The 72,089-nt window shown below is 34.9% G+C and overlaps 3 protein-coding genes across 4 annotated transcripts in view; 2 read left to right on the top strand and 1 right to left on the bottom strand.

The window, feature by feature from the left end:
* Nucleotides 1-7,792, bottom strand: part of robl (dynein light chain roadblock) — a gene marked incomplete at its 3' end in the record, with an annotated part of 8,712 nt that extends 920 nt beyond the window's left edge. Inside the window, 2 exon segments of the mRNA XM_081750226.1 lie at nucleotides 4,544-4,622; nucleotides 7,640-7,792. Of these exon segments, the coding sequence (XP_081606352.1) occupies nucleotides 4,544-4,622; nucleotides 7,640-7,642 (82 nt within the window).
* A 25,193-nt stretch (nucleotides 7,793-32,985) lies between these two features.
* Nucleotides 32,986-53,141, top strand: LOC145669846 (aurora kinase B-A-like). 2 transcript variants are annotated; one of them, XM_081738197.1, is made up of 6 exons: nucleotides 32,986-33,140; nucleotides 35,143-35,328; nucleotides 40,370-40,498; nucleotides 41,914-42,072; nucleotides 47,861-48,092; nucleotides 52,441-53,140. In XM_081738197.1, exons 1-6 carry the CDS (start codon nucleotides 33,127-33,129, stop codon nucleotides 52,573-52,575), a joined length of 855 nt encoding a protein of 284 aa, XP_081594323.1. In that variant the 5' UTR covers nucleotides 32,986-33,126; the 3' UTR covers nucleotides 52,576-53,140. The 2 variants fall into 2 exon arrangements, with proteins under 2 accessions (XP_081594323.1, XP_081594320.1); XM_081738194.1 differs by lacking the exon at nucleotides 32,986-33,140 and adding an exon at nucleotides 33,318-33,747 and having other exon boundaries at nucleotides 52,441-53,141.
* A 4,330-nt stretch (nucleotides 53,142-57,471) lies between these two features.
* LOC145678934 (uncharacterized) lies at nucleotides 57,472-71,649 on the top strand. Its single transcript, XM_081749541.1, has 2 exons — nucleotides 57,472-58,517; nucleotides 71,352-71,649. The coding sequence occupies exons 1-2, from the start codon at nucleotides 57,472-57,474 to the stop codon at nucleotides 71,647-71,649; spliced, it is 1,344 nt and encodes a 447-aa protein (XP_081605667.1).
* The last annotated feature ends 440 nt before the right edge of the window (nucleotides 71,650-72,089 follow it).

The following is a 72,089-nucleotide window of genomic DNA, read 5'->3' as shown; positions in this document are numbered from 1 at the left end:
AGTAACGGGACTGGCATTTTCGGGAAATGGGTAAAGTAAAACAACAGGAACTACCACGTACAACCGTCCCGAACGGGTGACCAAGAAATGGAACAAACGGTAATCGATGCAAATAGTAAAAACAATTTATCTAATTCAAATGACTATAAATAATTATAATATGAATAGTAAAAACTTCATATGCTTATGAAAATACCCAAAGTAAGATTCCTGTTTGTTAAATGTAAAGAATGCATTAGTTTTCCAACCAAATACATTTAGTGTCACGAATAACCTTACTAGCATGGAGGGAAACAGCTACTTAAGTTCTCAATATGACAAAAATTAAACGGCGTGACAAACATCTTGGCATTTGAAGGCGGCGCTCCAAGTTCCCTTTAAATGCTGCTAGCAAATGAAAGGCCAGCGGTATTGCCACGTTTATTTTATACGCATCCACGTCTATCCCCTGTCACTTGATCGCGCTGCAGTTTGTCTGCTTAGCCATAGCCAGACCACTTTACTACTTGGCAACGTCGCGCCAGAGCTTGCGTTTTATTCGTTTAGCTGAAATGCCAAGAAGTTTGTCACAGGCTTTAGTCAGAAACGGTGTGTTTCCGCACTATTTTTTTTTTTCCAGGAATATATATACATTAGCTTAGATATGGGGTTCAGTAAGAGAGAACCACCTACTACCGGAGTATAGGTGTGCATTTTTAAGAATGTTTCAAAAGCTCAGGTTTCTATATTTGTCTTACTTTTATTTATACCCTCCATCTTACTCATTGTGTGTTGGGTTTCCTTTATGGGTAACGTAACTGGAAGTAGATGATGTGGTGGATAATTATCCTATATCGCACGTAATTCAATATCATAATTTGTTTTCAATATATTGACCGTATTTGTTAACAGACATGCATCAATTGTGCTTCCTTCTTACAATTGCTGTATGGGAATCGTGGAGCACAAAGAAGACGGAAGGACATTTAGTGTCACACTAAATGAGGACAGCTAAGCCAGAAAACATCTGGCATCCTAGCAGTACCTCAGAGTGTGTGCTTCAATAAAAATGTTAGGTGGAATGAAAAAAGTCACATCCATAATCTCTTACACAGTTGTTTTAAGCTACCATGGTAGTAAATCATTAAAAACTCAGTGGAGGAAAAAGTCGTAAGAGCTTCATTCTACAGAGGATCACCCAAAGGAAGGAAGAAAAAAGAAAAAGCAAAAACCTAAAAATTGCAATAAACGTCTAACATTCATTTAAAGGATCTGAATAAAAGCCAACTATCAGACTTTTCTTATTAATATGCATCTTATTGTTTCATTATATAAAAATCGCAACTTACAAGTGGGACTTACACTAAAAGCGGTAGAGCTATGCTATTAGATACCGACGAATGTTCAGTCGGAATTTAATCCTTCAAAGAGAAGGGCTAAAATTTTCAATGTTCGACCAAATATGGATGCCACGATAGTAGAACTCGTGATGAAAAATCGTCGGTATCTCATTCAGAGTTCAGAACTGTCATCCCGAATGCATGTTCAACAAAAGGAAAACTCTGTAATCAGTGCAATATCCGGGGAAAATCAGGGATACATTAGTATCCTAACAAATTATGAAAATTGTGTATGGATAAATTTAACACGTGGATTTGCGTTGTCCTGAAGTTGAACATATTGGCGATTCTCAAATTGCTTCATGGTTTTCGATTTTTCATGCACACATTCCAAATGCTGACAGTACTTTTGCATTGATCGTCTAGTTAGGTGGCAGCAATCCACGATGCACGAACCCCGAACACATCAAACAACTTTCTGTTGATGAAATGGTGGGTTTGGTTGGTGGTGAGTTCTAAAGTCATATATTGATACGTCACAATACAAATAATTACACAACACAAACAACACAAATAGATCATTTCTGTCAAAACATTAATAAAACATCCAACTAAAGATATTAAAATATATTTTAAATAAATAAGTCAAAAGGGACAGTTAAATAAAAGGTCACAATACACAAATCCAACAGCATGCCAAGCTGATGAAAGTGGCGTTTGTTATGGGTAGACGACATCTGGAAAACACAGTGCTAGCCTGCGCGTGCAAACCAGTCGTATGTTGAATGTTTTTTTTAGTAAGGTACGTTTAGTCGTATAACATCAGACACGGAGGCGACAAAAAAACAGGAAGTGTGATGTGCTTTTTGAATGCACAGGAAGTTGGACAACGAACATTCGTCGTCGTATAGCTGCTGTGCGCTGCAGACACAACACGGTATATTCATGTGTGCTGGGATGGCAAAAAGTTACGAGATCCACGTCACACAGGACAGACCAATATGTCGTTACTCCTCGTGTTAATGCTCGCTCTTATTCGGGAAAACTGACGGATCCTGTGAAAGAGTTTTGTCTATGGCTGCACACTCACCATTGTGAGAAACCATTTCCAGTACCGAGAAGTATGCGCTCAGCGGGTTCCACATCATCTGACGAAGGAGCAAAAGACTTCAAGAATGGTGGGAATGATGCCACGAAGAAGACTATGTTTTTCTGTCTTGTGCTTTCACCGAGAACAAACGTGGAGCCATTATTTTAAGCCTGAGACTCCCTGGTCCCTGTAAAATCTAAAGCCATACACACAAGTTCCGAGATGGTCATTATGACGTTCTTCACCGGAGCATTAGGTCACAATAGATATACAGCGTTCCAAAAATTACGACAAAATGCTCTGGAATTCTCTCGAGCGGAATTATCCTTCTTCCCGATCATGCTCACCCGCACACTTCTAACTTGCTAAGAAGTATGCTTTAACAACTTAGCTGGGAAATCCTTCAACACCCTAAGCCCGGATCTCTTCCTATGCGATTTCCACATTTTTGGAGATCTGAAGAGAGGCATTTGTGGATATCAGTTTGCATCGGACTACGACAAGTGTGACTGGATCAAGATGTGGTTCCGTCGGCAACCGAAAGTTTCTTCAAGGATGGCTCCGACTGTCCCATCTCCCAAGCCTTTGGCTTATATTACAATTTTATCTACATCAAGTAACAAAATGTATATCCCACGTTAATGTTTATGATGTTTACTATGAGTAGAATACTGTCAGATTTACATAAAATACTTCCAATTGAATGCTCGCTTGTGGTCGAAGAAAATTCTTCTTGTCAACACGATATACATAACTATTAAAATAAAGCAATTTTTCACTACCTCCTACTAAACTGTAAATTCCGGAATGGTAAGTGTTTGTATATCTATATTATTTGTTTATGGATACAAGTAAAGCTCGGCTTTATATTATGACACGTAACTGATAAGGAAATTTCTGAAAATTTGTTGTAAACTACCTTTTCCAGAGCTCATAGAGAAAACAGTAACTGCCTCTATTAATAGACAATACATTGTCTGTACTTACTAGTACGTTGACTTCCTACGTATAAAAATTCACGTATTCTTATCCTAGCTAGAGTTTCTGCTAGCAAGAATCAAAACCTGAAGGGAGGGGAAAAATGGTACAACGTAAATTTATGTATAGTTCCATCAGATTTTATTTCTCAGTTACTTTCTGTTTTCAAGTTACTCTACTGTCACTTTACGACGACCATTGCAAAATCATAAATTGATGTCCCTTCACAGAATTTTCAGTGGAATCTAACGATTTGACACAGATTGCCCCTAATATTAAATATCAAGACAATGATTCTTCTTTGAATATAAGAGAAGTAATATATCGAGTGATTGAATGTAAAGAACACATCTCAATTAATAACACATTGCTAACCTGAATATGTCCTTGTGACGATCAATGATTTCTTCAAATACTCATAGATATTTCAGTCAATCTTTCTTCTGGGTGGGTTTTAAGCTAAAATCGTGTTAGATATTTGGCTAATCATATGCTAGGCTATTAGTTCAGTGCTAATTAATCACTTATAAGAACTATGTGGTCCAATAATTAAACAAATAACGGAAACTCTCTATAGAAAGTATATTGTCACAATATTTCTAGTTTTAATCAACATTTAAATGATTAAGTTAATGCTCTCCGCTTACGGATTAACTTGACCCAATAGAGGAACATTATTGAATAATCGTTGAAAAATTGCTTATTCTTCGTCCCTACACCCCTGGCAAAAAACAGTATACAGCTAAATACGATATAAAGTTGGAAAAATCACTTTTGTATCCTGTTTAGTGAAATTAAATTATAATAATTTGCCTTTTGTCCAAAATTTAATAATGTACTCTCGTATAATACAATAATTTCATCTTCCTTAAACGTTTAAGGCAATCAATAATTTTGCCCGAAGTACCGCTGAGCTTTCGAAGAAAAAATCTTCATTACAGGAACACATCCATTTTAATATTGTGTTATAAATAATATTGTTTATTTCACAGAAGAGGTAAAACGAAGTAAGTTTTGTAACATTATCTGTTACAATTTATTAAAAGTTATCAAAAGAACATATGTAAGGACTGGTATGTCTTTTCCACCAATATATATATAACTCTTCGACTAGGGACTATGATAAGAAAAGTACACAAATCATGAACAGTTTTACCTTCGGAATTAACAACAATAACGCCAGCAACGCCTTTGTGAGACTGGATACGTTTCAAAGTTTCTTCTATCTCAGTTGCCTACGGAGAAGAAAAATAAAGAAACTCATAAATATCTTATTTCACATGTTCAGTACAAAATATAGTAAATGTAAATGTTATCATTGCACTGTTTTATCTGAAGTGATTGAATATTTTAAAACGCATTACTTGACAATGAACTATAGGAAAATATCAAGCTTTAATTTACTTTCCAGCTAAACAACGAAATACTTAATTATGATTAGATATATTCCTTCATTTCTTCATTTTTAGTAATTGTTTACAAATGCATTGGATTATGCTCTCCAAGTATATCGAATTATGATTTGTCTTCTTATAACCAGTGATCATATGGTTTCCTCTGCCTCACGGCGAGTGTGGTTACCGAAACGACTCAGTTTGAGTTTCGCAATTGCCTTGAAATTAACGACATCACATGTGGATAAGACAAACTTGAAGTTACATAGCTTAGAAATTATATTTCTAATTTCCAGGTACTTTCAAGCCTACTCTGTTTTATGATTCAAAATATATTATATTTCTGCATGTATCAATCCCATGAACAATGAACAACGGGACTAGGATTATTTGTTAAGGAAGGTGAGTTTTTGAATACAGTTTGAAATTTTGCGTATCCCTGAGAATGACTGTGCGAACAATGGGATGCCATATGCATTCATGGATGCAATCTTTGCCTTCGTACTGTGAGGTTAACATGTTTAAGAAACCCTAGAGGCAAGCTGACTGTGAAATAAGGCCAGTCATCTGGTTCCCAACAGCGAATATTTATAGCCAGAAATGGGAATTGAATGGTGTCAATGGATTAAGTAATTGTTAAGTACAAAAATGGGTGTCTAATTGTTCATGCAAAGTCTAGTCAAATCTTTTGGTGGGGAGGAATTCGATCACGCACCATACAGTCCTGGTAGGAGCGAAAACCACAATGAAACTGGCTCAACAGAGAGTTTGATTCTAAATACCGAACAATAGGATTGTTAATCATCGCTCACCCAGTTTACAGACGCAACTCTTAAGAGCGATGGGTCTGGAGCTCATCGCTATTGTTGCGGCATTCTCTGGTTTCAAGATAGGAAGAATAAGAGCCTCACGCCATCGTGGTGGAAACGGCTCTTCCAACTACATGTGATTAAACGTTGCAATAATGCAAGCTGTGATTCGTGCGAGACGTTGCACAACACGCCGTAAGATATACCATCTATCCTTGGAGCAGTGTTTGACGATTTACGTAAAGCAGAGTCGAATTCAAGAGCCACAGAGAAAAAAAGTTACAAGGCATGTAACTTTTCTTTTATTCACTGTAACTCAAAGATAATTTATTTGTAGATTAATGACAGTTTGTCTTGTTGCAGGCTTGAGGACTTCGGGTTCAGATCACGTATTTCCGAGAAACGGACATTTAAAATGATGACTCGTCTGCAAAATTAAACAGGAGCGAAGTGATGTCAGTGGTGCGGTTCGTGTATGCCAAAACACTACACCTGCTGACATTCAGAAGCAGATTTTGGATGTGTATGGGGAGGTCTCAATTTCACAGCAACATATATCGAAGTGGTGTCATGCTTTCAAAGGATGGATCAGTTAATGACAACCCTGGACACAGCGGGAGACCCAGTATCTTAACTACTGGCGTGAACTATGTTCGTGTGGACGAATATTTCTATGGACAGAAGAACATCACGTTCAATATTATCTGAGCTAAGACTACCAGATGGCATTATGCAAAATATTGTGAATATTGTCTTTAAGTATAATTAAGTATGTAAGAAATAGGCACTACGGGCACTATCCAAGAACCACAAGGCAACCAGAAAGGTGACGTCACTGAATATTCTGCAGCGTTACGCAGTGGACAAGAAAAACTTTCTTCATCGGGTAGTGACTGATGATGAAACAATACTGCATACGTTCACTCCATCAAAGCAGTGTTTTTTTTTTAACCATTGTTTATACGTATACCCATCGTCGCTTTCCCATCTTTTCGCTACGGACGCATCCCCGTGCGGTCCCCATGCTCCGCTCCTGGCCTGACTCGGTTAAAGGGTATTTGTGCTTTAAGCTGGCCAACTAACACAAGTTAGTTTATGTTCTTAAGTTGGTTTGTATGTACTGTACTTTTTATGCCATACACTGATTTATATTCTAGTAGCAGTGTCAAAGATTTGTCTCTCACTCAGTGATAAAGTAAGGAGACTAATTTATAATTCTATTGAAACATTGGGCTAAAGTTTAGCAGAAGGGGTCCAGCAATTGTTTCTAAAAAATGTTTCAATTTCGGTAATTTCTGTTTATATTAGGTTAGTTTGTGTCAGATTATGTTAGTGTAGGAGTCCAGTATAACGTTAAAAAAAAAAGATAGGACTTCGCTTATATTAGATTATTTCGGTTAGGTTTGGTTGCGTTATGTTAAGTCTAAGTACTTGGACCATCTATTTCTCCTCTAAATTTTGTGTTTTTTACGTGCTTCTGGACCCTTTCTGCTAAACATAACCCAACATTGTTTTCGTTATATCTGAATATGACATGAGTCTGCGTAATAGCTAATTTGGCTGCATATGGAGTTAATGAAAAATAAAGGAAGCAGGAAATTAACAAATATTTGCGGAATTCAAATGGGAAATGAAGCAGAAATAATTGTGAGTAACGTAAATTAACATAATTAAGAAAATAACGTTTAAAATCGCTTTTTACTCCTACGATCACAGCAAGGCCATCAGCGTAACCTTAGCCTGAACTTGAGCACCTGTTAACTAACATGGATGTCAGACAATAGGCAAGTTTATAAGGCATTAAGAAACTTCCCTGAAATCATATGAGCTATAATTGCATTATCTTTTTATGTCTGTAACAGCCCCTCCATCCTAATTATAAAACAGAATCTGCAGATATGTAGAATGTATCACTGTAGTGAAAAGGTCCCTGCCCCGATTATGAGTCATATTGAAATACATTAGAAATACTTTGCGTGAGATATACATACACTTGTACATTAAATAACTACCGCTACCAATATATGCATGATACTTTTTCTAACTTACCATATTTTACTTATTTATTTCAACCAGTTGACTACTATATCCAGAAAATGACAACTTCAGATATAGAACTTCACTTCCACCTTCGTAAATCGTTTCTATGGTTACCAGGTTTGTTAGTAATATTTCAATCATGATTCTAGATAAAATAGATTCTGACTCTCGAATCATGACTCTTGATAGGCGATACTAAATACAAATATTGAGTAAAAAGAAATTATTTAGGTGTAGCGAAATTAGTTTTAATTCAAAAGTGGGACATATCAAGTAAGCCAAGTAAAATAACTAGAAATATACTTGTTTTTGCGTAGACTGAGAATTGACCACATTTTGTAACAGTTTGTGTGAACGCTACGCAAATTTTACAATTGTCATAGCAGTTTCCTGTACGCAGAATTTTGCGAGGGGTTACATAGGATGACTCTTATAACAACTTTCTGCATGTTTGACGTTGCATTGCTGTACATAGATATTTGCGAAGACTAACGACTGATAAATAATCCTGCCCTGTAATCCATTGTTCGACTTAGTCGCACGGCTAATCGTTTTTCTGCAGTTGCGACTAAATCGGAGTGACTAGGCCGAATCAGATCGATGATTTGTGTTCAATTATTTCAAATGAAATTGAATGTCACTTGTCGACTCGCTACAACATTGCAAATCCGTTTTCGAAAGTTGAAGGTGTTGCAGGTCGCAAATGGATGCGGTTGTTCTTCAAGCGACATCCCCAGTTATCGTTAAGGAAACGACAGCCCCCTTCTCTTGCTACAATTGCAGGATTTTCCCCTCAAAATGTTCAACTTCTTTTCTCAATTTTAAGACAGGAACTAGACAAAATAAATCATAGCCCCATGTGATTGTACAATGTCGATGAGACAGGAATATCGGTTGTACAGCATAAGCCACTGAAAATCGTTGCCCTAAAAGGTAAAAAAGTGGTGCAGAGAATGTTCTCTGCAGAGAGAGGAGCTTTGGTTACTCTCGTCATGTGCATGTCTGCTTGTGGCCACTATGTGCCACCCATGATGATATTTCTAAGGAAATTAATGAAGGCTGAACTACTCGGCGGTGCCCCCTGGAACCATAAGTGCTGTTCACGAGTCAGGTTGGATAACTGCTGTTTTGTTCGAAAAATGGTTTCAGCACTTCATATCTATTGTAAAAAATATTAAACAAGATCCCGTGGTGCTTATCTTAGATGGGCACTATTCCCATACGCGCAATCTCAATGTAATTGACACAGCAAGAGACAATGGAGTGTCCATCGTATGTCTGCCGCCCCATTCTACTTCAAAATTGCAACCACTAGATGTAGCCTTCATGTTCCGCTTCAAGACATTCTACGCACAGGTAATAGAAAAGTGGCTAAGCAGTCATTATGGACGGGTAGTTACAAATCTGCAGCTGGCAAGATTATTTAACGAAGCTTACATACGTGCAGCTACTGTGTAAACTGCAATGAATGGTTTTCGCAGAACAGGCATCATGCCACTTAACCCCGAAATTTTTACAGAGACAGACTTCGTTGCACACAGACTGAATCAGAGTAACAACGAAGCCCGGTTAACCCTCAGCACCACAGGATGAGTTCGCACCTATCACGTCAGAAATTACTGTCAGTCTACATCAAATCAGAGAAGTTCCCACAGTGAAGGCATTAGCGTCAGCTCGCAGAGGCTCTGCTGTTTTGGTGACCAGCTCTCCACATAAAGGAAAAGTTCAAGACTCCATTGTCAGAAAGGATAGTAAACTTAAGTCTTCACAAAAGAAAATCGCCAAAGACCCCCCCCAATCCACAAAACAAAGCAGAAAGACAAATATGTTGACGCGTCAAGTGAAAGTGATGACAGTATGATTATGTCGACTTGTCCACAGACAACGAAGAAACTGATTATGGTGATGCAGTGTGACCTATTTGTGGTAAGTTGTACTCGGAAGACAAACGTGGTGAGAAATGGATTCGCTGTTGAATGTGTTTCCACTGATTCCATGAACTTTGCTGCACCTCATTTACTCCCAAAAAATTCATTTGTGTCTTTTGCCATGATGGGTGAAGTTTTGCTTTCATTGCTAAAGCTGTTTCTTTCTATTTTCTAGTTTTTCTTCAAGTTGAAAATGAAATCTTTGAGTTTTACGTCCCCCGGTATGCCGGGTAGGCTAAAGCAGACGGTGATGATGAGTAAAGAATGAAATGGTGGAATGAAGAAAGTGGGAGGAAACGTGAGAACCACGAGGAAACCCACGCACACGGTGTTTGTCCACCACAAGGTTCACATTGGGTGAAGTTGAGCTGTCATTGCTAAATCTGAGTTTTTTTCTATTTTCTATTTTTGTTGTTGCTAAATTCAGTTGAAGGTGGATGAAATTGAGCTTTCAATGCTAAATCTGAGTTTTTTCTATTTTTTTTTATCTGTGTTCATCATCATTACATTGTATGTATTGTACACCAATCATTTCATGTCAATACAGTAACATAAGTTTGTGTAACTACAGTGTGTTTTTCTCTTTTCATTTACTAACACCCAGGGGACGAAATTAGGAACCATTTTAGATGGAACTGCTATTCTGTTTGTTGTTAGAATTTATTTTTTCTCTCTCTAGCCTTTTGCTCTACATAGATATAATTATTATCAATATGTACTAGAATGACGACAGAGTGTGTGTAATTTTTTTGCCATCCATGCTACTTCACAAACTCCTCCAGAAGGCAAAATGCAACTGGAGGACGAAATTTGGGCCTATTACCTTACTTTGATGAAAGAATTTTCAGTAAAGGATTTTTGTGTAGGTGTAAGCACTTGTCAAGGTTACCGCGGTGATTCTAGCAGACGTTTGCCCGCAGACAATACACAACATCACAGGGTTGCCAGTACAAACAGATATAAATTATCAGAATAACTAGGGCAAACGTCTGCTAAAATCGCCGCGATGTCAAGGTTTCACAGTAATAACTAAACTTGTAAACATAAAATACACTTTCCCTACATTATAGAGAAAGTAGGATTGTGCCACATTGTCTAGAGGTGCCAGTATGTCTGGAGAAGTTTTTTAATCCTTGGGACAGGTATATACGGGCTTACGATACTTTTTATATGGTTAGACGGACCTTTTTACCTGTTTGTGGCCCGATATTGACATAATTTACCCATAATTCACCTGATTTTTCATTAAATAAACACAATTCATTTTTTATTTTCCCTATTTATTTTTTATTAGACATTAGAAACCCCTATTTATTTTTATTAGCCCACAGAAAGCCCTATTTATTTTTACCAGTCCATAAAAACTCCTATTCGTTTTTTATCAGTCCACAGGAACACCTATTCATTTTTTATTAGCCCACAGAAAGCCCTGTTCATTTTTTATTAGTCCTGTTTATTTTTTATCAGTCCTTAGAAGGCCCTGTTTATTTTTTACCAGCCTTGTTTATTTTTATCAGTCAACAGAAAGTCCTGTTTATTTTTAACACTGGTTTATGTTTATACACATTTGAAAGCTTTATTTATTTTTTATTAACCAATAGGAAGTTTTATTTATTTTTTAACAGTGCTCAGAAGCACTAATTGTTTTTTATTTAATTTATCACGTATGTGTGACCTTTGCGCTGGCGCCATTACCGTCGCGAGTTTCCCACCCGCCCGCTTTGTATATTTGCCACCCGGCAGCCACGGACGCTATTGTATTTTCCTTTATAGATAACGACACACTATGTATGTTTATTTAACACTTTAACTTAAGTAAGAAGACAAAGTTCACTTACCTTTGATAACACCTCCGCTGCTGCCTATTTCCTAGTTGCGGTTGGTGGTTCATTGATGTTGACAATTTTCTTTATGACGTAGAAGAACTTGTTGCGCGAACCGAAAGCAAACAAATATTGCGATACCGCCGTTGTATTTTCGGTTTTAGGTATATTTATAACCTCGGTTGACTATTTGATTCAGGCTATTTTTGAATTTAATAAAATAATAATTCATTGAGTGAATATATAAATTTGATATTGTAATTTTATGAAAAACATAATTATTGTGCACTTATGTATTGAAGAATATTTTTAAAAAAGTACGAGAAACTATATATTATAGGAATGTGGATATTGTTATGGCGCTTACACGTACACTATCCGAAACTAACTATGTTTACAAGCTAACGTTGTATGTTGGTACTTTTATGTTGTCTTTTTCCGGAAACATGGCTTATTTGACACTGATTGCAGGTACAGCATTTGATTGTAGGATATTTATTGCACCTTGCAAGTCAGAACCATGTTTTTTATAGACAACTTTTTTGTTATTGTTAATACAGCTTGAATTGGAGTTTATTATTATTATTATTATTATTATTATTATTAGAATTATGAAAATAATTATTATTGTAAGTAAATAGAATTGCAACTTGGGCTCTTTGAATTACTACTTTGCTATGTCAGGATATATTTGCCTGGAAGAGAGTTAGTTTTGTATGTTGCAGGAAATTATTATAACCACATGATTGCGTTTTAGTATATGAAATTGGATATAAAAATAACAGTACATAACATGTAGATACGATTGTTTCTATTGCACGCTCCTATTATTTAATTGTGAAATTGCACGTTACAATTATTTGATATGCAATTATTATTTTGTTACTAATTGCGGAGACCATATGATTTTAGTTTACTTTTGGATTGTGATATTTAGATTTTAATGTTTACTGTGTGTATTCTACTAGTTATGTAATCGGTAGCAACGAACAATTAATTTGAAAATGCGTAGAAGTCTTGTTTGCCAACATAATTTTGCGGTGTTTAGATTTCATATTATATATGCATAAGAATAGTTATTCCATATATAGGTTGAAACTGAAATTGTATTTAGATATTTGGAGGGTGGATTTTAAGGATACCCATTTTTTTGTTTTCTTAGATACTTATTTTTTATTTAGGGTGCTGCATTTTTTATTTACAATATTAATGCATAGACATTTAAGATATAAGACCCGAATTTAATAATTTTATTACTAATTTAATACAGCTTGTATTCAAAATAATGGTGAGATTATGGATTGTCAAGTCAAGCGTGAATTTTACTAATTAAACTATATTTATTACGTATGGCACTAATTTTACTAGAACCTACAACGGTTTTAAGCTGTTTTGCTTGCATGAAATTAGCTTTAACGGTTTGATTTACATTGAATTTATTTGAATTATGCTTTGAAATTAGAATTTTTTTCTTTATAACGGGAAACTTTATAGTTGAGTTTACTTAGAAAGCTTGTTACAGCGTTTGAATGGTATATACGTTTATTGCATGATGGTTATTGTTTTTGTAGGTGAAATGAATATTTGTTTACTGAATGAAGACATGATTACAGAAATATTTGATTTTTGATAGTCTTATGAGCAATTGAACTAAAAATTTTACGCTGTTACAATTGTACACTAAATAATTTTAAGTTTATTGTCCTACTATTATGCATGTTATGGTAACTTGTATTAGAACACTTTGTGGTGACTTTTCCTTTTAAGATGAATGAAATGGTGGAATGAGAATGTAGGAGGAAACGGGAGAACCCCGAGAAAATTTCATATGTACGATGTTTGTCCATTACAAACATACATGGTCCAGAATTGAACCAAGAGTATTGACGATACTAACTACGAAGTGTGTTCACTATAAGTAAGAATAGAGGGTATTCCATTGTTGGAAGCGATTTTAATGGGAAATTGTTGATAATTGTATGGGTAAAAGTTATTCAATTTATGTGATAGATAGTGTTGCAGAACTATTTATATATTATGTGGACTTAAGACTTACAATGGATACAGTACCGAGACTATTGATTTAGGCGAAGATTATAGTTGATGCCTTTTATAGGGAGTTTTTAGTTTAAGCTTGCCGAGGAGTGTATTATTATACTTTGAAGTAAATATACTACGAATATTTAATTTTGTACTTACAACTGGGCTTGATTTACAAGCCTTTTGGTTAACACTTGGATGTGGTAGCTGATTATTTATTTTTATGTTGTACAACAATATTTTAATGTATGTGCTTTATTTGACTTAATTTATATATATTTAAATTACTGTTGGAATGAATTTGCAATTGCACACACATTACAAGACTTGCATTTTGAATACTGTTTCCAGTTTTTATTTCGATTCTACATTTTTTTCAAAGTTCAACATTTAATTTTGAAGTTTGAAGAGTAATCAAAGAGTATAATATTGATTACTCTTGATTTAATATTGTAATGTACGTAACTTTTGTGAAACTAGACATTTCAGTCTAACAATCATGCAGACAAAAAAAATTTCGAATATTATAATATTTGTCAATTTTTATGATGGCTCATATTTAATGTTGATACATAACGGTTCTGTAGTAATCAAATCCACAAGAACTTTGTTGTGGACAATCATCGTGTGTGTGGGTTTTCTCGGGGTTCTCCCGTTTCCTCCCACATTCTTCATTCCACCTTTTTCATTCATTACTCATCATCACCGTCTCCTTTATCCTAACCGGCATAACCATGGGACGTAAAACTCAAAGATTTCATTTCTTTTTTTCATTAATCCACAAAAATTCATAAACCATACCTTATTTTAGAAGTTAAATTAGCAACTATCATGTGTGCTTGTCATATTTCAAATAATATAATTATTGATAGTAAATACGATATGCTGTATCTATTGCATATGAATAACAATAATATACTAATCAAATATTGTTCTGTGACATTATAAATCAAATAGTTCTTATCAGAACCTAAAACACATTAACGTGTCAATTAAACTCTCCATATTTCATTTATTTTTTAATTATAATATGGTGCATCTATCGCTAATAAAAATTGTCTACCATATCTTTCTTGATGCCAACTCCCAAGTATAAACTGTCAAAATGTCTCAAACTATCAATCGTAACCTTACTAGGTAGCAATAATTAGCGTAAACTTCCTGGCTGCTCCACTAAAGTGGAAAAAAAATGCAAGTGTAGTCACAAACCATATCTGGTCGTACCAGAAGCTCTGTTATGTCTGTGGCTTCCCGCTCTTCAATCATGCAAACTTATTCTAACCGCTTGCAATTCTCACCAACTGCAAAGAAAGCACACGCTACACCAGATATAGTAAACAACAGTATGAACATGGAAACAAATTCTACTGCGACTCCAACTTTACGTCAAACATTATCTCAATCAATGTACTCGTTTCTGTTGACCCGTTTCGATTCACGTTTCTCAACTGAGAAAGAAATTGCTCTACAACTGTACAAGTACCTTCGTCGTGCGTCACTCAAAGAAATAGTCAAACTAGGAACGGCTTTATTTTCAAAACAGAAAAAAGGCAAACATGATCAGCGCTATAAAACAAAGTACATATAGATACCTTCGACAAAAAAATGTTAAATTTGCTAACCACAATGCATCTCAAGGCAAGCAAATACCACCACCTCGCCGTCCTCCTCTTCTTTCCATGATGAATCGTGGTGATGATCCTTATACCAATAAAGAAATTCAGGGGGAACTTACCTACGAAGGACACATACTCCTGAAGGTTATACGAATTAGAAATGTTACATGTCACACGTACATTGTTCAAGTACTAACACCTCAAACCACTAATGATTCTCTTCTAACTAGTGAGGCATACATTTATAACAAAAACAAAGTTAAATTTTCACGGTCAGCAACACCCCTAACACTTCAATGCGAAAAATGCTATACATATAATCAACACTCTACCACAATATTGCCAAATACTTCTGTCTGCAGCTATTGATCTAGTGATCACTCCAGTCATTCATATCCCAATCTACAACCCCAAAATTGTTACACTTGCCATGAACAATACCCGACATATAGTTACAAGTGTTAAGGCAAATCCATCCATACCAAAGTTCACCCTGAATAAGTGGTGCCACTACGTATATACAACTATTCTGCAAACGTTCTACAATCACTGGACTCTTTAATAACAGTACGCAATATTGTTGCCTTTCTAACGCTTACTCTTCAAAATATTCAATCAATTCATCGTTCACATGTCTTAAAACAAATCACCCACGCAGCAAAAGAAATATTCCATGTTACATTTCATACTACTTATTCTGGTCAAAATATATATTTTCATACAGTACCTTTGGAAACTACTGTCTAACCTAGTGATCATAGATATAGTCTTTATATTTCTCAATATTGGATCCATTCATCAAAATAAAGCTTTATTCGAAGCGCTGTTAGTGAAAGAAAAAAGCTGTAATATTTATCCTTGCCGAAACCTTTCTCACTCCCTCCATCATTTGTCATTTTTCTGGATATACATTAATTCTACAGGCTAACACCTTCCTAGGAGACGCACAAATAGATAAACAGATGTGGAATTTTCTCCACGTATTCCATCATGTCTGCACTTTTGTAGGCTGCCAGATCTTCCTGAATATCTCATCATTACTTTATACTTCCGTAATATAACTATAATCGTTGCTACAGTTTATATCAGACCTGTAAAACCACTACCTACTGTAATCGTGCAACACATTTCCGATAATTATAAAAAATTCATAATTATGGATAAATTCAACATGCACAACAAATCAAAAATAGACAAATCTACCTTTCAAATCTTTGTCATAACTTACATACCTGGTATCATTCATGATCTTCCAAACCCACTAGGCCTGCATCACAAAGCATACCAGCTATTATCATTACTTCTGCTAATCACGTTTCACAAATCCAAATTGATGTTCTCAATCCATTAGGAAGTGAGCCTCTTTCAATCAAATTACAACTTAGTACTCATCATACAACTCAATCTACAGAATTTCGAAGAACTAGCATCCATTTTGACAAATTCAACTGTGAACAATACAAAACATATCTATCGACAGCAGTAGAGCCATTGCAACCTCGTACATCAAAGGACAAACTGTATCATGACATTCATACCATCACACCTTCAATCCAAGAAGCTAATTCACTTTACATACCAATAAGTACATCAACGCCTTATTGATCAACATTGCCACCAAAATATCTCACATTTATCACTCACTCTCGACAGTTTTATCGTGACTATCAATGTACAAAAAATCCAGAATCACTCTTCATCACCGACAACTTCAGAAGATGGTCAAAAATTACATCTGTGGTTACAAGCTACCATGTCGGGTTAAAATCTGTAATACTCTCTGACGTCACTCATCCTAACAAATAGTGGAAACATTTCAATGCTCTTTGCGGAAACATACTAAAACACCATATCTACTATTAAATGATGTCTTCCCCGCCAGGTGAACTTTGTGGTGCACAAACACCGTGTGTGTGGGTTTTCTCGGGTTTCCCCCCGTTTCCTCCCACTTTCTTCATTCCACCATTTCATTCATTACTCATCATCACTGTCCCCTTTAGCCTAACCGGCATAATCGTGTGACGTAAAACTCAAAATTTTCATTTTAAATAATGTCTTACCTATATAGACAAACTCCTCCAAAGCTGATACTTTTGCTAATTTCCTTCTAAACATCTTCACACCACAAGTCCCACCTATTCATATAGACATCCAGCCGACACAATCAATCCATCTTCTCCTTCATTACAGCCTCATATCCTTCATACTCTTCCGCAAAATGAACATCTAATAATAAAACAAATTGGTTGGTATCATTTTCATTCAAATATCATAATACAACTGAAACATTTGTCACTATACTAAAGAAATAGGATCAACAAACGTAACATAAAACATATCTTGCAGAAAATAAAGAAATCATTATAATGAAAACAATAATATGCAATTGTTAAAGTCAATATAGTCTCAAAACTGTCACCTAAGATAAACAAGCGCTTATAGTTACTGATAACTAAATTATTCTTTGTATGTGCTGAAATTATGAACAAATCCTACAATATGTTGATTCCCTGATTAATACGTTTATTAAAACATTTATAAATGGACATAACATTCATCTATTCACAAACATTGTTTTGGGAGGATTTCAAACCTTCAAAACACTTAATACTGAAAATGTCATAATCTATAATACAATTAAATTATCATGTAATTCATCAGTAATAAAATAGTGTATAGTTTGTGTCTGTAAACAATCTAAAATAAAAAAATACTTGATGTCACTATTAAACAAAAATACATAGTCTTCATAAGTAAAAATTGCTAATTTCTTATCCATCATATTCTCCTGATATGTCTCCACATCATAAAGTCAGGTCTCATCGTTTTAGTTTTTTACCAATTACTTGTAAATATTCCTTATGATTCTTTAAACTTCATGTATTTGAAAAATTTCTGTTCAATAAGAATACAGTGTTCTTCAGTACAAGAATTAGTCTATATTCATAGAAAGTTATCCTTAATGTTATGCTTACTGATATACAAATATAAAACTCACAGTATGTTTGTTCAACTTTCATCATCAACTCGTAAATCAAACCAGTATTTATTCAATATGTAGGCTATTAATATATAATTTCAATTTACCTGTGTTTATACAATTATATGTATCTTATCAAATTTCTTCAACAAAAAATGTCTACAATAACAAGTTAATATAAGCAGCAAAATAAATAAAATATAAAGTTATGTAAAAAATATAATGCCTATCCATTAGTATTTATTGATTGAATAAATAAATATTCAAAATAATTAGTCTTTTAGTATAACAGCAAAACGTCCTAGTCTGTCATTCAAAATCTAATAATTTAAATACGATGTAGTACATGGTAATGACGTATACTAAGTCGTATTTAACGTCAATATACCCTGTTACTGTACAGGCATTTTAAAATATTTATGGTTTAATAAATGAATATTTAAAGTAAAACAATTCAATCTGACATTCATGCAATTAATAATTCTGAGAAGTCAACAAATGTCGCTAGTTGTGCTACCTCCTATCTAACATAAGTAATCTTGGTATTATACTAATCAATCCTTAAATGTAAACCTATTATATCTTATAATGAAAAGGAAACAAATCAAACTGGCATTCACACATTCTAATAATTCAAATAAGTTAATAGATGTCGCTAGTTGTATTGCCTTCTATCTAACATATATAGATTTCAGTATTGTAATAATCAAAATATCCAACTTTAATGTAAAACAAATACATCTTATGACAAAAGAGCAAATCACGCTAACATTCATGTATTTAATACTTCAAATAAAATAATAGCTGTCGCTAGTTGCGCTGCCTCATATCTAAAATAAGTGACTAATGCCGAAAACAAAAGTGTCTCCATAAATGTAAACCAAATACATCTTATTATAAAAGCAAAACATACCCATCTGTCAATTATATTTAAATGGTTTTAAACAAAACAATAGTTGTCACTATTTGTGGTGGCCTGGCTATCTATTAATTAAATGTCAATAGTACACTCTTCAGTTAGCATTACATGTAATTGCAATGCATTTATGTTATAAAGTACTATATGGCAATCTGTCAATTATGTGTTTAGTACTTCAAGAGGATAATACTTGTCACTAGCTGTGGTGCTTTGTATATAAATAAATAACAATATTCCAGGAATCATCTCTCAATCCTAATATTCTAAATCAATTAATTCTTATTATTAAAGCAATACATATTAATATATCTCTCAAGATCATAATAATTCATAATCAAAGTATTTCTTAGTAAAAAAAACTATAATTCCAAGGATATAATAAGTCTCTACCGTACATTTTCACTAATATCAACTCAAAAACATTCTCCAATAAATCTTAATATTGGACATAGTTAAAACTGTTACTTTAGTTAATTCCATTTAAGTAAATCTAAATAACATTAATAAACATACCATTTATAGATAATTAAAAGAGTCGGTATCATCAATATTTATAAATAATGTACTTCTATCTGCTAATTGCAATACTAATAAATAAAAGTTATATAAATAGAGTATCTCCAATCCAGTATAATAGCTGTCACTATTGTACAAATCAATTGTCCTTGCTCTTAAAACATAGTAATCATCTACTTCTTAAAAGACTAGTAATTTCAAATCTACAAAGTATAGTCTAAACTTATGTCCCTAGTAAACCGTAGTTAGTATTAGTTATCAATAGTTCATACTTAATATTGTCATATTTCAATATAAAATAAATTCTAATCCTACTGTAATATCTACAAATAGTCGTAGAAAACTAATTTATCCTAAAATGTATGCAATATATAAACAATAAAGTAGTAAATCAGTGGACACATAATTAAAGTTCTAATCAGTATAATAAGTAAATATTATTCATCGCTAAATTCAAGCATAGTTATTTTTGTCTTCAATCTTATTTCAAATATAGTTACCAATTCTGATAAATAGTTTTTAATATGGCCTAATGTAATATAACAAACTAATTTGTAGTTGTTTCTGGTAATGTTACATAAATATAATACATTAAACAGGTTTCAAGTTTGAATAGTGTAATTATAATTCAACAAATTTAAATCAACATCCATAAATAAACCAGATAACATCAAACAAAGTTCTATCTTGCAATCTGAATTCCAAAATCTTAATGCACACAAGTTTCCGTAAATTCTTTTCTAGAAACCATTAAGTCTTATATCTAATATCCAAACAATAAAGTATCAATCATTTTCACCATCATACAGTAATAGCGTGTAGTTCATCTGAATCTCTATACAAAACTAATCTCCTAAAGGACCTAGTTCAGCAAAATACAAAGTGTAATCAGCCAAATCTTCATATGCTGGTTTTGTAGGGTACCACAATGCAATTCATGTCAAATTCTAATGTTATCGTGCATTGTAAATTTAAATATATCTACACTATACTAAATATCAATGTGCCATATATGCATCACATGTCAATTTGTGAATCTCTGATTCCCAACTTCAATTAAACCTATGTCAAATACTCTACCAATAACAATATATTCTAGTCTTAGATATAATCAAATTCACATATACTCCATAAAAATATTTTTACGGTAAACAACCAAGACACTTAACATAAAATTTCAAGACAAAAACAATTTTTACCTATAATAATTCCAACAGTAATTTAAATATATATAAATTAAGTCAAATAAAGCACATACATTAAAATATTGTTGTACAACATAAAAATAAATAATCAGCTACCACATCCAAGTGTTAACCAAAAGGCTTGTAAATCAAGCCCAGTTGTAAGTACAAAATTAAATATTCGTAGTATATTTACTTCAAAGTATAATAATACACTCCTCGGCAAGCTTAAACTAAAAACTCCCTATAAAAGGCATCAACTATAATCTTCGCCTAAATCAATAGTCTCGGTACTGTATCCATTGTAAGTCTTAAGTCCACATAATATATAAATAGTTCTGCAACACTATCTATCACATAAATTGAATAACTTTTACCCATACAATTATCAACAATTTCCCATTAAAATCGCTTCCAACAATGGAATACCCTCTATTCTTACTTATAGTGAACACACTTCGTAGTTAGTATCGTCAATACTCTTGGTTCAATTCTGGACCATGTATGTTTGTAATGGACAAACATCGTACATATGAAATTTTCTCGGGGTTCTCCCGTTTCCTCCTACATTCTCATTCCACCATTTCATTCATCTTAAAAGGAAAAGTCACCACAAAGTGTTCTAATACAAGTTACCATAACATGCATAATAGTAGGACAATAAACTTAAAATTATTTAGTGTACAATTGTAACAGCGTAAAATTTTTAGTTCAATTGCTCATAAGACTATCAAAAATCAAATATTTCTGTAATCATGTCTTCATTCAGTAAACAAATATTCATTTCACCTACAAAAACAATAACCATCATGCAATAAACGTATATACCATTCAAACGCTGTAACAAGCTTTCTAAGTAAACTCAACTATAAAGTTTCCCGTTATAAAGAAAAAAATTCTAATTTCAAAGCATAATTCAAATAAATTCAATGTAAATCAAACCGTTAAAGCTAATTTCATGCAAGCAAAACAGCTTAAAACCGTTGTAGGTTCTAGTAAAATTAGTGCCATACGTAATAAATATAGTTTAATTAGTAAAATTCACGCTTGACTTGACAATCCATAATCTCACCATTATTTTGAATACAAGCTGTATTAAATTAGTAATAAAATTATTAAATTCGGGTCTTATATCTTAAATGTCTATGCATTAATATTGTAAATAAAAAATGCAGCACCCTAAATAAAAAATAAGTATCTAAGAAAACAAAAAAATGGGTATCCTTAAAATCCACCCTCCAAATATCTAAATACAATTTCAGTTTCAACCTATATATGGAATAACTATTCTTATGCATATATAATATGAAATCTAAACACCGCAAAATTATGTTGGCAAACAAGACTTCTACGCATTTTCAAATTAATTGTTCGTTGCTACCGATTACATAACTAGTAGAATACACACAGTAAACATTAAAATCTAAATATCACAATCCAAAAGTAAACTAAAATCATATGGTCTCCGCAATTAGTAACAAAATAATAATTGCATATCAAATAATTGTAACGTGCAATTTCACAATTAAATAATAGGAGCGTGCAATAGAAACAATCGTATCTACATGTTATGTACTGTTATTTTTATATCCAATTTCATATACTAAAACGCAATCATGTGGTTATAATAATTTCCTGCAACATACAAAACTAACTCTCTTCCAGGCAAATATATCCTGACATAGCAAAGTAGTAATTCAAAGAGCCCAAGTTGCAATTCTATTTACTTACAATAATAATTATTTTCATAATTCTAATAATAATAATAATAATAATAATAATAATAAACTCCAATTCAAGCTGTATTAACAATAACAAAAAAGTTGTCTATAAAAAACATGGTTCTGACTTGCAAGGTGCAATAAATATCCTACAATCAAATGCTGTACCTGCAATCAGTGTCAAATAAGCCATGTTTCCGGAAAAAGACAACATAAAAGTACCAACATACAACGTTAGCTTGTAAACATAGTTAGTTTCGGATAGTGTACGTGTAAGCGCCATAACAATATCCACATTCCTATAATATATAGTTTCTCGTACTTTTTTAAAAATATTCTTCAATACATAAGTGCACAATAATTATGTTTTTCATAAAATTACAATATCAAATTTATATATTCACTCAATGAATTATTATTTTATTAAATTCAAAAATAGCCTGAATCAAATAGTCAACCGAGGTTATAAATATACCTAAAACCGAAAATACAACGGCGGTATCGCAATATTTGTTTGCTTTCGGTTCGCGCAACAAGTTCTTCTACGTCATAAAGAAAATTGTCAACATCAATGAACCACCAACCGCAACTAGGAAATAGGCAGCAGCGGAGGTGTTATCAAAGGTAAGTGAACTTTGTCTTCTTACTTAAGTTAAAGTGTTAAATAAACATACATAGTGTGTCGTTATCTATAAAGGAAAATACAATAGCGTCCGTGGCTGCCGGGTGGCAAATATACAAAGCGGGCGGGTGGGAAACTCGCGACGGTAATGGCGCCAGCGCAAAGGTCACACATACGTGATAAATTAAATAAAAAACAATTAGTGCTTCTGAGCACTGTTAAAAAATAAATAAAACTTCCTATTGGTTAATAAAAAATAAATAAAGCTTTCAAATGTGTATAAACATAAACCAGTGTTAAAAATAAACAGGACTTTCTGTTGACTGATAAAAATAAACAAGGCTGGTAAAAAATAAACAGGGCCTTCTAAGGACTGATAAAAAATAAACAGGACTAATAAAAAATGAACAGGGCTTTCTGTGGGCTAATAAAAATGAATAGGTGTTCCTGTGGACTGATAAAAAACGAATAGGAGTTTTTTATGGACTGGTAAAAATAAATAGGGCTTTCTGTGGGCTAATAAAAATAAATAGGGGTTTCTAATGTCTAATAAAAAATAAATAGGGAAAATAAAAAATGAATTGTGTTTATTTAATGAAAAATCAGGTGAATTATGGGTAAATTATGTCATTATCGGGCCACAAACAGGTAAAAAGGTCCGTCTAACCATATAAAAAGTATCGTAAGCCCGTATATACCTGTCCCAAGGATTAAAAAACTTCTCCAGACATACTGGCACCTCTAGACAATGTGGCACAATCCTACTAGAGAAACACTCCGCTGGTTTAAATTAATATGTTACACAGTCGTCTTTCAATAGACTCACTCATCGTAACCGTAGTATACCACTTGTAAATATAAAATACTTCTTACCTACATTTTGCAAAAATGCTCTACCACTGGAAATCAATATCCTATTAGTCTTCTTTCATTTATACTTAACTCGTTTTAACCATAAAATTACCATTTTTTTTGTCTATTGTAAACTTGCACTATATAGTGGATTAAGAAATCATTAAATAATTAAAATGATTTTTTTTTAATTGACATCATCTCGTAAAATTGCAAAGTTCTTTACTAGGATGATCATTACTAAGCAAAAACTAGTGATGAGCATATGCAAGACCAAGACCAAGATCCGGGTGGTCTTGGTCTTGGTCTTGCACATTCAGTCTTGATCTTGCACACCCAGTCTTGGTCTTGGTTTGATCTTGCTTCGAAAAAATCTTATGCTTTTCATAGTTAAATTTTACTCTGTTTATAACGGATAGTAAATTCTACAACGTACCAGTACGAGCGGAAATACAATGTGTGTTTCTAAATGTAATATAGTTTACCTTCGTGTAAGTATGATGATAGTGTATAGCATAGGCGATGACTTTTACTTTTTTCAATGGGTGCCCACGCTTCATTACTTATAAGATAAATCACAACGTTTGGTAATCTTTTCATATCTTTTTAACAGATCAAATATTCCACTGGTTCCCAAACTGGGGAGGCTACCCTTGAGACGCATAAAAGAAAATCAAGACAGCACAGATTACTGAAATACCATGAATTGCAAAATTATTTTTCTTTTTTTTTCAACCATGATTAGGTAATCTTTATATTGAACAAACTTCGAATTAAATATTGAGATCTTGTTTTACTGACTCCAATATTTAGTCTATGGGGCAGAAACATGGATATTACGCAAAAGCGACGAAAAAATAAATTGGAGGATTTCGAAACGTGAGCATGGAGAAAAAAAGGAGAGAATTAGCTGGGTTGGACGGAAAACGAATGAGAAAGTGTTAGAAATGGTAGCAGTAGAAAAGAAAAGAAGAATTTTAGATATAATTAAGAGGAGGAAGAGGAACTGGTTTGCACATTGGCTGAGGGGGAACTGTATTATGAGGGACGTGCTAGAGGGTATGGTGGAAGGAAAGAAAGGGATGGCGCGAAGGAGACTATAATGGAAGGAAGATATTAAAACAGAAAATTGTTACGACAAGACGAAGAGAATAGCTGAGGACCATAGTACATCGAAGATTCTAAGTTGCAGCTAGTGACCTGCCAATAATTGCGGAATAGCTATTATTATTATGATGACATGTTTAGCAATATTTGCCAAGAAAGAGAGAACAATAATATAATCAAACCTCTTAATATTTTAGCATAATTTGAGTGAAAACTGAAGTTAAGGAGCCTTGGATTCAAGGCAATGTAGTGGGAACCTTTGATGTACGGAATTACCACGTTCAATACTACATTTCTCTTTACTTTTGGAAGAAGAACACCACTAATATGGTTCGAAATTAAATGAAATATCTAGTTTAATGTCCCACGTTATTGCACGAGAAATGGCGGAATGAAGAAAGTAGGAGGAAACGGGAAAACCCACGCATAGGATGTATATCCACAAAAAAGCTCACATGGCGAAAACTGCGATCGAACCAAGACCCCATGCACGAGAGATCAACACTCTACCACTTTTTTAAAGTTAACTGACTCACCGAACGTGTTTCAGTAACTTACTTGAACTACTTATTACTAATTATACTTGCTTTACTCGTTTAACTTGCTTTTCCAATCACTTAGAACGACAGGGACACAAACATAGAAACATGGAGGACAATTAAAAATCACAAAGGCTCTCTCTCCAGGAATCGTTCACGGGACCCCGTACACCAGAGGCGCACATGCTAGCCACTAGACCAGCGGGGAGGGCTACCACTGAGCCACCGCGGTCATAACACGTTCTAGTTTACTTTTCGCTTTTCCGCTTCTTATGAACACAACTATTTTTCGTACGATTTTTCAAAATGGGCCGTCGTAAATGAATCAAATGATGATCAAAGTAAATCAGACACTGAAGTTCTTATACCTTGCAACAATTCATAAAATTATGCTTTCGATTGTCTGGCGAACAATAGATTCAGAAAACGACATACTGTAGCTATGCTATAGAGGCAATCAATTCACACGGATTGCATAAACTACTGGACACACATTCACTCCAGCGGCATTTTTACTGAAGCCAAGAAATTCAGGTGCAAGATGTAATGCTTTTTCCCCTTTCATTTTACATTCTATATAAAAAATCAAGTAGTACCGTACTTGTGCAAGAGTCTTGGTCTTGCATGCAAGACTCTTGCAAAACCTACAAGACCAAGACTCTTGCGCTCATCACTAGCAGAAACTTTGCAGACGTACTTAGAATCATAATAGTGTCAAATTGGTATACAGTAAAATTTTACAATCTATACCTGCAAAGTATCCTTCGCCAAGAATTTACCATCCCTAAAGATATACAATCCAAAACTATTGATAACCTGTTTATGGGAACATTACCAAATCGTATTATTGTAGGATTTACATAGAATGAAGCATCCAATGGAACCATTACCAGCAATCCATTTATATTTTAACATCTGAAAATTATTTTTTTAAATTTTGTACATGGATTGAAAAGCTGTAGCTTCAAAACCATTGCAACCTAGCTTTGAAGAGAATCTTTACATTTCATCGCGGTACACTTTGTTCTTAGGACCAGAAATAAATTTCACCAATAATGGAAATGCAATCTCAAGGATGGACTACAAGAATAGATATACATTGTTTGTATTCGTTCTTACTCTGGATTCTTCTGCTGAAGATTGTCCCTTTTGGAATTCAGAACGAAATGGAGTCATTTTATTAGAAGAGATTTTCAGAAGAAATTAGCACCATCTGCAAACTGCATGTGTGTATAGTGAGTTTTCATTACTCCTAAAAATCGACCACCAGCGCAACATTATTCTGGAATTTTAAATATCAAAGTACGCATACATTATTTATCATTTCAATTCATGATGTTATATATACTGCAACTAGCTAATGCCTTAAACAGAAGTCCTTTATACAGAAATCATTTTACAGAGGTGTTTGCTGGCAATGAATTGCCTCTACGATTTTGACACATCGTGACGATCATTGTGAATACAGATCGATCAGCAAAACTAGGGGGCCATTGGATTACAATTTATATTGATAATCAAGGTTACGGAGAATATTTGGATAGCTATGGCCTTCCTCCTTACGTATCGCAACGCGTTGCATTCTTAATATTTCCTTACGAATTATGATAAATATCATAATATTCAAAAGCAAAGTCTGGGATTAACAGTATGTATCTATTATGCTCATTACTATTTATGCTGTAAAGGTTAAGGAAAATTCCTCTGTAAATTTCAATACATGTTCTCAACGTTACCCCTTGTCAATGATTGTAGATTTCTCCAACTTCCTTTCCAGATAAATTTAAAATATTTATCTATAAGAGAGAATTCTTGTGTGTTTTGTTTTTATTATCAACAATCATTTCCTATTTCTATAACAAAATCTTTTCTCTTTCTCTTTAGAAAACTCAGGATGCAAAGCTTTTTCAGAGTTCAGGTTCAGGTTCAGAGTTCATGTCCTGTTCAAGCGAAAATTAGCAACAATAAAAAAATAATTGATATGACATGGTAACCTCAGTGGTTCGGAAATTCAGGATTAACTGTATTTTACTTTTGTACATACGTATGCGTATATACGACTGGCAAGCTGATGATACCATAAGTATTCTTACACTCACAAATAAAAAGGAAACAATTACTTTTAAACGAATTCCTATTTATTGAATGTATGCGTATGTATATGTAGTAAAAGAAAGGATACTGACAAGACACAAATCTCTACTTGATACAGCATGAATGCTTGAGCAAACAACACTGCGCACACACTTCAGAAATATGAAACACTTAGTACGACAGAAAACATAAGATATATGTTTAACAAATGAAAGAAATTAGAATATAGCCCTAATGGTTTTTCGTTTTATCACATTCACTAAAACACTGTCTACATCGAAGTTCGACTTTCACTGCGAAACAGATGCAATGAGTATGGGGATTGAGTAGAGCACCAGCTTCCAGTGAGGTTTTGTAGTTCCAAGAATGATGTACTTTATAAAATTATATAAGAAATATTATGTTTACTTTTTCTGTCGAGGCTGCGGTTGAAATCACACAAAAATGTAATAGTTAGTTGTAGTCATCTGCATACTAGAACATAGACAAGTTCGTCCAACGTAGGCTGTGCGTGACTTTATTAACACCAAGCATGAACTCCTCGCTTCTGCCAACACTCGTTGAAATCCCGTCTCAATGTGTCTGATTATTTTATATACCTTGGTTGGCAGTGTTTTCAAGATTTGCAGTGGAAAGTTCACAAGTTTTTATATATTCATACGTAATGCAAATATAGTTATGATATCTTGAGTAATTCTGGCAACACGTCTTTTAGTTCCGTGAGAACGAAGATCTCGAAATTGCAATTAAATAAGTGTTGCAGACCAACTTCAAGAATTCAGTCTATAACTGATAGATTCTTCACATAATAGTTCAATTCAAAGCAGTTTAATAAAAAAGAATACAGATTGGCAATTGTGGAGATTGACTATTCTGTCTGCAATTCAGACAGATTAGAAGCACAGTTTTCACTGCAATCAAGATAATAAAGCGTCGATGTTTCTGACTCGCACCTGTCTGCAATATAACAATTTTGTATTTAAAAAGATGTCCAAGTGTTGATAATCATTCATATGAAAAGTAAATACAAAATAGTGTTATTAGCCAAAGTCATGAGTTGGTAACTTCACTGAAGAAAATAAAAAATCGTTTGCTGTTTCGAAGCACTCTGCTAATGAGAAAAACAGTCAGTTCAATGAAGAATGGTTGCTTTGTATTATCGATGGCGCCAGTCTGTCTAGAGAACACCTGTGTGCAAAGAAAGGAAGTAGTTTCTTACCGGTTTTAAGGCGTCCATAGCAAAGCAAGAAAATAGCTTTTTCGTTCACACGAATAAAATAATAATTTTGCATGATGATTAAAAATCGGCGAAAATATACAGTTTGTCCAAGAAGTGAATTGTTATGGCCGACTTGACGGTCATACAATACAAACTTTAAAGATCAAATATGTGTATGTATTATAGACTGAAATAGTAATGTCGTAATTTCCTTTCCGTAACTATGTGATTGCCATGTTTTTTCTATATAAACGCGTGAAGCGAATGGTGAATTTTAGAGCCTACTAGTAACACGGACAACGGCTATAATTGTAATTTATTTACGATTATAAAATGTTTAACGACTAATAAAGTTGTTCGGAAGAGGTACACATTTAGAATATGCAAATGGGTTTTAGAAAGCTACGAATAAAATCAAGAAATTTTAAAAATTGAATCTAATATCTAAGGAACTTATTTCTAAAAGCGCCATATCTCTAAGTGATAACGTAGAAATCAAATAATTGATGTAAACATCATTATCATGTAATCCACCTTAAAAAGCGATTATACACTCTAACATGCAAATTGACAAACCGTCGGCGCAAAGAAAACGGAAAATATACTATTTTTTAAAAGAAAAATCTTTTAGAACAATGATAATTATATTGGAACATTCACTTTTCTTATGTTCACTCTCGATAATGGAAATGCACAATATTACAAAAAAGAGGAGAGAAAAAATAATTTGTCACCTCCTTTTAATATTACTTTCTTCTCCCAGTTATCCTTGGCAATTTCTGCCAACACCGGACTCAACTTTAGCCTATTGCTCAGTCTCCCTTTGATTTTAACCAACCTATCACCTATGGCGCAATAACAATTGTTTCACATGAGATTTAGCGTCTCCTTGAGACTCTCCCCACTCCAACAATTAATCTTCCTATGTTTCATCTGTTTTGTAATCACCGTCATTATGTTCTTTCTCTTTAAACTTATAAACATGTCCTTAACAAAAACACTAAACACAATTCACAAATTTTAGGAGTGCTTCTATGTACACCTCCCAAAGTCTTAGGACAGTGTATTAATGTACCCATATCTTATGCAAGGAAGTGGACCCCTACAATCATCCACATAATCATATAATGTAATAAAGCTTCATGAAATCGGATAAAATAGATCGAAACCTAAATTTTCATTTTTGGTAATTTTTTATTCATAAAATGAAACAGATGGATCACTCAAAGGTACAGAAATATAGAGCTTGGTCCTTGCTACAGTACAAAATTCTTAAATTTGGTAATTTCTAAAATTTAAGGGATTATCGTATGTATCCCTCCCAAAATTTATTGGAAAGGCAAGGTATTCCTTCCAAAATCAAGTGAACATATACTCCATGACATCATATCACGAATTCAGGTGACATTATGTCTTTAGCCAATCAGAGATAAGTGCTAATAAGTCACCCGAATACTACTGTAGACTACTGTTTGCATAAAAACGCAAAACACAGAAGCTCAAACCTATCTACTGATTCTGAATTGATAAAATGGCTTGCACTTTCGTTTATTGTATTGTATTAAATTTATTTTCCCCTTTTTTATACATTTAGCTCTGTATTACGATGTATATGAAGTAGACATGTCAGTGGGTCAAATCTGAATTCAACATACGGGGGAAGGACGGGTAAAACGTTCGCATATTATTTTAAGCGATGTTGAAAGTATAGTTCGTAAAACAGGAACTGCATCACTTAGCTTTATGGCTATAAATTTTCTTATTTGGGTCATATAAATTGTATGATACATTATAACATATTTAAAATTTAACCAGCACCTTACTATATGTTTATTGTAACTGCTAAATTGGTTCAAACACATTTTGTCTACAATTATTCACAAAATTAATGTAAAATGAATTGCCCATAGAACATGCATCAGTATATTACAAAAATATTTTGCAAGAAACTAATTGAGAAAGTTATCTAATAAGGTAACATTTAGCAAGATTTTTTTCTTAATTTCCAAGAAACTGAATAACACAATATCATCATTTTTAAAACTGTCCTTCATTTAGTATTTTGTATGGCCTAATTTAGTCTTCCAGACAGCCTCAATTCTTCTGGGCATGCTGTGAACAAGATTCCGAGATGTTAACATGTCTAAATCATGGTACGAAGTGTGCATAATTGCTGCCATTAGCTGGTTTCTGTTTTCAAAACACCTTTCCCGCAGTTTCTTGTTCATAATATGCCACAGGTTTTCGATGGGATTTAAATCTGGTGAATTATGAGGACACGAGATTCTCTCTATATCCATCTCCGTAAACCAATTATTGACTGAACGCGATCGATGGCAGGAGGTATTGTCATCCTGAAAGTAGAATTTGTTCAGATTTGTCCCTGTAAAATCATTCCTAGCTGTTGGAGTTAATTTATGATCAAGAATTTGTAGTACTTTTCGCTGTTAAGTGAACCATTACAAATTTGAATTTTACCAGTTCCTCTCGATGTGAAGCAACCCTACAACATAACGCTTTCCGAGAACTTCTGTGTCTCAGATTTACAATTATCATTTAATTCCTCTCCTCTACGTATCCAAAGTCACCTCTGCGCCGTTTCCAACAACAGTAAACTTCTTTTCGTCCGAAAAAAATAACACGATACCAGTCTTCCCTGTCCATTCCCCGTACCTTTGCACAAAAATGTTCTTTGCATCCTTATGTTTCTTTGTCAGTCGCGGCTTTTTCTTGCCAAATACAAAAGACTTCAGTTTAGACACTATTGTTGAATGGCTTACTTTAATACCTAATTCCATTTCCATTTGTGCAGCCAGTTGACGTTAACTCATGCTTCTTCTTCTTCTTCTTTTTTGCAACGTCAATGACTTCAATATTCGATCAACCCTCGCAGATGTCTTATTCCTCTCACACGTGTTTCTAAAGGAATACTGTCCAAACTCCTGCTGTTTCTTAATGGTTCTTGACACTGTAGATTGGTAAACGTTAACTTTTCTACTAATTTCTCTTTGACTTACTCCTTCCTTGTGTAGGGCCAATATTTGTCCTTCCTTGCGAGGTGAAGTATCTTTGAAGCTCATGATTTGTCGAATCATTAAGAATCTATTCACATTAAGCACACTGTTGATAAATATATAAGCAGCAGCACTGTTTATATATTTATAAACTTCAGAAAACTAAAAACAAGCACTGCAACACCAATCAGGCGATAAGAACAACGTACCAATCTCCATCCGAGCTCCATATGCAGTTTTTCAAAGACATTAGCCAACAATAGAGGCACCTGGTGACAAAAAGGGGAAACAAATAGCAACAAAACAAAAGAGTGTGTAACAAAACCACATCAGATTTGTTTTTATGAAAATTTATGAATGTATATCACTGCTAAAAGAAACAACTGTAATTCTTTAGATGTCCTGCCATACTTTTCGTAAGTGATGCAGTTATTTTTTACAAACTGGATTTATGAAGTTCAAAAATAAATGTGGAAGATCAGTGAGTAGAATTGTCTACAAAATTCAGAAGCGGAAAGATTTAAGGCTTATCCTAGGGAACATCAATTTTATCTCACTTACTTTTGTGCCAATCAGACACAAATCATCACATTCCCCCCCAAAAAAAAAACATATTTCAAATAGGATTGTTGGGGTGGACATTCCCCCAGTTCCAAGATTGGAGGAGACATGTTCCCTCATTCCCCCGGGATTTGCGCCAGTGAGATACGTCATTTAGATATCAACACAAAAATAAAAGGAACAATAATAAGGAAAATCACACACACTAAGTTCATAATTATGCCTTACATCTTGCATGATATCATTATTATACCTTCCATTTCGCATATCATTATTAAAAATATGGTAGAGTAAGCAATTATGCTTGTAGTATTTGCAAATCCTGGCACAAATATATAATGCAAATATCTAGACTTGAATAAATTGTTCTTGTATTAATTATGTTTATTTTAAAAGATTTTTAAAGTTTCACATACATTACAATTATGATGCTTTTAAAAAGATCCCATACAAATTCAATGACGCATCTTGGTTTTGCGTCAACTGAATCTACTAACTCAATTTATCTTTCGTTTGCACCGAAGACAAATCTAGCCTATAAAAGATTCCTAAAAGATTCGGTCTCTATAAAAGATTCGATTCTCTTTTAATCCGTTGAAAGATTCGTTCTCTTGGAATTTTCCATTTCCTCCATGTTTCTATTAAGAGGAAGAAGAAGGATATCTATATTTTACTTTTGTCTGTGATTACTGTGCGTCTGTATTTTGCCAAGTAGCGGGAGTTACAAAAATCATAAAGTTTTAATTTATTTTTATTAGAAAATGACAGAGTATAGGTAAAATTAAAATATATGTGGTTGTATATCGGAGTGCATTGGATTGGGAAGTAGTAATGGGATTTCGATAAAGATCAAATATGCTGGGTAACTTGTGTTCTCAGATTACTGATTTAATAACATGTTTGATTTTAAATTTCGAGAAGAGCTCCTTCGTGGCTAAGCGGTTAGTGTAAGCGCCTGTGGCATGAAAGAATCGGGTTCGATTCCCGTGGAGCTCATGTAATACGGATTCCACGTTACTCAGTATAGCCTCGCTGCTGAAAGGGACGTTAAAATCAAATCAAATTAAATTTTAAAAATGAGTTATCTTTGTGAAAGAAGGATAGAACTGTAGGGTGTTATTTAACTTCTTCACCAAGTCACTTAATAGTGACTTTAGCTTACTTAGTAGTGATTACAGTTTGTTATTTATGATTGTGCTGAGTGTAAATACAGTGTGTGGGTATGGCATAAAAACCACAGTGCAATAAAACACGGACCAACTTTTACTAGCATGATGGTCATTAAAAAGCATGAACGCAGAGTCAGAGCAGGAACGCAACAGAGGGCCCAAGCCGCAGCGAGGGGGCACGTCCGTAGGGAGCAGGCGAATCAGCGACGTTAGGTATACGCATAATCGAGGTCGTTTACAACGGCTCACTGTAAGGGCATTACTTGTGTATCGCCGGACCAATTTGAAAATCGAAAAAAAAAGTACCAAAATGTACTGCATTTGGTTATATTTGGGTGGATTACATTACGTTACGTTAGATTACGTTATTAGGCGTGTAGTTTTACTATACGGATCCATAATATAAGTAGTAGTAGTAGGAGGAGGAGTAATAAAAGTAGGAACGGGTTAGAAGCCCCGCAGGGGTTCGTTGGGTTTTCTTCTCGACATGAAATGGGGGAAATTAAAGACTTGCCCAAATTTTTCTGTGCATTTTACAGTCTATGGATCCGTATAATAAAACAAGTGTATCTCTCCGCGAAATAGTCTATCCGCCTCCACATACAGTGCTACTTACATCAAAAACAATCAGCAAATACAACCACTTTCTTAACTTTTACTATTCCCCTTACCTGACTTTCACTCATTCTTCCTCACAAACTTAAATAAATTCTCCAATTGACCCGGTTAATTTCCTAAAACTGGTCCGGCGATACAGCAGTTAACCCCACTGTAAGTCACAGTACCTTCTCCGGAGCCGTCGATAGGTTTGTGGGAGATACTAATTGGCATTCGAACTATATTGCGGGCAAGTCAAATTTACATACACACTTGAAGTAATTGTTCAAGAATTATGATTCATTAACTTCCTTGTTATTGTTCTCCCAAAACATTTGCAGTGGGCGATATGACTATACCCGATGTAGCATAAGTGAAGTTCAAGAGGAACATTGGAAGCAAATTTTTAAAAAATTGCAATTCTTTCACGATTTGCGTGTAAATACACAATCCAGTCATTGCCATAAAAGCTACGGTGCAGGTGTCGTTTTAGCGCACATTTTGGAAGATTTACAGGTAAAATTCAATGCTTTGTATTAAGACATGTATATAAGGGACCAATTTTTGCAGGCGTCAGAATTGAATACAAAGCAATACAGCTGTAGTTTAGGTTTACAAGTGTAAGGTTACTAGTGTAAAATCATTACAAGTGGTGAAGACCAATCAAAAAACGACTATTAGGAAGACCTAGGCGCATTGGGAGGTCAATATTAAGACGGATCTCGCAGAGATAGGAATACAAAGTAGAAACTGGATCCAGTTGGCTGCAAACCTCCGGGTTCTATAAGCCATAGAGTTAGGTAGTCAACCTGATTATCTGGTAATGTGTGAATACCACGTATCACAATAAAAATTCCGAAGGTGCAAGTGCCACGTAAATCAGGCAACTATTCATAGTTTTTCTCTTTCGTATATGACTTATTATAGTTTAACTCCGGTAGTCGTGCTAGTAAAAGTTTTTGAAGAGTTTCCTGTACATTGTGATATCTGATTTGTTGACTGTATTCACAGGTGGTGTCTCGATGATTTTGAGATCGGCAAGCCATTAGGCCGAGGAAAGTTTGGTCGAGTGTATGTTGCGCGAGAGAAGAAATCCAAGTATATTGTGGCGCTGAAACTTCTGTTTAAATCACAGCTGAAGAGAAACAAAATAGAGAAACAGCTGTTACGAGAGATTGAAATACAAACCAAGTTAGAGTGAGTATTAAGTGGTAATTAACTTTCTTATTTTTATTTTAGTTAATTGGCTATTTAGAACTCGGTTTTTATTGCTTTAGTATCACAACTTTTAAGGAGTTTGGTTTACTCTGTCCATCTGTCCGGGGCACAAGAAAATATCAGCAAGTTCTTGGTGGAGTCCATAAATTTTGGCCAGAATTTGTCGAGTGTCAAGAATTTGGAATCAAGTTTTTGATGGAGGTGATCCATCCAGTTGATTCGAAGATAAGCTTTCTCCTCATGTATTCCCATAGAAGGTTGTTATATGAAAAGCCCCTTAGTAAGTTGCAACCCAACCGTAGAACATGTCAACCTGGTTGCATACCATTCCGTTTTGTTTCAATGCTTTAACCAAACTCTTTCACGCGGTGTACACGTGACACTGCCACTCGAAAGGAAAGAAATAGGCTAAACTTATATTTGGATATTTCTGTTGGTGTTACTTTCGTTCATTTATGCCAATTCAGTAGTGACCTCTTTTATATGTGACCAAAATTTTCCAAAGGGATTAGGCCCAAGAGTGTAGAGAACGGTGGAAGTTCTGTAATCGTTATTTACGTCGTGGTTCGGAGTAAATTTTTATTCCTCATACCTTCCCCGTTTCTTAGTTATGTTTCCCAGTTACGCCATGACGTAAACGACCACTGCCCATGCCTACAGTTTCACTTACGATAACTGGGGGTATGGTAGATGAAAATGTAAGCAACGTAAGGTTTGTTGTTTAGCTACACGTATAAATAAAAATTAAGTATTAAACATGTAACAAATGATAAAGTCACTTTTCGATAAAAGAAATATAATGTTACTATAAGAACACAAATATTACATGTTTTTATATTTGCAATATATATTCACCATTGATAATTTAACACTATTGACACGATGGTGGCGTGGCTTTAATAATAAATGACGTGGTGGCTTAAAATATTAGTAAACTCACGTGTTTCTTCGGCTAGCCTGTTGAAGTTGCTCCCTCGTTGTCCCGTATTCGAGGAAATGCGCTGTTTCTGAAGCTGAAGTCTCAAGGTTAATTTTCCACCGCTGCTTCTTCAATAAGAGCTCCAAATAGGAACTATGATTTTTGTTCCATAGGGTCGTTATTGACGTACTGTTAAACAAGTGCACTTATATAAAAATCACTGTGAAAATGTACACTGTCACTTTCGTGTATATATCAAACTTTATGCGCGTCACCACTTGGTAGCACTATAATTATAAACAGCCTGAATGCTGACTATAAAAGAAAAAGGCGCGTTTACGCGCGGAGCGGCGTCGACGGGTTTCTCGTCGAACATACACGGGGCAACTGCCTGCTTTGTTCAATTTACCATTGCGTATATGTCCTCGAGGCTGAGAACCTCCGGTGATGACGTATGATAACAAGTTCACACTCTTGCCACTCACACTCTGAAGAAGTGCGGCCATTTTAAATAATCAAATCAGCGTCGAGCAATGACAAGAAGTAAAGTGTTTTTGCGACTTTCCCGATCTTCCGGAATTAGAGAACGTTCACAAAGGAAATCACTGTCTCTGCAATATATGCCCATATATGGTTACGAAATCTAACGGAAGTCTACTAACACAGATGAAAAGACATTCCAAAGCGATGACAAAAGAGTTTCTAGAACATTTGGATTTATACGAGGGTTGGTTAATAAAGTTCGGAATAAATCTATTTTCTCAATGTTTCTTTTAAATCGCATAAAATGAGCTGTAGGACGGTGACAGTTCATACAGTTAGTATTAAGGGCTTCAAGTATTAGAATAATCGGACATATACCTTTGCATGATGTGTTTCGTGTTTGAATTATTGTAAACAGTAGAACTTTCGTCTTTGGTCTGTGAAGTTGCTGGTTCAATCCCAGCTCGCGCCAAGTGGACTTTGTGATGGACAAACACCGTGTACCTGAGTTTTCTTGGGTTCTTCCGTTTCCACCCACTTTCTTCATTCCACCATTTCATTCATTTCTCATCATCACCGTCTCCTTTAGCCTACCTGGCATAACCATGGGACGTAAAACTTATCGATTTCATTTAATTTCGTAGTATGAATTGTTGGAAAAAGGGTATTGATGAGAATAAGTGGTAATATTCAGCAACGGGGGTCGTAGTTTAAATGTGTCATGCAGGTAGTGATTATATACATATTGTAGATTATGTTAATGGCAGTCTATATGTTTAACGAAGAAGCAGTGCCAAATATTTTTTTTGGTTCTGAGGAACTTGTAATTGATGCACTCCTGAAGGATACTAATTGTTAGTACGCTAAAGTTTCCATACTTTATATGCAAATTATATATTTACGTACCTTTGCATTTTTCTTTCTTATTATTATTTCGTTAAGTTTTTTTCGGAGGATTTAACCTTTTAAAACTTCGTTGATTATGACAATGACGAGTGCAAAAATTGTTATTTTTTTTTTTTTTTTGATTAGACTATAAACGCATTTTCCATAAGTAAGTGTTGAAGCTCTTAAAACTTTTTACAGAGCCTTTGAGAGATTGTTTTCAATAAGTTACATGTGAATCCCGATTCTAGTGCGTTCGTGTCATCACGGCATGGCACGTCGTCAAGGTTGCGGATCAAGAAGAAAGCCTCTAGACAGAGAGGTTAGCTGCGAATATTTTGAATAAGCAGTTACGGACAAATGACAAGGGGTAACCCCTCAGCTTGGGGGGGGGGGATGGTTTGGCGTAAGACTACCGACTCTCATCCGTATTCTATTGTTTTAAACGCACACGTCCCAACAGAAGATAAGAGTGACGATATAAATAAAATTTTTACAAAGTAGAATGTGTAATTAACTAAATCCCGCGGTGATGTTTACCCCATAGGATGAAGATCAAAGTAGAATAAGCATTACAATAGGTAGTCATTGATTGAATATCTCGCCCGAGCGTTAACGACGAAACAAGTTATCACTAGAGTAATAGCATCTTTCACCGCTAACCACACATAGTCAAAAATTCAAACGACAACCTTAAACTTACGAATAGAATAAAACTCCAGCATCATTTGAACTGAAAAAGAACATAAAATAATAAGAATTCGTTCATATTATATTGCACCATGCACGCCAAAATGAAGAATACGAGGTGACAATTTCTGGGCCAGAATAACGCCAATGATACGCATAAAACAGTGATTATATTTGACGTTAAGCCCGATACTTACATCTCTTCAAATGACGTGGACATATTATAACAATAGAAAATGTGGATATCTTCTGATTACAAAAATACAAATGGATATGCAAAACTTTACATTTTTATATGAATTGTTTGCAACAGTGAATGGAAAATGCTTCTCTTCTCATAAAGTGTTGGCGCCGAATGCTAGCTACGTCACGCAGCTTCCTCTTTGTCCCCGCTTCTCACGTGAGTCCCACCTATCAAAGTGACGTAAGCACAGGTAGGATTGTGATTGGCTGCTGTCGATGGCCAAGGCCGTCGGCTGCTTCGTCTGCCTCGTTGCTGATATATCCGTTGCACGAACCTACAACGATTACTTACACTATGCACGGAAAAATAGCAACCTTTTTTTAAAAAAAGGGATTAAATTGTCTGAGCTGGGCACACCAAAAATAATTCATAACTAAGTTTATTACACCGCGATACCATATGAAAAGTCGATTAGGGGATTTCAATGCGAAGGTATGACGTGAGAATATTTTCAAACCTGTTATAGGGAAACCGTCTGCATAATGACAACGGGGTTATACTCATGAGCTTTGCAACATCCAAAAATTTTATCGTGAAGCGTACAAAATTCCTATATGATGACATTCATAAATATACTTGGATCTCCAAGATGAAAACATATAATCAGATTGATCGCGTTTTAGTAGATAAAAGAATAGCATCTAGAATAATTAATGTTCGGTCGTTTAGAAGAGCTGACTGTGACTGACCACTACCTGGTACGAACGGTTATAAAAGGTATATATTATCATTGAAAAAAAGGAAATTTTCAGCAGGCTATCTGAAAACGGAGAAGTTTAATTTAAAGAAATTGGAGAGAGGAAGATTCTCGATTTTAAAAGATTCGGAATGCAGTGGTGTTGAGGACACTTGGGTTAAAATTAGAAATAGCATTAACGTTTTATCAAAAGATAAATTGGGAGACAAGGAAATACACACGAAGAAACCATGATTCCATCAGGAATGCACTAAACTAGAAGAGAATAGAAAACAGGTTATAAACGAACCACGTGACTACACAAAATTTAGTTGACGGCGGGAAATTCCCAAATCCTTTAGAACAAAGAAAGCTAAAATTATTGAAGATAATAGTAAATACAAAAACATTCAGAACATATACAAGTGCATCAACGAAGCTAATTCTCTCGAAGAGTTTCAAGCTTAATATATATATATATAACGATAATTATGGCATTGTTCTATATAGTTACGAAACATGGTCACTTATTTTGAAGAAAGAACGCAAACTGAAAGTATTTGAAAATAGAATCCTGAGCTGAGTATTTGTACCCAAGCCAGAAAGGAATGGGGAATATGGAAACTGTATAACAAGGAACTACATAATTTAGGCCAGTTATTGAACATTGTTGAGTCATTGAATCTAGAAGGCTGAGGTTGACAGACATATGGCCAAATTGAAGAAAGTAGGAGCAGTTTCAAAATTTTAAGCGGAGATAAACTATTAGGAAGACCTAGCTCGGATGGGAGTGCGATATTAAGAGGGATCTCGCAGAAATAGGAATACAAAGTAGAAATTGGATCCACTTGGCTAAGGACAGAAGTCAGTGAAGATCCTGTGTGAATGTATCTTTGAACCTCTGGGTTCCGTAGTTTTTTTACGTTTGAAAAGTTAAGAAATTCCGAAGAAGCTCCAGAACCAAAGGTAAATGAAATATTAAGATCCAAATAAATAAAACTATGCAAAGGTACGAAAATTATTTTCTTTATTATAGTAATTGTTAGTTGGGAAGTTAGTGTTCTATGCTTTGAACTATTCCTAATACATCTCGTAATTGTAATGATTTTGACTTCCTTTCCAGTCATCCAAACATTCTGAAACTCTATACGTTTTTCCATGACGAGAAACGAATTTTCTTAGTGCTGGAATATGCAGGGCGTGGCGAGGTGTACAACGAACTCCAAGAGGCTGGAAGATTTACTGAAGAAAAGTATGTATATTTTATTCTGACGGAAGGTAGTATATGTTAATAGCTAGCAGAAGTGCCCGGCTTCGTAAGGGAAGAATAATATTTATGTCCAAAATGATCAAGATTAGTCTCGAATCCACAGTTTTCGGGGTCGAGAAAGCAGATGACCCATTTGAAATTACTTCTGGAACATAGAACGTACCTCAAGTTGGGCTTTTATCATGTTACTGTAATTAGCTGGGCATATCCTAAGTAGGGGAAGGGAGTTCAAAATGTATGCCCACAATGAATTATCTCGTGGGTTTATATCCTTAGACTTACATTGAAACCTGTCCTAAGGGAGAGAGGATTTAAATACTTCCACAGACCTATTCTTCCCGTGGTAGAACAAGCATTTCAGCTACTCTTACTGAAAATAATCTCTAAAAAGAATTTGGTTATGAATACTCTTTACTGTGATATCAAATAGTTTCTTTCTTCTTCTGTTTTCAAACTTTTAATGTGGGAAATTCTTCTTATAATTATGTCATTGTATGTTTCATAGCAAGTAAAGGAGGATACGGCAGTAAATGTTAACATACCATTCTTACATTTGCAGCTAAGTGGATAATCAAAGGCAGGTTATCTGCTTACCGTACCTGTTACGGTCTTAGGCTACAGTACGCTAAATACTACGCTTCCTCTTTAACTCGAGCGAAGTAGATTAAGTGGTAAGGCGTTGGCTTCGCATTCGGGAGATTATGGGTTCGATTCCCTCTGCTGACCATCCTGATTGAGTTTTTTTCTCAGTTCTACCAGGCAAATGCCGGGATGATACCTACTAAACAGGCCCTGACCGATACCTTCCCACATACTTTCCATTGTTATTGTTGTTGTTAGATATTCAGTATAAAATGGCCTCTGAGCTGTATCTGCTGATTGTTAAATAAATAAAAATTTTATTGTTGTTATTTACATACACCGCATTGAGTTTGGGCAACACCAGAAATCGGACCTAGGAATCCTCAGTATTACCGTTGTAGTAGTCTTTTGCAAGAAGCTGTTTAACTTCACAGTAGAGACAGGTACTTGTATTATGAACTTTTGTTCCTGCTAGTATTTTGATATTGTAATATGATTGAATGCTGCTCATTCTATCTCTGAAATTATATTCAACTAAAATGAAAATAAAACATGATCAAAGCAATGACTTACAATTACTAATCTACGTTACAGCTTCGGCAATATAGCATTTTCTTTATCAGGAAAGTCGTATTGATTTGGTGAGATTTTAATTTTGCGTTAGTAATAAAATTCCATGTTCTGTGTTCAATACCTGTACTACATTTAAAGTAATTGATGTTTCTTACTTTAATTTCCTTATTTAAGATTGAAATTATTATATACATTTTTCTGTTTGTTCAATTTTTATTTGTTGACATATTTTTTATTTACAGGGCTGCTAGTTATTTGTATCAAGTAGCCGATGCGTTGAACTACTGCCACAAGAATAAAGTAATCCACAGAGACATCAAACCAGAGAATTTGTTGGTTTCGTACTACGGTGTAATCAAAATAGCTGACTTCGGATGGTCAGTTCACGCTCCTTCTTTGAGGTAAGTTCATTCGGTGATTCGGTTCTTAAGATGGCTTTATGACTAATGCGCGTACTCCCTAAGATTCTATCCCGGCTCGTGAAGCAAATTCTAGGATAAAAATCCGAATAGTAGTTCGGATTCCACTTCAAGCAGTATTTCCTGTCACAATGCTCTCGGTGGCAGTGCTGTATTAGAGTGTTAAACTGCAATTAATCAACGAGTTAAAACCGTGTAATACAGTGTATACGATATCAGTAAAAAATATTTATTATGTATTGTTAAGTAGTCTAGGTCCCTCTTGTTTCAATCACAAAGCACAGCCTAGAACCGGGAACAGAATGGTCATCAACCCCAAGAGTTTTTTTTTTTTTTTTTATTTATTTATTATTCTTTCAATATAGCACTTTTCTTCATTGCGAATCATTCTCTGAGTTTCCTTTTTATTTATTAAATACTGCATACAGCAAAGTTTTTTGCAGCCAATATTCTCTCATAAATCCCTAAAGCTCCATACTTTCATTTCATTTTTACTTCCTACTGAGTACTTTTCCTAGACTTTCTGAATTCTCTAGTAAGTCATTTAACTTCACTTAGTTGAATGTCAGCATCGACAGACAATGAATTCCTATCCATCACCTTTGGTTACGCTGAAATCACGGATGGAAATCTGCGTCTCAAAACATTTCACGACATGGATGAGATACATTGGCTGAAAACCTAAAAGTGGTTATTTTCTCGATTCAGACACGTGTCATCGCATCGTCAGGCTGAGCTTTGAAAATTTTTTGAAGTCAACAGAACATGGGAAGGAGAGACTTACCTCCAGTTCAGAGGAACATCAGCGATACAGAAGACATAGTTTAAACCTGTGACATCACATATTACCACCTGACATTTTGATGAGAGATCAATGTACCAGAGATTGCCTAATATGGCTATGGACTGATTGTAAGAGTTGTTTTGCAGATCAACCGAACTAATAAAAGGAATTGTAAGAGATGCTTCGAGAGTGGACGTGAGAACACAGGACCAGAAGAATACCATCAATTCTCTGTCTTCTATATAGAAATAGATGTGAAAACTACAACAGGGAACTTAATTAAGAAGATACCGTCATTAAAAAAAAAAAAAAAAAAAAAAAAAAAGTTTGCATATACTGTAACTTTCACATTTTCATTAATAACTCCGTTTTCTTCATATATCATTGCTTCTGTGTGCTTTCTTTACAAAAACAATGTAGTAAACGAATAATTATTTATAATTTTGGAGAAAAAATAAAGCAAAATAAGAAAATTATGAGCAGAAAACCTTTATTCTTATGAAACTCTAGTCTCTCAAATTATTATGCGAAGAATATTCCGGGGAAAATGATTCAACGCAGTGTACAGGTATTAGGAACACTCACTAACATGTGAAGTTATTGAACAGAAACATGAACTGAACAGAAGGCTACGTATTTATGGGATCAACATACAATTCATACTTCATGCACAGTTCCAATATGCAAAATCAATCAATATCTTCAGTTGAAATTGTGAAAAAGACAGAAAATGACTATTTAAAACTTCAAGTATGAACATGCGCTTGGAGCGATCTATTAGCAATATTACAACGTATCCTTCCGTAAGTTGCCTCTGTGGTCAAACGTGTTTACTAGTGCTGTTGAAATTCTAGCATCGAAGGGCGGTAGTTCGAATCTGCCTATGGAAAGTTTTTTTTCCTCAATATAGGGAAACATTTTTTAAAATATAAAGTTCTATTTTGAAATGCTTCAAAAAACAAAATCAGATCAATTGTCACGTTTCAAAGCTGTCACATTTATTCACCTTGTCATCATTTATATACGAAGACGCTAAACTGAGGAAAGTTAACATTGTTATAATGGGAACAGATTTCTGATTTGAATATCAACCTTAAACTATACGTCCAAAATGAAAATATTCATGTGCGTGATAGCTTACACCTATTGCAATATACAGGTGGATATGTAGAGAGAGAAAGTGTGTGTGTGTGTGTGAGAGAGAGAGAGAGAGAGAGATAAAATATATATATAGTGAGATAAAATATACTTGTATTTTTAATTAAAAAAAAGTTAGTGTAATTCATAATCCGGATTTTTATAAAGCGATTTGAACAATCATATAAAAAATGTATACTGCTTAAAATTGAATTAAATTGCAATTCCAGTAATCTGTCATAATTTACGGTTCTTATTTGTTTACATCGAATGTTTAGCCCTTTTATACTTTATATAAGATGAGGATTAGTTGCTATATAAGACAAAATTATCTATAAATTGAATTTAATTAGGAAATCGATATAGTTGCTATAAGAACAAGTGTATGAAAATGAAGTGTATAATAATGGTTGTATTTGAAATTGAGTTTGCGTAATGGTGTAAATATTTACACCGCTAATCTGCGCAGTTTAAATTATCAATCTTATCATTTTACTTATTTCGCTTCAATGTTCATGGAATTTACTGTAACATTATGAAACATTTAACAACTAATCTGGTAGTGATGAACAGATATGTTTATCCTCGCGAGGGTGGCCCTCTCGAGGGCATCCTCACCCTCAAATTCCCTCGCCCACAATGACGCGAGGGCAAGGACAAGCTTGGACAGCGAGGGTGACGGACAACTCCCTTCACGAGAGCGAGAGTGAACGACGGCGAAGGCCAACTGCCACTGCGAGGGCGAGGATGAGTGAGATCGGAGTAAAATGAACATCTATGGTACATAGTGAAAGCGTATAACTAGTGTGCTTTGACGGAAGTCAATTTGAAAAGACTGTCAGTTTTCAGAGGAGTCTTTTTTTTTTTTTTTTTTTTTTTTTTTTTTTTTTAAGCCTCCACTTTCCCCTGCCTTTGCCATTTCATATGGTCTTATTAAATGGCAGACGCTACTGCCTCTTACTCGTAATTCTCTCTCTACTACCTTTTTTTTCCCGTATGATTTCTCTCCTCTTTTTATGATTGGCCTCAGTTAGGGTGAGGCGAGGCTTACCTTTTATTGGCATGATACCTAAAACAAAATTTAAATCATGCCCTATTCTTTATTTTTTCTTGTTGTTTTATTTCCTTTTTTAAAAAAAATTGAAAAGATACACAAAGACACATACACACACACACATACTACATACATATACATGAGCAGGAAACACCTTGCATAAAATGTTAAGGTAAGCTGAAAAGAGAAAAGAAATAATTAGTAAACAATTTAAACAAGTATTACCAGGATCTTTTTTTTTTTTTTTTTTCTTTAAATAGTTATCTCCCCTGTATGAATTTATTTCTTGGTGTTATTCATACCTGTCTTTCCCACTAAAAAGAAAATTCTTTGAAAGGAAATCGGACTTCCAGATTTCCAATTTTTCGTTAGTTGTTAGTTCTGGAAATCAACATCAGAACTGTTTTGGTCTGTCTGAATTTCTCTCACCAGCTTTGTAAAGTCTTCTTATTTTCTTTCTTCTTCTAAAACACTTGTTATATTTTAAAATCCTGCCACCACTAGCAAAACACTAAACAAGGCACTATACACTAACACAAATAAGGAACGTGAAGGTTTAAGTTCTGGAATTGTCATCAGAACTTAGTTTTTTTTTTTTTCTGTTTGATTAGTTTACTTTCTTCTAATTCTTTATTTCTTTATATTTACAATATAGGGTGTGGGTCTTGTTAATTTCTTCTTCTTTCATCGTTTCTTTCCTTCCACAAGTTTCTTGATACATGTCTTGCAACAATTTGTAATTTTCCTAATTTTATTTTATCGTTTATTAAAGTTTGTATATTATGTCTTTTTAATTGGTCTCTTATTTCTCTTATTTTGTTATTTGTTATGTAATTATTGCAATTCCAGAAGACATGTTCTGGTGTTTGTATTTCATTACACGTACATTTATCGTCATTAATTATATTAAGTCTTCTCAGATGAGATTTATACGGTCCATGTCCCGAGATGTATTCTATTAATTCACTGCTTATTGTTCCCATTTCTTCTCTTATTTTTAAGTTTGGGATAATGGTTCTTGTTCTTTGTCCCTTTATCGAATCCCTCCATTCATCTTCCCACTTCCGTTTAATCAGTTTGTTAATATCGTCTTCGGTGCTTGGCAATTCTCCCGTAATTTCCAATATCTTCGTTCTCTCATTATTCTTTAGCCACGTCTTAATACATCTTCTTAATATCTGAAGGTGTATGGGTTCTTCATTGACCAAAAGTTGTATTGTTTCTGCAGAGATAGTTTTTATGATGCCATGGGTTCTAATTAGCATTAATCGCTGTACTCTTATTAATTTTTGCCTTAAGTTTTTGTTTAGAAACAGTCTATGACCCCAGATTCCGGCACAATATTGTGCAATAGCCATTAGAATAGCTTTGTTATACAATTTAAAAATTTTTCTGTCAATTTTAAAATCTTTCATAGCCACTGTTAAGAGTTTGTTGGCTATTTTTTTCATCTTCTCTGTTGTTTCAGTTATATGTTTTTCGTAGTTTAGTCGTTTGTCTAGCCATACACCTAAATATTTGAATTCATTCACAATTCCTATTTTAGTGTTCCTAATTTTGATTATGGGTTCTCTCTGTAGAGTTTGGCCAAATACTGTAATTTTCGTTTTATTAACCGATAGAGTTAATTTATTTTCTATACACCATCTTTCTAGATTTTCTAATATTATATTTCCTTTTTGCTCTATTTGTCTTCTTGAGGATGCTGTCATCACAATTGCTAAATCGTCCGCATATCCAACTACACCTAATGTTTCTTTTAGATTGTTTAGTTTTCTTAAACATGGTTGGAAAGTAATGTCCCACATTGTAGGTCCGCATATTGAACCCTGTGGGCATCCTTTGGTGCTTATTGTTGTTATATCTTTTCCTGGAGATTTTAATGTAATCGTTCTGTCAGTACAGTAATCCAGCATGATGTTGTAAAGAGCTTTGCTAATTTTTAGTTTTTTGAGTTCTTTAAATAGTGCGGGCCACCATAGATTGTCAAAAGCACCACTAATGTCGGCATAAATAACAACTTGGTACTTCTCCAGTTTACCATCTTCTATGAGGTCAATTAGTCTTTTTACAGCTGTTTCGGTGCTTTTTCCTTTTCTGAAACCATATTGCAATTTGTCATTATTTAAAATTCTGTTTTTGTTTATTCTTTCCACAATGGTTCGTTCGAAAAGTTTACTTATTACATTTAATAAGCAGATAGGTCGATAAGATTTTGGATCGTCATTTTTCTTGTCATCTGACTTTTTGAATATGATTAAATTTGCTTGTTTCCACCTTTTTGGAATTCGTCCGTTTTTAAAACACAAGTTGAAGAGTTTTGCTAGGTATGGTGCCCATGTGTCAGCATTATGTTTAAAAATTTCCAATTTTATTCCATCCGGTCCAGGAGCTTTTTTGCTTTTAAGTCGTTTTATGTTATTTATTATTTCTTGGTTTTCTATTACTTCTATTCTGTCTTCTAAAGGTGGTAATTGCATTTCTCTTCTTATGAAACTTTGTGAGTTATTATCTTCTTCAGGTATATCCTGTGGTAAAAGAGATTTTATTAGATAGTCTATTGTTTCTTCCCAATTATTTGTATATGTACCATTTGTTCTTTTTAGAGTTGAGAGGGTGGTAGGTATTTTAACTTTATTACTTATAATTTTGTAGGGTTCACCCCAGGGATCTAGATTTAAATTAGTCTCAGAGGAGTTTCAGAGGAGTCAATGATGCTGAATTTACATTATAACTCATTTTTCATTAGTTTAATTTACATTGTCTTACTGTTTCTTTTTGAATACTAATTACAGGCGGATGACCCGATGTGGTACTCCCGATTATTTTCCTCCAGAGATGATTCGTGGTGTCGAACACGATGAGAAAGTAGACCACTGGTGTGTGGGTGTGTTGTGCTACGAGTTTTTGGTGGGCTATGCACCATTCGAAGCTGAACATCACGCTCAAACATATCAGCGAATAATGAAGCTAGATTTGAAGTATCCGTCTCATGTGACGGCGCCAGCGAGGGATCTTATAAGCAAGGTATGTAGAAGGGAGTAATAATACTGCTCTTTTCTTTCATAGGCAAATATGAAAGGTAGTTGCAGGAACACTTTTCTGCACAGTCATTGTATTAGCACTTGTCTTACCGTGAGGGCCGCGGTGGCTCAGTGGTAGAGCGTTCACCTCTGGTGCTTGGGGTCCTGGTTTCGATCCCAGCCCCCGCCAAGTAAACTTTGTGGTGGACAAACACCGTGTGCGTGGGTTTTCTCGGGGTTCTCCCGTTTCCTCCCACTTTCTTCATTTCACCATTTCATTCATTACTCATCATTACCGTCTCCTTTAGCCTAACCGGCATAACCGTGGGACGTAAAACTCAAAGATTTCATTTTTTCATTTTTGTTTTACCGTGTATTCCATGTTATGTCAAATAATACTAAGCTACTAAATATTCGTGAAAAGTTCGAGTCAAAAGAAAAGTTTATACGAGATTTATACGAGAATCTGCTGAAAAGTTCATAGGCTAACCGAGAAAGAGTGCAGGTGGAATTATGAAATTTTACAGTTATTCTATTGTATATACTCCTTCCGAAGACCAATAAACTTCCTTGCACGGTGCTCCAGTTTTTGCAGACCAGTAAAAAAAAAAAAAAAAAAAAAAAAAAAAAAAAAAAAAAAAAAAAAAATCGGAAGACTGTTCCATATCACTAATTACTCTCTAATCAAATCCAAAATGGCGTCCTTTCAAATGATGTTTGAGTTTGGGGAATAAGTAATAGTCTGATGGAGCTAGATCTGGGGATTAAATAACAGACTGACGGAGCTAGATCTGGGAATAAGGAGAATAAGATAGAATTAAAATTTAAATAATTCAGTGTCAGATATGTTTCCAGTGTTCGATGGACAGGGGGTATTGTCTTGAAGAAACAGAATTCTTTTTGTCAATTTTTCGCAGCGTTGCACTTTCAATTTGTCTTTCAATTTTGTGAGTAATGCAGGTAATACTCTGCATTAAATGTCTGACACTTGATAGGTAGTGTATGAGCACGACTCCATCCTTATCCCAGGAGAATGTTGCAAACCTTTCTTAGCCAACTTCTGTCTTTTGAACTTCTTGCGGCGAGGGGAACCTAAGTGCCACTACTCCATTGACTATTGTTTGTTTCAGGATTGTAGTGGTACAGCCATGTTTCGTCCATGGTTATTATTCGTGACAGAAATTGATGAGCATTGCGATCAAAATGGAGGATGCCTTCCCTTGATGTCCCCACTCTTTCACACTTTTGATCTGCTGACAGATTTTTCGGAACCCATTTTGCCGAGAGAATGCGCATGTACAAATCATTGTGAATTATTGCCGGCGAGTACGTATCGGCTACTGATGCGTTCCCGAGAAATGCTCACACTCTTTGCCATACATTTTACTGAGATTCTGCTATTTTCAGGAATAATGTCATGAATTTCACCCACGAGTTAGGGAACAGTTACTGTTTTTGGTTTTCCTACACGTGAAGCACCATCTGTTGAGAAATTGCCATGTTCACACTGTGCCACTCACTTCTTCACTACTTCATATAACGGAGGAAATTCTCGTAGTACTTCACTGATTTTCTTCGATGAGTTTGCTTCGTGGAACATAACTTTGATCTCAATATTCATGGCCACACATGGTCACATTAAGTATTATTATTATAGTTTTCGACATTATCTAATAAGTTGTTACCAGCTGCCACTGGGTTCTAATATTATCACATGGGAACACCTGGGTTGAACGTAGTTTCTCTTTGTATATGGAGTACCTTGTGATCAATTTACACGAAGATTCTAGTTCTGAAAGAAAGAATCTTATACTTTATACAGCACTAAGGCCAATTTATTCGCAAGTTATTACCAAATGAATATTGAGTATGTGTGTGTACTTTTCTGCGAGTGACTCAAAATATTCTGGAAATTATTTCCGAAACTCATGAAACTGTTTGTCTTAATTTGAATTGGTTTATTGCGAACATGACATTAAGAACTATAATAGATTAATTACTAGTTATCCGGTTGATAACATTGATGTTTACATTTCAGTTACAAAACTTACCGTCTGTATTCATTTTCTGGTCGGGATATACTTAAGAATATATTTGTAAATGCCTGTACCTTACAAAAACATTCTTTTTACGTATCATATAATTATGTGTTCTTACCGGTACCTCTATTTTGACACGTACTCATATGTATTGTTTTATATTTTGACAGATTAGTAAAGTATAATAAATGAATTAAAACATATGAGTGGGTAGGAATGGCTATATAGGACGATGGAAGGTTACCAAAAGTATAGGGTATCTCAACATGAACGTCAGAATTAATGGGTTTCCAAATATTTTATTTATAGAAAATGGAAAATATTTTTGCATAATTACGCCAGGTAAATATTCCGATTTAAAAATGAAAAATAATGTTTGTCATATGTCCTCCATGACTTGCTCTGCAGCACCGCACTCTCTCGATGAAATTCGTTATCACTTTTTCATACATATGCCTATCAAGCTAGCTAATAACACGTTCAATTTTCTCTAAGTTTTTGCACAATTCTGAGTTTTGCGTAAACCCGTGATTTCAGAAACGTAATAATAAAATAAAATAAAATTAAAAAAAAAAAAAAAAAAAAGTAGTCACGAGGAGTAAGCTCACATGACTTCGATGAGCAGTTCCGATCACCTTGCGAGCAAGTACCGGGAATTTCTCATAAAGCAAAACAATTGTGTCATGGGAGGAGTGGCAGGTAGCACCATTTTGTTGAAACTACATGCGTTCAATATCAAAGACGCCATCGAAACATTTACCTGTTGTAAGCATGTAAAATAGTTTCTATTTTCAAAAAAATATAGCGTCTTTTTATTTTTAGGCATATATTTGAAATATCGCCCAGTCAAGAGAACAGGTTCGATTTAGAAGTGGTTACAACACAGTAGATCAATGTGTCTACTGTTTTGGATAAAAAAAATTCCCTGACTTTTCCAGGTTTTCCAGACCAAAACAGAAAATTTTCGCACTATATTTTAGAGAAATTAAATAAACGATGTGCTTCCATTAATCACTTATACGTAGCTACAAATTCGTTCGCAAAATACCTTTAAGCTTTTATATATATATATATATGAGGGATAATCAGAAAATAAGGTTACAAAGCCTGCAGTGAAACATGTATATATTATTTCATACAACCAAAACAGCCAACAGGTAGTACATACATTAAGTTATTTTTCTACATAGTCTCCATATCGGTTGGCCAAAGTAAATCACTTAATAAATACGAGGAGTGATCAGAAAGTAAGGTTACAAAGCCTGCAGTGAAACATGTATATATTATTTCATACAACCAATACACCCAACAGATAGTACATACATTAAGTTATTTCTCGACATAGTGGGGCGCGGTGGCTCAGTGGTAGAGCGTTCACCTCTGGTGCTTAGGGTCCCGGGTTCGATCCCAGCCCCCGCCAAGTGAACTTTGTGGTGGACAAACACCGTGCTCGTGGGTTTTCTCGGGGTTCTCCCGTTTCCTCCCACTTTCTTCATTCCACCATTTCACTCATCTGTCATCATCACCGTCTCCTTTAGCCTAACCGGCATAACCGTGGGACGTAAAACTTAAAGATTTCATTTCATTTTATTTCTCGACATAGTTTCCATATCGGTTGAGGCGCTTATCGCATCGTGGGATGAGTTTGAAGATTCCCTCCTGGTAAAATGCTGTCCTTGTGTGTTCAGCCACGTTGTCACAAAGTGTTTCACCGCCTTGTCTGAAACGAAGCGATGGCCTCCCAGATGCTCCTTTAAGTGTGGGGACTAGGGCGAGGTCCGATCTGTAGAGAGAGTGGTCGATGATGTCCAAGCGAAACTACTTCAACAGCGTGGTGGTCCTCTGGGCTGTATACAGACTTTCGACATTATTCTGCGACGTGCTAACGAGACATTCAATAACGACGTCTCTCCGTAAACCTCTATCAGCTGCCGGTGAATTTCAGCCGTGGTTACATATTTCGCCCACAAAAATCGAATAACTGAGCAGATTTCTTCGCGAGACCAGTTTTCCAAACGAATCACTATTTCTGTGTACCTACAACTAACGCCGTAGGTGGCGGATGGCTGAAACTGCAAATTGCCAACTCTATGTATTAAAATTACCGCAAATTTCTCATTTCTCTATAATTACGAAACTCCTGAAATATCGGCTTTGTAACCTTAGTTTCTGATCCTTCCTCGTGTATATATACAAAATTCAATTATTCCTTTCACAGGTTTTAGACGTAATTCTCGAATGCAAATAATTTTTTTTTTCCCCTTTAAGAGTTGTCTCTTTGTTTAAAGCGTTACCTCTTATTTTGTGTTCCAGTTGCTGCGCCTTCGACCAGAAGCGAGGCTTCCATGGGAAGGGGTGTTGAATCACCCATGGATTGTGGAGCATAAAAAGTTGCCAGTGATACCCGAAGTCACGGACTCAGACTCTGAAAGCTTAGGAGATTGGTAGACAAAGCTGAAAACACATTCTTCTTTAGATCTGTCGTCTGTAGAATAAATGCAGGAGTGAAGAAGACAAAACCTTACTTTCATTGCTTTCCAACAAATAAATAAGCAGTCAAAGTAAGATTTTGTCTTGACGTAACATGTTTTCCCAGCACCTGACTCTTGTTAAAAACTCTTCTTACCATTTTAGAAACACTTTTGTTGTGTAATTTACCAGTGCGATTGTAAAGATGATTATTTTTTTCTTTTGCCTAACTTTAATAGAGTTTTTAAAAATGTTTATCTGTAAGTTCTTCAAATCTTACATCGTCAGTTTTTTTTTTTTTTCCAAGTCTAATTAGTGTGCAATTCGGCAGAAGCCTGCAAAAGTGTAGTAGATGACATTAAATGTCGACTGGAAATTCAAAACTCGCAATTAATATTTGAAGAACTAATTGATGCCATTGAAAATATCTTTGATATTGATCTGTCATCGACTCTGATCTTTGAATATATTGCAATGTTCTTTAGGTACAGTCTAAATAATGTATATGGAATTTACCTGTTTATTATAAAAAGAATAATAAATGTGTTATAAATTTTTTTACAAAATTCTTGTAAATCTTTTCCCTAAGTCTTTAAAGGTTTCCAGTGTAGAATAAGTGTGAAGTTCGTCGGCACATGATATGGCCTCGGAATAAAGGATATTTGTCTTAGCCTACAGCGACCTCAGCCGAGATCGGATATATTCCGTAGCTCATATCAGCCTCAGGAATAGGTATTAAAGGTATTCCCCGTAGCCCATGGCAGGCTCCGGAAAAGGTTTTGGTAGGTAAGCGATCAGTATTGGTTCTGGTAACTTCTAGGTTCCGTCGTCCTCTTATAATCATCCTTTTATAGGGAGGACCTGTGGAGTGGCTGTCGGCTTTCTTCGTAAGTCTCCGAATTCTCTTCGTTTCTTTCTGGAGGTGTAGTCACCTTCTTGGCGTCTGTCACTGTTTGTAATTGTAAAAACACGTGTTTATAGTGAAAACATGAGGGTATATGGATCCTTACAATATCAGGGTGGCCACGTGTCAGGAATTTCGGGAGGCGTGAATTTTTAAGGTCTTGAAAAAACTTGGAAAGGTGCATAAATTTATCTATAGATCCTTGAATTTTTAAAGAATAAATTAAGTTACAAATTTGAGGCTTTATTAACATTTATTAATATTTTAGAACATTTTATAGACACTGCATTTTCGGTTGAGATAAATTCCCTTGTTAGGTATATTAGCTACAAGGGCAAATATTTAGAATCGTCTCCTGTTTTCGAAGCAAGAAAACACAAGTCGTTATTGGTCTGTACATTGATTTTGTAGGTATCTATAACAAGAACTTATTATTGTACTCTTTCCAGGTTCATGATGTCAGGAAGAACATCAAAGGGTTCTCAGTTCCATAGTAAGACTTCGTTTCAAGAAGGTTGGCTTCAGGACCCACTCCTCCGGGATTGGCTAGTCAAACGTGAAAGATATATTTATAAAGCAGAAGTGTTTATTATTTCTTTAGTGAGTTCCAGAGTCGTGATGGATAGAGTTGCTTATAAAGCAGGTTGCCAATTTTCCCTCAGGCTATTATTTCTGTCGCCAGTATGGGACGCCAAGCATCTGTGAAGAAACACACAAAAGAAGAAAACCTGTAATTTGTCCGACCTTCACATATTTATAAGAAGACCACAAACATCAAGTTCAGCTTCTTCATCAGAAGTGAAAAGCCCAGGAACTATCACTGTTTCATGTTCAGCTTCCTCGTCAGGTGTGAAAAGCCCAGAAACTAGCATAGTTTCGTGTTCAGCTTCCTCGACGGGCGTTGTCTTTAATAAATCTAACAGCAATAGTAATAATATTGGATTTTCTGATCTTCACTCAAGTGCTTTCAAGAAGTATCTGTTAAACAGGGATGTTATTAATGCGGAGATTAAATGGTGTTTACCAGTAATTGACACGCACAAATCTTTCCGTTCTGCGGAGAGAAATGTATAATTATTTCCTTACTTATTCCCAGATAGTGAAATAGCAGCAAAAATGCAACTGGGCCGTATTAAGATAGGTTATATCATTTTATCTGGTCTAGCACCACATTTTAAAAGGGAATTTCTGTGTGCGGTAATAGCCCATTAGTTATTAGATTCGATGAGTTACTTGATAAAGTGTCTCAGAAAAATCAAATGGACGTCAATGTCAGATTTGGGACACTACTAAGGGAGAGGTTTGTACTGATTACCTGATTTCGGCTTTACTTGGACGAAACAGAGCCTCAGATCTCCTAGGAGCATTCATGGACTCTGTGAAACCCCTTGATGTCAAAAATATCATACAGGTTTCTATGGATGGACCCACAGTGAATTTAAAGTTCCTTCAGGAGTTTAATACATTTCGGAAAAAAATGTTAAGGATATAGAACCAGCCAGGTTCTACAGGGATTGTCGAAGAATATTGCAGAAAATGGTCATAAAAATGCAGGAACCAGTGAAATTTAAGTTGACCAAAGCCCTAACTTGCTGGAATTCAGAGGTTGTTGCATGCAATGAAGGGATGGTCCACTTCAAGGAACTTTTGACCATATTGGTTGAAAGCAATTGACTTGACGTCACGCAGCTGATGTCGCTGCTCGGCAGTATTGCTATGTAATCAGTGATTCAAATACCAAAACGCGTCTTGAATCTTTTGATACGAAATGTCACAGACTTAATAGATTGTGATCTAATGTCATTTCTGCCCACAAAAGTGAGACAGATGCCTTGGTGAAGGTTCTCCATTCTACACTAATACTTTCTCACGGAAATGCATATGTGGACAGAGGTATTTGCGCAAATGAGTGTTGAGAACATTGCAGAAGAGACTTTGATTGCACAAAGAACTGTCTATGACACTATCAGATACAATGGGGGAAGTCAGGAACATAAAAATCACAAAATCTCTTCAGAATGCTGTCCGTTCTGCTAGACAGAATTATCAAACTGCTTTGGATGAGAAAAGGAAGATAGAATGTGAAGATGAAAAAAGGCTAAGATACCAGACACAAGGAAAGCTAAAAATGATATTAACAACAGGGAGCTTGAAAAGACCTATTCAAAACTCACATGAGTTTTTGGTGTATGGATCAAAGAAGCTTCAGTGATATTTATAATTTTATACAGTTCTTCCATTTGTTACGAGTATATATATATATATATATATATTGTGAGAACAGAAAATTCTAGTAGTTACTTCATTTGTTGAATTGTGCATATTCATTTGATAATAAATTTAGGTATATACGGAACACACAAAGCAATTTATTCAGTTTTTGTTTAATTGTGGAAAATGAAACTTTTTTTTTTTTTTTTTTTTTTTTTTATGTAACTATGAGCATATCATCAGACTATGAACGGACATGATCCGGGTATTAAAAAAAAAAAAAAAAATCAGCCGACAAACTTCGGGAGGTAAATCTTCCCACCACAAGTACTGCCCTCAAGATATATAGAAATAAATGGTGCTTTTATATATATATATATATATATATATATATATATATATATATATATATATATATATATATACCTGTTCAAACCCTAGAGTAATGTGGAATTTATGAAATAACTTCCAAACAAAAGTTCTTGAAAAATGTTATGATGATGCTGGAAAACCTGGAAATATGCGTGAATTTTATCTTGCCGTTTGAGTGGCCACCCTGCAATATATAAACGTTATAATTTTAGAACTGGCTACGCTACTACCCATATTTGTTAAGCACGGCTCGAGACAGGGGATTGTTACGAATGTGAGACATTGCAAGCAAAAACTTTACAAGCAAAATCTCACTCCACCTTCGGAAGTGTTCAAGATGATTCAGGTGAGGTAGTGCTTCAGTACATTATTCAGCAGGAGGCAGCAACACTAACTGATATCTGCTTACTTAAGTGGAGACATACGGCGTTAGAACTAATCATCTCTCGAGGACATTTTCGAAAACTTAAAATTGTAAATTTGAATCTTTTATCTTAGGCCTTCTTCTGCAAATTTGTGTAGATCATTTACCAATAAACAGGAAACTTCATTAAGCTAGCCCTATCCATACTTTCCACATAATTTATCTAAACCAATGGACCGTTTGCCAAATAATAATGCTTCTTCGCCTCTTTCTCTTAATTGTTTAAAACAATTTATTCCATGCTACCTCATAAAGAATCAGAGAATGGAAATAAAGCTTCCTTCAGAAATAACCTAATGTCCATTTGCAGTTTGGTTCCTTGATTATCACCTATTAAATCATTAATTAAAACTTTTCAATGAAATGTTTTAAATAAAAATAATCATACCGTATTCAAGACCAAAATTTCAACCCTACTAATATAAAATATAAAGCTAGGATCCCATGCTGCAAGAATCTTGTAGCTGTCATTAAAAACAATCTTGCAACTCTACAATATTTCTCTTAACAAAAGAGACACTGACCAAAGCTTAAAACTTTACTTTATTTTAAATTATAATTTGTAACTGTTTCGGATATCTAGCATATCCTTCTTCAGACACGATCGAAATTAATGAAAATACAGACATATATATAAATGTTGTTATAACAGAGTTTAAGAGTTTAAATATGGTTCCTGAAAACGTGTTTGGAAGAAGAAGTAACACCAAGAGGTCTCAGGATTATGAAGAAAGGAGTGGAGCACACATCACTGAGATTTAAGAAATTAATAAAAAAGGCCGAAAAAGAACTAGTGTGGAGTGTAATTAGAAGAAATAAAGAAGAAGAAAGAAGGAGTAGAGAGACTACGGAGAGAATAAGAAGTGAAATAGAAGACGGGCTGTCAGTGTTTGTAAGAGAAGAGGTTATGGAGAATTTGGAGAAGTGGGAAAGAAGTTTTAAAGAAAAAGTGAAAGAGAGATTGATGAAGAAAGGAAAAGCTTTAGGATGGCGTAGAGAAAAAAGCAAAGAAAGAGAAAAAATTAGAGTAGTGGTTTTGGGAGACGTGAGAATAACGGAAGAGGAGGAAGAACTTCTTAGTTTAGGTCACAGATTCAAGGTGAAAGAAGGGGAAATAGACTTTAGAGAGCTGATTTACTCAGTGGAAGAGGCCTTAACGGACGTTAAAGAAGAAGAACAGAGAGAGAAGATAAGGAGAAGAGCAGTAGCGTTAGTGAAGAACAGCATGAGGAAAAGGAGTAAAGAGAATTTGAAGAAGAAAGAAAAAAGGGGTCTTATGATGTTGAGAAGTAGGAAGGACATAGTAATAGAACAGGCGGACAAAGGTGGAGCAGTGGTAGTTATGGAGAAAGAATGGTACAAAAAGAAACTGGAAGATTTATGTGACAATACATATGAGGTTATAGGGGATAAGGACATGAAGGAAGAAGATCTATTGAAGAAAGTCATGAAAGAAGGAAGAGGTTTCAAGAAATTGATAAATATACAAGGAAGGATACCAAGAATGAAAGGTTTCCCAAAATTACACAAGAAAGAGGTGAAGCTTAGACCAGTACTAGACTGTAGAGGTAACTACTGGGAGCCACTAGAGAAGGAGTTGAAGGAGATTTGTGAAAGCATAAGAGAAGGACAAGAATCGTGCAGAGTGAAGAACACAGAAGAAGCCAAGGAATTGTTAAGAAGAGTGGAACTTATTGGAGGCAGAAAACTTATGTTTAGTCTTGATGTTAAGGCTATGTTCCCGAGCCTTAGTAGAGAAGCAATAATAAGTGTCATAGAGGAAGAAATGGGTAGTAAAAGTATAAAAGGATGGACAAAAGAGAAAGTAGTTAAGGCTCTGAAGTTAATATGGGAAAACAGTTATTGTATAATCGGTGAGAAAGTGGTAAAAATAAGAAAAGGAATCAGTATAGGTTCGAGGCTGAGCCCAGTACTGGCAGAAATAATTATGAACAAATGGGAGAAAAAGGTGAAAGAAGAAGGGTGTAAGAACTTGATCATATTTTGTAGGTATGTGGATGACTGTCTAGGCTTGTGGAAAGGGACTAGGAGACAATTAGAGAACTTCAAAGATAGTGTGGAAGATAAAGAAAAAGGCATAAGCTTGGAAATGGAGTTGGAAGAAAATGGAAGAATAAACTTTTTAGACATGAGCATAATAAAACAAGGAGAAGGCCTGGTTACGAGGTGGTACCAGAAAGAGTGCTCAGCGGGAGTGTACTGCCATGAGAGGAGCGACGTGGATAGGAGTACAAAGAGAAATTTCATAACAAATATGATAAGAAGAATAGAAATGATGGAGGACGAAGAGGAAGGAAGGAAGGAGAGCATACAGAAATTCTACAGACAGTTAGAGAAGAACGGTTACAGCAAGAAAGAGTTAGAGAAGGAAGAAGAACGCAGGAAGAGGAAGAGAGGGAGAAAGAAGAATGAAGAAGATGAGAGTGGAAAATGGCATGGCATAGAAAGTATGGGAGAAGAAACGGAGAAACTGAAGAATTTATTGAAGAAAGGAGGGGTCAGAACTTATAGAAAGAGTGGAGAAACTTTATTAAGATCAATAAAGAAGAAGAATAAAAAAGGAACTAAAAAGATTAATGAAGAGGAAGAAGGGGTCATTTACAGGGTATGGTGTGAGGACTGCGATATGTCATATATAGGAGAGACAGGAAAGAGAATGAAAGAAAGGATAAAACAACATGAAGATGATGTTAGGAAGAAAAAAGATACCAATGCCATATACAAACATGTTAAGGAGACGAATCACGCAATTAATTGGGATAAGACGGAAGTATTAGAGATGGAGAAAAGAATGATAATAAGGAAGTGGAAAGAAGCGGATTGGATAAAGAAGGTAGGAAGAGATAAACTGATGAACTGGACAGGGGGATTACCAATTAATGAATCATGGCAAGGAAGTTTGAATAACATAAGAAAAAAAAATAAATAAATAAATAAAAATAAAAAAAAAATAATAAAAATAAAAGGCCCTTATAAGAACCAAAAATAAAGAAAGTGATTAAATGGAAAGTGAACACGAAGACTTATACGATGAAGGCCTCGGTAAATAAGAAAAATAAATAAATAAATAAAAATAAAAAAGTACAACAATGACTCTATATATGACTGTTAAAAGAATTTAAAAATTTTTTATAACAATGAATATATATATGACGGTTAAAGAATTTAAACTCTGTTATAACAACATTTATATATATGTCTGTATTTTCATTAATTTCGATCGTGTCTGAAGAAGGATATGCTAGATATCCGAAACAGTTACAAATTATAATTTAAAATAAAGTAAAGTTTTAAGCTTTGGTCAGTGTCTCTTTTGTTAAATCAATTAACCCAAAGCCATGAATAGTCTTAATATTTCTCTATGTAAACTTAGTCTTGAGAGAGACATGCAACAATTTTTTCATCTTACAAGGAGTCAAACCATATGCAACTTTCTGGGTCATCTTGCTTGCCACCTGCTATCGCCCTCCCACTAAGGAAAAAACACTTTCGCCGCTTCCGAAACGACGGATTCTTTTGGACGGGAAGGGGAAGCACGCCAAAATACACGTTTTTAATAAGGAGGTTCACTATTTGTCCACTAGAGTGCAGTGCTCCATGGGTGGACTTCAGAAAGTTATAATTGTGTAAACAGTAAATATAAAGATGGAGTTGCAAGATTTTTTAATGACAGCTACAAATTTCTTGCAGCATGACAACCTAGCGTAAGAAAAGACATTAAATTGATAAATCCCAAGTAATACTACCTTCTCTGTGGCTAACGTAGAAAACTCTCCGCAATTTGTACATTTACCTACATCCAACTCTCCTCTGGATTATTGTTTAATCTCGAACCACAATCAAAACTTACAAATTTTAGTCAATCCACAAAAGTTATAAAGGGAACTACCCGCAGTACAATATTTAATATCTTTCACCCACATATATAATATACTCGAAGAAACAGCGTCAAAACGTAATTTCCCCCTTCATATTTATGAATATGATGAAAATTTACATAGTAATTATGGCAAAATCGCTACCTGGGTTCAACCTACTATCCATTTCATAAAGATAGGCCCCCGATTTCCCGGTGTTGGCATGACGTTTACTCAAAACTTACATTGCATTCTCGTACCTCGTTAGAATGATGTCTTTTCATTACTTAAGACATAAAAATTTTTTTGTACTGTGTAGTGAGAAAAAAATAGGAGTTAGTGAAAAAGTGTGTATTTTATCGTACTTTTTTGCTAGATTAATGTTTATACGAAAGGAGATCAAGTGAAATAATTTCCTGTGCACGATATGTAGATGCATCTGTTACCTGTAAGTTCTGAAAATTTCATTACTCAATACGTAGTAATTTTCTTGTTATTCAGTAAAAAGTGAGACATCATTATCTCTGAATTGCCGTGGTGTATTATCAATCTGAAAAAACTTTTAGAAAGATCTTAAAGTACCTTTTTCAACCAAACTGTTTCGATTTGTTTTAAAAGATAAACAATGACAAATATGACATCATGATTTTCTCCCCTTTGCGCCTTTCGCTATCGCAGTTTATACGGAGTGCTACGTTGCCACATTTGCCTGGCGCGTATACACTCTCAGCCCGACGGCTATTTAAACTTGTCACGTACTGTCCGGTACTTTTTAGAGGTATTTTTAAAATTTCTTATTTCTTTGAAATTAACAGAATATACAGTAAACGTACTAATTGTTTAAAATTAGAAAAACGAACTGTTTGCCTTGTTTGGATTTGCATGTGATGATCCTCGAAAATTTGTTGCTTTTTGTCAGTTTTTCACTTACTGCACGCAGTACAAAATACACTTGCACAGAAACAAATACGCTCACAAAATTTATATATATGATATGATACAATATTAGTTTATATGTAATATTGAGTTTACACTTAACAGAAAATCTGTTTTCAGATCTAGGAGTCCCAGTACTTCTCTTTAGTGTTGTATATTTCGAAGCACTTTCCCACGGAAAGTCAAACTTTCATATATCAGACAATAAACGCTAATATTTTATTAAAAACTTCTTTCACCGTGCGGATGCTACGCACTTTGCATCTGCTTTGTCCTACTCTATTAGAATTTGCAGATATTGGGGGAACTCTGTATGGGTAATAGTCCCTTGCTACCAGCCTTCCACCGGGCGAAGACTGTGATAGTCCCTGTACTTCAATGCCTGCTGAGTGCACCAGCTTTTCTGCTACGTTCGCATAAAAAGTTCGAAGTGCGAGTATTTTCCTGCTTTATTACTGTACAGTATGTGAGCATTGACGTTAATAAGTCAAACAGCAGAGAAAACAGTTTCTTCCATCATTTGACAGACATACTAATAGCTCTTGCGTAGTTGATTTCTAAAAAAAACCTGGCTTCCGTACAAAGCATATGTGAATAATTAGTGTAAAAAAAAAATTGTTTTCAATCGAAGTAACAGGCTTTCACTTAGAAAACAAAGATTTTTGGTTTAGTAATTTTTCATTTTCTCAATCTGCTGTTTTCCGTATTGATTAATTTCTTTTTTTAGTATTCACGGCGCGAGCTCATGCGATTTGGATTCCACGTTAATCAGTAAGTCCACGTCTCATATAGCCTTGCTGCTGAATGGGATGTTAAAATCAACTTTTTCTTTTTTATATATATAAAATTTCGGTAGAAACAGCTGAAACAGATTATATGGGGAATACTCTGTAGATAGCCCAGCATTTTGATAATTTCCCGGAACACTAATAAACAGGGGTTTTGCATTTACTTGAATTTTATCGCTCCACATTACATAAGAATCTGCCTTTGAATAGAAACACCTTTTTTTCTTTCCCGGGTTATTTTTTCTCTTCACTTGAAACAGAGTTACTATCTCGTTCACTCCCGGATACGCCACTGAGCACAGAATAATCAATGTCATTACTACCTAACTCATAACTATCTGAGTCTGAGTCGTTCATCAGTTCTGCAATTTCATTATCGCTCAAAATTTTGCCACTTCTTTCTGTGATATCGCCGCTCGTAGAAGGAATATCCAAGTTTTTTTTTAAAATAAAAAAAGGCACGAGTAATATTCAGGAAAATATAAATATACGTTCCCCCCGTCTCACTCCAATGAACACATATAATGTGAGTGCGTGTGTAAGTTTTTGATGTCTACGAACCGAAGGAAAGTGTTGAAAACGTAATCAGTGCGACGTGATTAGACGCAAAAACAACCCTCGTCACCTACACATTGCATAGTTTTCTTTCGTTGAAAGAAAGCAAAGGATCCTTGATTCCCTGTTACATTCGGTAGAGGAATTGACTGCAGAACAACTTGGGTGAACACGTGATTGTCAAGGCTACATTTCTTTCTTTCTTTCACATGTTCGTAAGCTGGGAAATGTGTATGCTGATTGAACTTGAGGTATAAATGAAGCCATTGTTAATAAGTGTCCAGGAGGATAGCAGGAGGAGCGATAAGTCAACAAGTGACGAAAGTGAATGAGGTAAGTGGATTAATATATTTTTGGATGTGTTACTTCAACGTTTTATTTCAATTACATTGAGATACGTACATGCACTATTATTTTTAAGATGTTGTGAAAGGTTGAGATTTTTTTTTTTTTTTTTTTTGCCTATTACATTCTTATGACGTAGGCTCCGCGCTGCAAGCTTTCTGAACGCGACAATACAGCACAACAGCGTTGCCCCACTTCCAGTTACTGTATGCTGTTTCTTCATATAAGCGCGGGGAATTTCAAGGCTGGGCTGCAACATGGCTCTCCGCTTAACGCACAGAATATGTTGGAATAAACATTTTTTTAAAAGATAAATACTCTACCAACTAAATCCATTTTTGTGAAAAAGTTTCAAATGTTTGGGTACCAAAGTTTTGAACTGTATTTTGTACGTTTCTCTATCTACCATGGTAAAGGAGATGTAATCGTTATTTACGTCGTGGTTCGGAGTAACTTTTATTTCTCATATCTTCCCCCTTTTCTTAGTTGCGATTCCCAGTTGCACTACGACGGTTACGATTACTGCCCATGCCTACAATTTCAACTTACGATGACTGGGAGCATGGTAGATGAAAATGTAGACAACGTGAAATTTTTGTTAAGCTACACATACAATAGAGTTAAATATTAAATATATAGCAAATGACAAACTGACCTTTTTGTAGAAAGAATGTAATATTACTGTAGAGACACAAGTATTACATGCATTTACGTTTCAAATACATTTACAATTAATGATTCAGTATTAATAACGTGGCGACGTGGTGGCTTAAAATGGTAGGTAACTCACGTGTTTCTTCGGCTAGCCTGTCGAAGTTGCTCCTTCGATGTCTTGTGTTCGAATATATACGGTTTCTGAAGTTGAAGTCCCAAATTGGCGTTATGAGTATGGGTCTTGTTCCATGGGGTCGTTATCGATGTACTATTAGACAAGTGCACTTATGTAAAAATCACTGTGAGAAAATACAAACTGTCACTTTTGTATATAGAAAGGTTCATCACTTTTAACTTAACACACAACGTTTATATGTGCGTAACCATCTAGTAGTACCATAATTACAGACATCCTGAATGCTGCTTTTAGAAAAGGCGCGATATGCGCAAGCAAACGTCGACACGTTTCCCGTCGATTAGGCACACGGCGACTGCACGCTTTGTTCAGTTAGCTAGTGCGTATATGTTCTCTGGGCTGAAGCTCTCCGGTGATGACGTATGATGACAAATTCACACTCTTTGGCTGAAGGAGTGCGTACATTTTAAATGATCGAATCAGCGTTGGGTTATGACGAGAAGTAAGATGTCTTTGCAACTTTCCCGTTTTTTCCGGACTGAGAGCGTTCACAAAGAGAGCGTTCACTGAGACCGAGTCATCGTTTCTGCGTCGTATGTCTATATTTGGTTACGAAATCTCACTGAAGTCTACTAACACAGATAAAAAGACATTCCAAAGCGATGAGAAGAGTTTCTAGAACGATTGGAAGTATACGAGGGTTGGTTAATAAAGCTTAGAATAAATCTATCTGTTCAATGTTTCTTTTAAATCCAAAAAAATGAGCCATAGGACGGTGACAGAGATCAGAGCGTCATACATTTATTTTAATTACACAAAAAGTATCAAATGATGAAAATTGAACTTTTCACAACTTACAGTTAATGGATGCATCTACATATTGTACACTCATATCCAAAACTATTGTTGCATATCTATAACTGTCTTCTTGTAAGAATATAATTTGATCATGATTTTGTAGGGTACTTTTAATACTGATACTATGTGTATAATCCGGAAATGTATATTTGTGGTAAATTTCATAGGAAAAGGATTATAAATATGGAAATTAGAATGAGTAAAACACAATGTTGCTAAATGGACAAGAAAGTTTTATTTTAGTTTTATTATTCTTATTTACTGGTCTTTTGACATGAAATTTACCACATACATGTCTTTGCCCATTATAAACATACTATCATCATAAGAAATACCGGGCGAATTCCTTATCAAATTACAACATATTTATAGACATGCGACAATAATTTTAAACATGAGTGTACAAAGGAAATTATTTCATGTGATCTCCTTTCCGAGATATAGTCCTATAAACATTGATTTACCAAAAAGTACTATAAAATACGCACTTTTTCATTTAATTCCTTTTTTTTTTTTTTTCTCATTACATAGTACAAAGAATTTGTATGTCTTAAGTATTAAAAAGACAAGATTCCAGAAATTCCAACGAGGTACAATGCAATGTAAGTCTTGAATGTACGTCATAGCAGCAGCGCGAAGTCAGGGGCTATCTTTATGAAATGGATAGTATTTCTTCACACTCAAGATTTCATTTGCCTATTTGAGTAACATATTAAAACCAACTTCAAACCTTTGAAGCCCTCTATGCTATGCTGAACTTCTGCAAACAACCAAACCATTGGAATACAACTAAACAATTTTCTATCATCTTCAATCTATACCTTCCTTCTCATATAATCATGCCATTTCTTCTACTTACCGGGACCTTTTTCAGGAAACACTTCACTGCACCATTATTCCAAGCGATTATAATACGCAGCCAAGCCTATGTTCTCGCATCAATAAAGCAGGCTTTACTCTGCACTTAGCACTTGCTGAAAACAATCGATTTTTCTTTCAATGATGGCAAATCCACAAGGGTGTTGTATTTCTCTTCAGTGCACCAGACGTTACTCGTACCAGTATGCCCATCACTTGAACATAGGTAACCTTTCTAAAACAGTGACTGCTATCCTATTTTAACATATACACTAACGCTCAAAAGTTTTCGAAAACCCCGGATTTTTGTAAGCATCTACTGTGATCCTGTTATTTTGGCACGAAACCTTTACCTCCCTGCATCGGATCTACTCCTGCCTAAAATATAGAATTTGATGATAGGTGAATGGAGGCCTGAGAGGTATTGCAGATGATAGGTATATCGAATTCTAAAAACTGAGGCCAAAAAAGGATATTTCATATAAGATGTTACACAGAAAAAACAAAACTATGTAAGGCGACGCAAGACATTAATTTTGTTTGGAAAGTGTAAACATTGGGGAGTCAATGCAGTGACAAATATTTGAAAGTAATTTTCCAAATTTTGCAGTTCTTTATAGCTTGTTGATATGCTAACGTTTAAACCGCCAAAAATACCGTACTTTGAAAAGTATTTACGATGATTTCGTATGCTCTATTGTTGCTCGTTGAAATAGTAACTGCAAGCATTACATATACACTTCCAGTGAGTGACAATTGAGCAGAAAAAGATGTATATTGACCACTTTTCAAAAGAATACGTTTTTATCTTTTTTAAAGCCATCATATCTATAAGGTATAGAGAATTGCAAAATTTGGAAAACTGGATTTTCTTTCAAATTTCTGTCCATACTGCATCTACACCGTTCAACAAAACTAATTTGTTGCTTCGCCTTGCACAATTTTGTTTATTCTATGTAATATATATAAGAAATATCCTTTTCTTGCCCTGTTTTAAAAGTTATAATTCGACGTATCATTTGCAGTATCTCTCAGACCTCCATTCACCTGTCGTCAAATTCTATGTTTTAGCCAGTACATCTGATGCAGGGCGCTAGTTCTCGTGCCAAAATAACAGGACCACATTAGATGCTTACGAATATCCGGGGTGTTCAACAACTTTTGAGCGGTACTATCATCATTGTTCTGGAACAACATAAAACAATTTTTTGGACAAATTTTAGAACAAAAACATTTGAAGCAATTACCATGAAAAAAATTGTACCTACACCTAACTTACAGCCAGTCTAGTAAAAAAATGCCGAAACCAATGGTATCTGTCAAATATGATCTAATTGTTACCACTCTCCATTTGCAATTTCTTAAGAGGAAAGAACCGAAGTAAAATCAGACGAAACTGGTTATGTTACAAACCAGGAGTGAAAAAGGAAATAGTTCTGCAATAGTCAGTCCACAAACTTCACTCATTCTGAAATTCGTTTGGAAATGGCAAACTGTCGATTGAAATACTGTGAAGTGGGAAGCAGCGTTTTGTGGATCGATCGGTAAAGAGTAAGCACTGGTGATGAACCTGAGAGCGATCAATCACTGTGTGTCTGCAATAAACGAAAAAAGGTCGACAGCGAGGGGATGAATCAAATTAAATAACGATTAATTTAATTTAGTTTAAAATTTAGTCACTACATACTCGCATTGGAGGCAACTTGATTACGTTTCACAGTCAGACAATGAACAGAATTCCACCGACCTCGGCACTTTTGTAATGAAGGGTTTGGAGAGCCGTAGCTACTGGGTATAAATACGTGCCACTCTGCGTACTGTCTTGTTAGTTTACTTGAGATTACAAACTTTTTTAGCCGATCCGTGTACAGGTCACTTCTGTAAGTTGGCTTGTTTTGTGGACACTACATGGCCTATAAGATAGGCATGCTTATTATTCTGTAAGTCGGCTGCCTATCTCGCTACTTGGCTGAGATGCACGGTGGCTCAGTGGTGGAGCACTTACCTTTGGTGCGAGGAGACCGTGGTTCGATCTTCGGCCAAATAAATTTGTGATCCACGTTTCAGATGCCGGATATGAAAGACGGGCCTTAGCCTGAGCCAAAATCGTGTCCGTGGGTTTTCTCGGGGTACTCCTTAATTCTCATTCTATCAACTTTTCCACCATTCACTTGCCTTAATTAAGAGCATAATCGTGGGCGTTAAAGATTTCATTTCATTTTTCGCAACTTGGCCGACTGAAGCATGTCATTTCTACGCTGCTGATGTTAAATTTACCTGTACATGTTGGACGCCCAGCTGATCATTTGATAGTATACAAGATTGGAAATCTCTCCAGAGTATCTTTCTTTTACTGTTCTTGCTATGCTCTGGAAGATCAATTTACATAAGGAAAAAGGCAGAAACATGCCCATTCAAAAGGAACTTCTCCAAAGATACAGAAGGCAAAGCTTCTGTTTATTACTCGTTATGTCTATTGTAGGCGAGTATACAAACATATTAAAAGACTTCCCATTCATATTCTACATTCAAAGACATTCGATAATCAAATCCAGATAAATTTATTGATAGGAATATCTGTTTTTGTAACGTATTCTTACACTTCTCTTTATGGGAATTGCAGCAAATCTATACGAAATGAAGATCGGATCTATACTCTCTAACTCTATGGAACCCGCAGGTTCAATACCGCGTTTACAAGAGCTCTCCAATAACTTCTATTCTTAGCCAACTTAATCAGTTTCTTTGTATTCCTCTTATGCGAGAGCCATTTTAATATTGTCCTCCCATCTGCACCTAGGTCTTTCTAATGGTCGTTTTCCGATTGCATTTCCAGTTAAGACTTTGACAGCGTTTCTACTTTCTTCCATCCTAGCTACATGGTCTGCCTATCTAAGCCTTCTAGATTTGATGACCATAACAATGTTTGGTAAACCATATAAATTATGCAGTTCCCCATTATGAAGTTTCCGCCATTACCCATTCTCGTTCCTTTTTGGGTCTGAATATTCTATCTCAGGATTTTATTCTCAAATACTTTCAGTTTGTATTCTTTCCTCAGAGTAAGTGACCACGCTTCGCAACCATACAGAACAATAGGTATGATTATAGTTTTATATATTTTAAGCTTCAAATTCCTCGACAGAATTCGCGACGACAAGCGATTTTGAACTGAATAATACGAGTTCATTGCTTTGTGTAGACATTTAATTTCTTCGTGAATATAGTTTTCGTCTGTTAATATTAATCCTAGATATCTGAAAGTATTCACTTTATCAAAAGTATTATTTAATATTTTAACGCACCCATAAATGCCGTATTACGATCCCGACGAACTTCCATGCATTTAGTTTTCTCTGCATTTACTTCTAAACCAATGTCCCAACAAGCGTTCAATAAGACCTGTGCATTTCTTTCTATTGTTCTCCTATCATCCCCTAATAAATTTATATCATCAGCATACGCCATAATCTGGTGAATACCATTTAACTCTAGGCCCTGGTTGCTATCTTTGATTTTCCTTATAACGTATTCTATAACAAAGTTGAATAATAATGGCGACAACGCACCTCCTTCGGGGACGAAAAAGACAAAAGTACAAGTCCTTGAAGGTCAAAACCGATTGGAAGTGTGTCTGTAAATTCACACGATGGATCTGGTTTTGGCGTTTCACTATTTACAGGGTGGGTAAACAAGGTTGTTTGTAATATTGCATCTACCGTCAGAGGGGTAAGAAATGAAACAATGAATGAAGAATGTGCCGTAGCGTTTTGCAGGCAATTATGTTGAAATTACATTACACTGAAAATAGAGTGTGAATAATAAATTAAGATAGGTATTTATTACATGCGTTGCTTTTTATACTACGGAAATGTTTGCTATATTTTATAAAATAAACATTAACATGTACGTAATGATTGGTTACTGCGCTAGAATTGCATGTATTACAATCTATGGTAGTTTCTGCTTTAAAATACAGGTAAGTTTATCAGTTCAATAGATGAATGCTGGCCAACACAGACAAGTTTCAGTGTATATTCTCAGAAAGAAAAGGATTGTGACAAATAATTTCTTATAACTAAATAATAGTATCGTATTTATGTGAATCTAAGACGCACCCTTGCCGAAAATGATAAAACCTACCCTTCACTGATTTTAAACAAAGAAGGAAAAAATAAACATCGGAAAACAAATAATGTTATGGGAAAACAAACAAACATTGAACTTACAGTATACTCATGTGCATATGCTGGTACTTTCTTTTTCCCTAATATAATTATGGTACAACACTTGGCTGCGTTAGTTTTATAGCAATTCATTATCCGTATCATATTATACCACAATGTATACTACCAGTATGTAAGCTACACTGACACGTTATTGCTCATCATGTTTTCTCATCGACATCACTATCTTTTCCAATTTATCTACTTTTGATAGCCAAATGCACACAAAAATACACATTTTTTACAGAATCGTGTCTAACGTGATTAGCAATTTTTGGCAAAACTCCATCTAATCTCGACTAAATTTACATCTAAGACGCACCTTGATTTTGGAGGCAAAAAGATCAAAAAAGAATCGCGTAAATACGGTATTTTTTCCGAAGGTTCTTCACAATACCCATGTTCATGATCCACTGAGTTATCTATTCCAAACAAAACAATTTTGTTTTCTCCTTTAAATCACTAACCAACTATAATTCTACTTTTTCCAGTTTCTCCTGAGTTGAGAATAAGCGTACGACGTATTACCGGTATATCAAGTTTTTTTTTTTTTTTTTTTTTTTTTTTTTTTTTTTTTTAAAGTGAACAAAATTCATCTACTCTGATAAAAATCCTCTTTAAATGATTGCATAAGTAAATTATAGCATAGTTAAACAATGTTTCGAAGAAACTGTGTCAGATATGTGCGAATCATCAATTAATTATACTTTCATTTCTTCACCTATAACGACACATCGAGAGAAACAATTCCATATTTCGTATAACAAGGTACATTCGCGAAGTGTTCTCTCAGGAGTCGTGTAAAATTGATTCAAATGCAAAGTTTCCCGCGGCCCAATGCGCATTGTACTAATTCTAGTGGCCCATATCGCTAATTTGCATATTTATGAGGTCTTCATATATATATATGTATATCTGGAATTCAATCATACACTACTATAACGCTCGGACACAAAATTGCTTTTAATTTCTTTAGATATAACTGGAAATGAATACGGGCATACGCAAAACAAATTGGATCAAGTACTTGGATCAAACCTTTTCTAACACATGTTACCCACACCGGCTGCCATCTCGGATTCAATTTTCGGTTTTTCAAATGGGAATAGGTGCAAGTAATACATGAAATTCATGTACAGTTTCCTCGGAAATTTATTAGTGTAGTGTGTTTTACCGTAGCTTGTACTGTTTACAAAATATTGTATGTTAAATATCAGGCACTTCACGACTATTGAACCAAATAGAAAGTTGTGCAGGACCCCTAAGTAGAGTAACAAATAACACAGTTCTGACCAGAACAGAATGAAATATATTAAAAACTATACTTACAATGTGTTACAATTTCAAGGACCTAACATCCTCTTCATCAGACACAAACACTGAGAAAAGACAGGTGACAGCAGATCTTATATACACGAGAAAGTGAAAGGCCACGCCCTTAAGACTTTGTGGGAAAATAGCTATTGCATAATTGGAGAAAGACTAGTGAAGATAAAAGAAGTTTTAAGCATTGGATCCAAGCTGAGTCCAGTTCTAGCGAAAATAGTAATGAACAAGTGGGAGAAAAAAGTGTCAGAACAAGCAGGAGGAAAGTTACTGTTCTTTTGCAGGTATGTTGATTGTTTAGGCATATGGACAGGGAATAGAAATCAACTGGAGAAATATGTTGAAAGTATAGAAGACCAAGAGAAAGGCATAAGGTTAGAATTAGAAGTTGAAGAAAATAACTCTATCAATTTCATTGATATGAAGATAGAGAAGCAAGGTGAGAAAGTGACTACCAGTTGGTATCAGAAACCGTGTTGGGCAGGTACTTATTGCCACTGGAGAAGTGATGTAGACAAAGCAACTAAGAAGAATTTCATTAGGAACATGGAAAGGAAGATAGACAACATCAACAGCGAGTAAGAGGGAAAGAAAAAAAGATTTGGAAAAATTCTACAAACAATTGAACAATAATGGATATAGGATAGAGCAGTTTAGGAGAAAGAGAAAAGAAGATAATATGGATACGAAAGAAGAGGAAGACAAGAAGTGGTATGGAATTCAGAGCATAGGCGAAAAGACCGAAGTGCTGAAGAAGTTATTAAGAAAAGGTGGTGTGAAGACTTATAGAAAAGGAGGAGAAACTTTGTTGAAGTGCATAAGGAAGGAAAATCATATAGAGGAGCAGGGAGAAGGAGTGATATATGAAGTGAAGTGTAGTGAGTGTGACATGAAATACATAGGGGAGACGGGGAAAAGGCTTATGGACAGATTAAAACAACATAAGGGTGATGTTAGACTGAAAAGAGATAATAACGCTATATACAAACATGTGAAGGAAACGGGACATAAAATAGACTGGG

The sequence above is a fragment of the Thermobia domestica genome, chromosome 2 (assembly GCF_964235325.1).
Source record: "Thermobia domestica chromosome 2, izTheDome1.hap1.1, whole genome shotgun sequence".
In the NCBI taxonomy this organism is placed as follows: domain Eukaryota; kingdom Metazoa; phylum Arthropoda; class Insecta; order Zygentoma; family Lepismatidae; genus Thermobia; species Thermobia domestica.
The sequence above is the reverse complement of the archived record's forward strand: the minus strand, read 5'-3'. Positions and strand labels throughout refer to the sequence as shown.

Excerpts from the sequence above, each read along its gene's own strand:
- LOC145669846 (XM_081738194.1), top strand. The coding sequence starts at position 33,656 with ATGAACGCAGAGTCAGAGCAGGAACGCAACAGAGGGCCCAAGCCGCAG. Across the intron at positions 33,748-35,142 it reads AGGCGAATCAGCGACGTTAG|GTGGTGTCTCGATGATTTTG; the intron begins GTATACGCATAA and ends CTGTATTCACAG. Across the intron at positions 48,093-52,440 it reads CGAGGGATCTTATAAGCAAG|TTGCTGCGCCTTCGACCAGA; the intron begins GTATGTAGAAGG and ends TTTGTGTTCCAG.
- LOC145678934 (XM_081749541.1), top strand. The coding sequence starts at position 57,472 with ATGAAGAAAGGAAAAGCTTTAGGATGGCGTAGAGAAAAAAGCAAAGAA. Across the intron at positions 58,518-71,351 it reads AACTTGATCATATTTTGTAG|GTATGTTGATTGTTTAGGCA; the intron begins GTATGTGGATGA and ends GTTCTTTTGCAG.